This window comes from Papaver somniferum, chromosome 8 (assembly GCF_003573695.1).
Source record: "Papaver somniferum cultivar HN1 chromosome 8, ASM357369v1, whole genome shotgun sequence".
Taxonomy (NCBI): Eukaryota; Viridiplantae; Streptophyta; class Magnoliopsida; order Ranunculales; family Papaveraceae; genus Papaver; species Papaver somniferum.
In genome coordinates this window covers 171,501,042-171,573,130 of record NC_039365.1, presented here as the reverse complement: position 1 = coordinate 171,573,130, position 72,089 = coordinate 171,501,042, and the positions used below count along the sequence as shown (strand labels likewise).

At 36.1% G+C, this 72,089-nt stretch overlaps 3 protein-coding genes, 1 long non-coding RNA gene and 1 pseudogene across 13 annotated transcripts in view; 1 reads left to right on the top strand and 4 right to left on the bottom strand.

Annotated features, from left to right (window-relative positions):
- The window catches only part of LOC113303976, a 3,933-nt gene extending 3,714 nt beyond the window's left edge, over nucleotides 1–219 (bottom strand). For all 9 annotated transcript variants that reach the window (XR_003337937.1, XR_003337938.1, XR_003337934.1 and 6 more), the window contains exon 1: nucleotides 41–219. This is a non-coding gene — a long non-coding RNA (uncharacterized LOC113303976). The remainder of the gene's footprint in view (nucleotides 1–40) is intronic.
- A 12,646-nt stretch (nucleotides 220–12,865) lies between these two features.
- On the bottom strand, nucleotides 12,866–16,489 carry LOC113303973 (annotated as a pseudogene).
- Nucleotides 16,490–28,466: 11,977 nt separating this feature from the next.
- Nucleotides 28,467–29,991, bottom strand: LOC113306460. The gene is made up of 2 exons (XM_026555393.1): nucleotides 29,857–29,991; nucleotides 28,467–29,582 (listed from the first exon to the last, which is right to left on the bottom strand). Exons 1-2 carry the CDS (start codon nucleotides 29,989–29,991, stop codon nucleotides 28,467–28,469), a joined length of 1,251 nt encoding a protein of 416 aa, XP_026411178.1.
- Nucleotides 29,992–39,278: 9,287 nt separating this feature from the next.
- Nucleotides 39,279–45,933, bottom strand: LOC113303972 (malonate--CoA ligase-like). 2 transcript variants are annotated; one of them, XM_026553066.1, is made up of 17 exons: nucleotides 45,538–45,933; nucleotides 45,054–45,211; nucleotides 44,643–44,819; nucleotides 44,259–44,439; nucleotides 44,066–44,154; nucleotides 43,851–43,920; nucleotides 43,589–43,641; nucleotides 43,363–43,470; nucleotides 42,954–43,052; nucleotides 42,236–42,328; nucleotides 42,074–42,151; nucleotides 41,890–41,994; nucleotides 41,685–41,775; nucleotides 40,110–40,171; nucleotides 39,833–40,012; nucleotides 39,691–39,744; nucleotides 39,279–39,603 (listed from the first exon to the last, which is right to left on the bottom strand). In XM_026553066.1, exons 1-17 carry the CDS (start codon nucleotides 45,749–45,751, stop codon nucleotides 39,565–39,567), a joined length of 1,851 nt encoding a protein of 616 aa, XP_026408851.1. In that variant the 5' UTR covers nucleotides 45,752–45,933; the 3' UTR covers nucleotides 39,279–39,564. The 2 variants fall into 2 exon arrangements, with proteins under 2 accessions (XP_026408851.1, XP_026408850.1); XM_026553065.1 differs by having other exon boundaries at nucleotides 40,110–40,183; nucleotides 45,538–45,931.
- Nucleotides 45,934–69,566: 23,633 nt separating this feature from the next.
- On the top strand, nucleotides 69,567–71,396 carry LOC113306459. Its single transcript, XM_026555392.1, has 2 exons — nucleotides 69,567–69,785; nucleotides 71,022–71,396. Exons 1-2 carry the CDS (start codon nucleotides 69,567–69,569, stop codon nucleotides 71,394–71,396), a joined length of 594 nt encoding a protein of 197 aa, XP_026411177.1.
- The last annotated feature ends 693 nt before the right edge of the window (nucleotides 71,397–72,089 follow it).

Genomic DNA, 72,089 nt, shown 5'->3' with positions numbered 1-72,089 from the left:
CAATGAGTTCTAACTCTATGAAATTGAAATGTTTACTTACAGATAAGCTTTCGGGTACAATGAAATTGCACTCAATCAAGCGATTCTGGACATGAATAGCATACAGATTTTGAACAGGTTGAGTTTCAATTTCTTTAGATATTTGACCCTGTAAGAATGGTGATCAATTGATTAATGACGTTATTCTCAAAGATACAGGACTCGTCTCTTATATAAACTTGACTCAACAGAAAATGAAAGACTATTACATGAGGTTTACCGACATAACAGAAAAATAGATATTCCGTTAAAGCAGATATAACAGATGTTATCTGTTATTAAATCCTATGGCTAGGGTTAGCTGTATGATAGTAATCCCTACAATGTACGGATATGTGACTCAGTCTAACATCCCCTCAAACAGATGCACGTACAACAAGCATCAGTTTGTTCTTCAGTAAGCTAAACTGAGACTTGGACAATCCTTTGGTAAACAAATCCGCAACCTGACTGAGTGTGTGAACATAAGAAACGCGCAGAAAACCAGATTTTACTAAATCTCGGATCATATGGTAATCCACTTCAATATGTTAAGTCCGAGCATGCAATATTTGATTTTCAATTAAGCTTCTAGCACCAAGATTGTCACGGTATAACCTGCAAGGCACAGACAATGTGACATAAAGTTCTTCAAACAAGTAGGATAGCCATAATATTTCAGCTGTTGCATTAGCCAGTCCCCTATATTCAGCCTCTGTAGAAGAACGAGATCTAGCATGCTGCTTTTTGGAAGACCAGGAAACCAGATTTCCCCCAATAAAAACACAGTAGCCTGAAGTAGACTCGCGTGTGTCTGGACAACCAACCCAATCACTGTCACAGTAAGCAACAAGTTCAGAACAATTGCCAGTACCACGGAGAGTAATGCCTTGACTAAGAGACCCTTTAACATATCTGAGAATCCTTTTGGCAAGTTGTAGATGAGTATCAGTAGGACAATGCATAAACTGACTAACATAGTTTACTGCAAAACTAATGTCAGGCCTGGTAAGTGTTAAGTATTGAAGACCTCCTACCAAACTTCTATAAGATGCTGCATCTTTCAACAAAACTTCATCATATGCTGAAACTCTTGGACCAGATGCCACTGGAGTTTTGCATGGTTTACAACCTAGTAAGTCATGCTTTCTAAGCAGATCAAGCGAGTATTTGTTCTAAGTAAAAAGAAATTTATTTGCTGAGGTATCAAAAGTAGCTTCAATGCCTAGAAAGTAGTGTAAGGATCCAAGATCTTTCATAGAAAATTCAGTCTTGAGAGATGAGATAAAAGAAGTAAGTAATGAGTCTGAAGTACCAACAAGAATGATATCATCCACATAAACTAATAGAATCATCCCGTCCGAATTCTTGTGGTAGATGAACATAGAAGCATCACAGACTGAATTAGTAAAACCAAACTTAAGAAGATATCCACTGATCTCTCATACTCTAGGCGCCTGTTTAAGTCCATATAATGATTTTTGAAGATGACAAACATGTGTAGGATGATCAGGGTCAACAAAGCCTAGTGGTTGCTCCATGTATACATTTTCTGACAGATTGCCATGTAAGAAGGCGTTGATAACATCAAGCTGCCTCATACTCCAATTTTGAGATAGAGCTAAACTAAGAACACATCTAATAGTAGTAGCTTTAACAACATGGCTAATTTCTCTAAGCTCAGCCACTAAGGGTTGTGACACTCCATGAAGTAAGTAATGAGTCTGAAGTACCAACAAGAATGATATCATCCACATAAACTAATAGAATCATCCTGTCAGAATTCTTGTGGTAGATGAACATAGAAGCATCACAGACTGAATTAGTAAAACCAAACTTAAGAAGATAACCACTAAATCTCTCATACCAGGCTCTAGACGCCTGTTTAAGTCCATATAATGATTTTTGAAGATGACAAACATGTGTAGGATGATCAGGGTCAACAAAGCCTGGTGGTTGCTCCATGTATATATTTTCTGACAGATTGCTATGTAAGAAGGCGTTGCTAACATCAAGATGCCTCATACTCCAATTTTTAGAAAGAGCTAAACTAAGAACACATCTAATAGTAGCAGCTTTAACAACAAGGCTAAAAGTATCCTCAAAATCAATCCCATCTACTTGATGATAACCCTTAGCAACTAATCTTGCTTTATGTCTCTCTATAGTCCCATCTGCATTTAGTTTAGTCTTATAGACCCACTTACATCCAAGAGCATTCATGGATGGATGATAAGGAACATGAACAAAAGTATTGTTTTCATGCAGAGATGTATACTCATTTTTCATTGCATTAACCCACACAGGTAGTTTACTAGCTTCTTTAAATGTCTTTGGTTCAGGATGAGGTTTAAGCAAAGTAGTTAAAGCAACAGGTACATGATGTTTGAGTGAACTATTTGCTATAAAATATTTAGACAAGTGTTTACGAACATGAATACCTGATTTAGATCTAGTATGCATACCAGAAGAAGAAGGATTTGTTGTCTCTGAAGATGAAGCAAGAGAATCACCAGATGTAGTTGTGGAAGTAACTGCTGAAGTATCACCATTCAAATCTTGTTCTTGAGAATAAGTAGAAGTAGATAATATAGCAGAAGTATCAGCAGGTAGTTCTGACATTGATGAAGAAACTGAAGTAGATGAAGTAGCAAAAGGGAATTAAGTTTCATTAAAAATTACATGATTAGTTACATAAATCCTGTGAGACTTTAAATCCATACATCTGTATCCTTTATGATGGATGCTATAGCCTAGAAAGACACAAGCAACTGACTTAAGACTTAGTTTGTCTTTTATATAAGCCATTAAGTTTGGGTAACACAAGCAACCATAAACTTTGAAAAGAGAGTAATCTGGTTTTATCTTATATAAGGATTCAAAAGGAGACTTGTACTGCTGAAGTTTACTTGGAAGTCTATTAATAAGAAATACAACTGCTAGGAATGAATCAAACCAAAACTTCTTAGGAAGAGAAGCATGAAAGGATAAATTATTCCCCATTTCTTTGACATGTCTGTGTTTTCTCTCTGCAGAGCCATTTTGTTGGTGAAGATGTGGACATGATATTCTTAAGGAAATACCACCGATATCAAGTAACTCTTTAAATGGTCCTTTGATGAGTTCAAGTGCACCATCACATTGAAAATATTTAATCTTGACATCAAAGAGATTTCCCACAAGAGATTTAAATAACTTGAAGCAATGCACACCATCTGATTTATGTTTCATTGGATAAATCCATGAAAATTTAATACAATCATCAACAAAGAGAATATAATACCTATATCCCAGATGAGATTGCACATGGGAAGGACCCAAAACATCACAATGCACTAACATAAAAGGAGTACTAGAAATATTACCAGTAGCATGAAATGGTAAGCATTTATTTTTGGCTAGCTGACAAGAGTCACAAACAGATGAAGTAGATTTTATAGACATCTTGATTGCAGTAGATGTAGTAAGTTTATTCAGAATCTTCACAGCTGGATGACCTAGTCTTGAATGCCATAGAGATGATGAAGCAACCAATGTAGATAAAGCTTGATGTTGAGATGCAGAGAAATGAGTTTGGTGAGTAGCATCAAGTCCATTAGATTGACCATAAATTATGAGGTAGAGTCCATTCTGCATCTTCCCTCTAGCAAGAATAAGATTGCTCTTCAAAGACTTGATTTCATATCCCCAAGGATAAAACAGAAAAACACAGTTATTGTCTTTAGTAAATTGAGCCACAGACATTAAGTTGTGTTGCAAATGAGGCACATGAAGGACTTTTTGTAGGTCAAACTGCTTAGAAGATGTAGACAATTTAGAAGAACCTACTAATGAAATAGGGAGTAACTTACCATCACCAACCATAACTTGTTCTGTACCAGAATGTGTAGAAGGATTTTGTAAAATAGAAGCATCATTAGTCATGTGACTAGAAGCTCCTGAATCTGGTATCCAAATAGGGCCTGAATTGGTGTGACTCCAATAACCTCCACATTCATAAGCAGTTTCAGATGGAAATTGAACATTGTAGTCAAATTCTTGAGTAGACCAAGGAGAAGTAGAAGTACTGCCGGCATTCATATCAAGACCAAGAAAGGCCTTCTGTGGAGGAGCAGAACTATTCCTTGAAGGTGAATATCGAAATCTACAGCGATTTGCTTGATGACCATCTTTTTGACATATCTGGCAAGGAAGTTCTCCAAAGTCGATGACCTGCTTTTGAGAAGTATTAAACTCAGTCTTTCGAAAACCAAGAGGAGGATAAGATGTATTTGGTTGAGATGTTCAAGTCTGAGAAGAATATGATGATGATGAAGGGAATGAAAGAGGTTTTCGAAAGTTGGCTTGTGAAGAAGAATATTGTTTCTTTATAAAGAAGGCTGAGTTGGTTGGATCTGAAACTAGAGAAGATAAAGCATCTGAATCTTTCTCCTTTAGAAATTGTTCATGACTAATAAGACGAGAGTGAAGTTCAGAGAATGATAATGGCGGTTCTTTATTTTGAACACTAACAACAAAGTGAATAAATTCTCTCCCTAGACCATTGAGAGTGTACATAACAAGATCTGAATCTTGAACCGGTTCACCACTTTCTACAAGAGAGTCTCCAATCGTCTTGATTTGATGAAGAAAATCATAAATTGTTGACGGACCTTTCTTAATCGAGTGAAGTTGAGATCGTAAAAAAAATACTTCCTAGCAAGAAATTGATCACTGAATAACTTTGCCAGATGTAGCCATTTATCTCTCGCTGTTTGTTTACCAAGAAGTTATGATGAAAATGATCTATCAACAGTAGCGTTAATACAAGATCCAACAAATTTGTCAATCTTCAACCATTCTAGATACCGAGGATTTGGAATCTGAATGTTGTTAATCATCACCATAGAAGTCTCAGGAGGAACAGATCCATCAACAAAACCATAAAGATTGGTACAAAATAAGAATAGATGAGATCTGATCTTTCCAAACAAGATAATTTGATCCATCAAGTTTACCAGAAAAAAATTAGAGATATTCTGAAAAGGAATTATAAATCTACTATGAAATTGAAACATATTGTAAAAGGAAGATTGAAATTGAGGCTGTTGTGGTTGTTGAATGTTAAAAGATTGAGAATTATTGGTGTTGTTGTTGATACTGTGATTGTGGAGGTGAAACACGATGGGGAATCTGTATAGGAGTGTGTTGTAAAGGTGTACAGGAGGAGATTCTTGTGTTGATGATGGTGGTGGTGGTTGAGATGAAGACGATGGTGGAGATGCGTGAGTCGGATAAGAAAAAGGCGGTTGTTGAGAAGATGAAGGTAGAGATTTTGATTGTGAACGATATTGTGAAGAAAATAATGGTAGAAAAAGAGAGTTGTTGTTGGTAACAGCGGTAGACGAGATATTGGTTCGAGTAGTTCTCACCATTGTTTTGATGAGAGTTGTGTTAGAGCATTGCTCGGTCGAACTCGCATGCGTTGTTATCTCAAGCATGTTTTTCAATGTTAGTGATCAAAACTATAAGTCTTGATTTCTAGTCTACTATAGATAAGGTCTCGGACTAGGATAGAAAGTGTAGTTGATCTCAAGAACTCCATGGCAATCATCATACAAGACGAAGGACTACTCAAGGAACTGGTGGATCTTCATCGACTAAAAGGTATGTGGATACTTGAACTTATCTATCGCTCAAAAGTATATTTATCTCCTATCTTGAGACAAAAATCATTTTTCTATATAGACTTAGATTATACACATTTGATATTTCGAGACGAGTTTATCTCGCCTATCTATTTCTCGAAATATGTGTTGGTAAGCTTTCGCTTTATCCAACAGAAGACGAGATATTGGTTTGAGTAGTTCTCACCATTGTTTTGATGAGAGTTGTGTTAGAGCATTGCTCGGTCGAACTCGCATGCATTGCTATCTCAAGCATGTTTGTCAATGTTAGTGATCAAAACTATAAGTCTTGATTTATAGTCTACTATAGTTGAGGTCTCGGACTAGGATAAAAAGTGTAGTTGAGCTCAAGAACTCCATCGCAATCATCATATAAGATGAAAGACTACTTAAGGAACTGGTGGATCTTCATCGACTAAAATGTATGTGGAGACTTGAACTTATCTATCACTCGAAAGTCTATTTATCTCCTATCTTGAGACAAAAGTCGTTTTGCTATATAGACTTAGATTATACACATTTGGTATTTCGAGATGAGTTTATCTCGCCTATCAATTTCTCGAAATTTATGCTAGTAAGCTTTCGCTTTACCTAGTGACGAAAGTCATATTATGTTTCAATCACTTTGAAAATTGCTCTGACGAAAAATGGTTTGTGAATAACAACTATATAACGTCCTCTGAGAATGTTTCAATGGTTGAAATGAGAATTTAGATTATATAACCATTGAATGATATAAGCATTGTTGTGGAAAGACATATATGTATAAGTCCTTATTCCTTGAAACTAAGTTTGCGAACTTTGTTGATCAAGTGAACTGGAGTAGTGCGTGAGCTAGGTCCGCCGAACTGGCGAAGTTCTCAAACCTGAGAATTTCTGCTGGAGTTTGTAAATTCCATCCGGGAACTTATGTCCGCGAACCCAGTCCGCGAACTTGAGTAGGTTATATCTAAAAACGATGATTGTGAACTTATTCATATTAACTAAGGAATGAAATTGCAAAGCGTGGCTATATAGTTCATGAAACGATTCGAGTGAATCACATCATTTTCGCTTCAATTATGTCTTGTGTAGTACATAAGATTTCCTTGAAATTGAACAACTCTCTAACTAGTTCATTTGAGTCATTTGAACTAGTTATGGTAAAGAAGAATATGGTTGATATGAAAGTGATCATATGGCTAACCATTTGGTTAACTATTGTTGAACCAACTAATGTACAAGTTTGGGTACGGTTACACAAGCCTAGAAACGTGCATTTCATTTGTGTATAACAAGCTATGTTTTCGATCTAACGGTTGATAAATATTAGCTTGAATCTAAGGTTTTCATCTAACGGTGAATATTGAATGCTTTGTTACCAAGCTAACATTGATTGCAAACCCTGATTTGAAAGACTATATAAGGGAGAACTCTAGCAACTGGGAAACCTAATCCCCACACATTCTATGTGATACTAGTTGTGCTAAGCTAGAGTCGATTCTCCTTTAACCTTTGGTTTCTTCTTCTAAACCAGGTTAACGACTTAAAGACTTCATTGGGATTGTGAAGCCAGACCGATACTACTTTCTTGTAGTTGTGTGATCTGATCTTGCTGTTTCTATCATACGAGTACAATTGTGATAATTGGCTTGAGATTTCTATCTCCGATAGGCAAGATAAAAAGTAATCACAAACATCTTCGTCTCATCGTTTGTGATTCCACAATATCTTTTTTCGCTGCGTCGATTAAGACTATTGTGAGGTGATTGATAATACTCGGTTGTTCTTCGGGAATATAAGTCCGGATTATCAATTGGTTCCTGTTCACCTTGATTTATCAAAAGAAGGAACAAAACTCATAGGTATATTCGTGGGAGACGGATTTATCTATTACTGTAGACTTTTCTGTGCAATACAGATTTGTTTATTAAAGTCTTCCACTTTGGGACGTAGCAACTCTTGGTTGTGGGTGAGATCAGCTAAGGGAATCAAGTACGTAGTATCCTGCTGGGATCAGAGACGTTGATCATAACTGTACCTTGGATCAGTATGAGATTGGTTGGGGTTCAACTACAGTCCAGACCGAAGTTAGTTTGTAGTAGGCTAGTGTCTGTAGCGGCTTAATACAGTGTGTGTTCAATATGGACTAGGTCCCGGGTTTTTTATGCATTTTCGATTTCCTCGTTAAAAAAATTCTGGTGTCTGTGTTATTTCTATTCCGGATTATATTTTGTTATATAATTGAAATATCACAGGTGGTGCGTTAGAATCAATCAATTGGAAATCCGACCTTTGGTTGTTGACTGAGATTGATTGATACTTGAACATTGGTCTTTGGTACCGTTCAAGTGTTTTCTCTTGTATTCAATTAGACTCGCAGATTTCTATTTTCTTGAGTAAGAATTGAATCGAGAAAGAGAGATATAACTCTTTAATATACTTTTATCTAGATTGAGTCTGACTGTCTATTTGATTCTCTAGAAAGTATACTGGAGTTCGTCCATACAGATTTCTAAGCCAAATATTGGGTGTGGTTGTTGTACCCCCGCTTTTTCAATTGGTATCAGAGCAGGCAAACACTTTTAAAGACCTTATCAGTCTGTGTTTGTAGCGATCTGATTATGGACGAGTCTGTCTCTAATAACGTACATGTTCATAAATTACCAGATGATTTTCAAAGATTGGATTCACTGGAGAGGATTGTCACATCTAGGTCAGTATCTAAACATTCTCTTAATGTAAAACCTGTTGAAGTCTGGGAAACACGCCTAGAAGAACAGCTGGATGAACTTTCTGATGAAGGTGATTCAGATATTGATAGAGATGTTGATGAGGAAGTCTCTGAGTATGTGAAGATTTTGAATTCGTTGGAAAAGAAGAAGATGACAACTTCTCATGTCACTCCTCTTCTGACTCCTCTCTGTCGAGAAAACAAGAAATTGAGAAGATGTTACGCAGGTGTTTATGTTTCGAATCATTCAAACGAATCGATCCTCAAGGATTCTGAGGAAAACCTACGTATGAAGTCACTTGAATGTGATAATCTTTATCAAAAGTATTGTTTTTTGGAAGAGAAACTAGCAGAAGTTTAAGCAAGGATTAACTCCCAGCAAACAAGTTTTGACGACAGAGAAAGTGCTTGTCTCGCTCGAGAAAAACGCCTTGAGGCTGATTTAGCTGTTGCTCTTGATAAAATCAAGATGTTGGAAGATGACTTGAAAAAGTTCAATACTAGTTCAAGCAAATTAACCACTATGCTAGGAGAAAGTAAAAATCATCGTGATATACGAGGATTGGGCTATAAGGGAATATATGCTCCAAGTATTAGCAAAGAAGTAAAATTTGTCAAGGCTAGTGATTATTCTCAACAAAAGGTTTCCACTTATGGCAAAAGTGAAATACCTTTACCTGCAGTTGAGGTTCAAAAGAGCAAAGTTTACCAACCTCCAAAGTCAGCACACACGGATCGAGGTAAAAACATTCCTTATGTTTGCCACTATTGCGGAAATAAAGGTCACCTAGAAAGGAGATGTCGTTTCCGTATAAGGAATGAGAAACTTCATGATGTTCTTGTTTGGGCATCACAAGAAGTTGTGAAACCAAGATCATATGTTAAGGTTAATCCCCTTAATACTACAGGTTGTAACTGTCCAACCTTTAGGCAAAGGAATCAGTGTTGTGATAAACCTATTTTTGCCTATAAACGTCATACGAATCCTTTTCACAATCGTAATGGTTATCAAAAGGATAACTTCGTAAAGACAAAGACAAGATCCGATGTTCCCAATTGGAGAAAGACTAACTTGCAAAAGAATAGTCAATCCAATTCTCTTCCAAAAATTCTAGAAGAGAGTAATGGGAAGAAGGCTCCGGTCGTTCCTAAACGCACTCAAAAGTGGATACCAAAGAAAGTCAATGATGTTTTGAGTGTGAAAAGGAATGATCTCCCAGAAAGTTCCATGACTATGGAGAAATCAGTATCCATGATGTTGGAACTTAAAAAGTTCTTTGGAAAGATGGATTTGGATGTGAAAGGCTCTAAAAGTGATCTCTTTCATGATAATACAAAAGTCACTTGTGGTGAGCAATACATTGTTCACCTCAACACAACTTGATTGTGTTTTAAGTGCATCTTCACCAAGGAATGCCCTGTTATGTATACGGTGATGGAAGAACGAGAATTGGGGCACACAGATTATGTTCGGTAAGGCTGTAAAATTCGACTGAATTCTTATAAAAAGGTATGTCTATAAACTTGAGTAAGAGTTGTGTTTTTAGTTGCTTAGAGTACTTATAATGATCCATGTACCTTTCTTATCGTGCATTTCTACCTAACTTGATCTGTGTTTAAGGTTCTTAAATGTTTAGGTTTGAAAATAGTAGTTCGGGATGTCTGGACTTCATGTCACACATACCTGGTGTGCATACCATCATTTAAAATCAAAATCCAGGGACTAAAGTACGCATACCTGTTTGCATACTGCTCCAGGTCACGAAAATTCGTTTGCAAACCCGTATGGATACTTGCCTGTAGACGTCGATATTCGGTACACTTGTTTTGGCCGTAACTTCGTCGTCCGAATTCGGAATGACCTCATTCTTTTTGCTTTCTCTTCCTCTTTGAATTATCTTCAAAATGGAGATGAGAAAACTTGAATTTGGATGAGTTAAGATTGGTATTTGTGATGTATCTTTTTTTTTTGAGTGTTTTGCTCCGTTTCGTCGCACTTGTTCCACTTCTCTCGGACTTGGGCACTTGGAGTAATACTCTTCTAAGCTAATTTGTAGCCTTTAAAAGAATGTTGTTGGTGAATCACAAAGAAGGAAGTTCAAGAATGGGCATTAGTATGCATTATTATGGGATTCTTGAATGTTCACAATCATCCTTTGTGAATTATGGTGCATGGTCGTTAATGACTTTGTATGTTCTTCTTTGTGAAAATATTTTTATATGCCTTTGGTAGCTATTCTTGGTGTAAATCCGGGAAAAAAAGATTGATTCTACCTTCTAAGGACAAATCATCTTATATGTGAATTACGAGTTTGTCTTGATGCCTAGGAAACTTCTTATGAGAATTTATTCTTGTTTTTGAGAAGGATTACTAGAGTTTGGAATACCAATTATTGTGATTTCACATAGCTATTAACAAACGTATTCATCTTCAATGTTTTAGATTTATTTGTTTAAAATTCTAAAAATTGTTTGGAAGATGATTCTTACAGTATTAATCTTTATGGTTTTATATATTGCAATTTGTTATCGGATATGTATGCTTGCGTCCGTGAACTATGATTGTCCCATACCTTGTCAAAATTAAAGTCTTTCGTAAGTCGATATGCATGTATTGATAAAAGAATGAATGGACTTTTGACAAATACAAAAGTTAAGCCTATTATGTCAATTATTGATGGAAGATAGGTTAAAATCTTTTGTTTGCAAGGATTATGTCTATTGAATGTTGTTATGCGAATAGTGATGGAAAATAGAATAAATCCTTGTGTATTCCGCAGTATTGATCTTCCCTGATCCATATTTTATGTATTACTGTGAGGCTCCGTAAGTTATCTTATGTTGAGCACTATTGACTGAGTTGATTATTTTCTTATGATTAACTTGGTTATTGCTCCATAGATTCTCTTATGTCGAGCATGATTAATTAAATTCATCACTTTTTGTGGTAAATTTGGTTGTATATTTCAGATTAGATTAATTATGGGGCCTCTTGTGGTTAATCTAAATGAGTATTTTTGGATTCAAATTCATATTCGTATGTGATTTGTTATGTCCAAATAAATCCTTCTTTTCTTTCTTGAAATTAAGGTCGCTCTTGTTATTCTTTCGGGAATGACATTTTATGGAGGAGAGTTCTTAATCGAACTTGTGCTTAATTGCCAAATCTTTGTGGGGAGTGCGGCTGTGGAATATTATATGGGTTATCTTGTACCTTTATAGACTCCTTGATGAATGCATTTTGCTTCGGCTTTATGATTGCATCTAAATAAGATGATATATGCTTTCTTTTGGTCATGAAATGTCTCTTTCGGAAATTTTATTAGGATCCCTTTCTTGTACCTTTGCTAATTTTGTTGACAAAAAGGGGGAGAATTAATATGTAGTTCACACTACAAATACATATGGTTTTCGGATCATTATGTAAGGGGGAGTGGTTTCCATGTGAGATGGAGTATTGACTAAGGGGGAGTGACATATCACCATAGTATTGTTGTTAAAGTTGTGATACAATTCAACTTTGACGTTGTGCAATGATACTATGACACTGTATAACAATGATTGATAACTCTTGTTTTCTCGTTGTTATAGCTACGGATTTTCAACAACGATGATGCTAAACTTACAACCTTTGGGTCATTGGAGTACTTGGAAGTGAGGAAAATTTCGAGTAATGTTGAAGATTAGGCATGTGGAATAGGAGCTACAAAAGTTTATTTATATATTTTTTTGTATTCCATATGTATTGATAGAGTTGGATGGGGAAAAATCATCATTGACGACTATAGATTAGAGTTGTAGTACCCCCTACGACAACTCCATTTCATGCATTGTGGATGGGGGGGTATTGTAGAAAATCCAAGCTTTTCTACAATGTTTTACTAAGAGTTGTAAAGGGTGATGTGATTCATGGTTCGACAATATTTTGCCAAGGTTGTGAATATCTTTCAGAATTACTTTGAAAGCCTAACACAACACTTGCTTGTGTTGTAAGACTACCTTGAACAATATAGGTTGTGTATCGTGGAAATGTATGTGTCAACACTTATTAGTATTATGAATAAGATTTGCACGACACTTGTATGAGCTGTCGAGCTATCTTGGGCAACACATAGTTATGTTGTAAAGACACTATTTCACAATATCTCGTCTGTGTAGTTGAAAAGTGGAAGACAACATTTATTAGTATTGTGAAACCTTCTAGAGTTGTAAAACTTTTCTTAACAACTCCTACTTATGTTAGGAGATTTGCTTTTGCAATACCCTTAAAGGTTGTAATATTTGAAGTATACTTATGTTAAAAGATTTGCTTTTACAGTACCCTTAAAGGTTGTAATATTTGAAGTATCGACTTCGTTTTCAGTAGATGAATGTGTAACTACAACTTTTACTAGAAGTTGTGTACATAAAACTATTTTGAAAAAAAAAAGAATTTATAGTCGAAACTGGATTCCAAAAGTATTTCACATTCACATTAACATGCCAGTGCAACACACTTGCATTCATTCATTCAAGTTAACCTACTAATGTTAAACACACATTCAAAAAAATGGCAGTGATACAAAAGTTAAGTTTCCAGAGCACACTCCAAAAAGATTATGAAGATGCCTATGAGAACTCTAATCGATCCTTGGGTACTCAGCGGCAAATGATTTGTACAGATCCTTCAATTTCTCACCGGAGATCTTTGCTGCTCCGTTGTTCTCTTCTTTGAAGTTCAAATCATAGGTTTTGTCTGATCCGTAAAACTCGGAGGCAGCAACATCCATTCCAATGACAACTTTAATGTAGCCAGCTTTAGCAACGGATATCTTAAGCAACTCAAGTCCTTCCTTGTTCTCTTGGATGTTGGGAGCAAAGCCACCTTCATCACCAACATTGGTTGCATCTTTGACCATACTTCTTCTTGATGACAGACTGCAAACAAGATAGTCTATTAGGTCAGCAAGTGAAATAAACATATAAGCCACCACATGATTTAGGTTCAGATTTCTATGTTCTCTTAGTCGTATCTAGTTAATCAACCATTCAAAGTTCCTAACATCAACATAATCAGTTCAATAAGCGGGAAACAGATGAAATAGTTTGGTGTGAACCTTCAAGTTGTGGTATACTTCAACTCCCATTTTCATTGCCTCCTTCAAGTTGTGGTATACTTCAACTCCCATTTTCATTGCCTCCTTGAAGGATTTGGCTCCAACGGGAAGGATCATGAACTCTTGCATTGTAAGTTTTTTTTCCGGCGTGTGATCCTCCATTAATAACATTGAAAGCAGGAACTGGAAGTACCAAGTTCTTGTTACCAGCAAGGTTGGCAATATGCTGCAGAAAAAGAACAAAATCATATTAGACCTGCTACAGAAATAGGAATTAATTCATTTTTACATTCATGACATTACATTCATGACAACATGATAACAACTATTTATCAAGCTTGTTATTATACCTTGTAAAGGGGAATGTCCAAAACACTGGCTCCAGCTTTGCAAACGGCAAGAGAACACTGCTAGGATAGCATTGGCTCCAAGCTGTAAAACAACAAACATGAACCGTCAACAAATGCTTTTGATGAAGTTACAGAGTTAAACCACAGTTTTCTATCAAATACCTTTTGCTTGCACCAACCCCACTCGTTGGTAGTTCCGTCAAGTTCTCGCACCATGAAGTTATCAATTTCGGTTTGTTGTGTTGGGTCCTGCACAGACAAAAGATGAGTTCAGATACAAATTTACACTATATAGGAGACATTGTACTGGCAATTTCGACTGAGATTTAACAAGGCTTTCTGTCGAAGAAATAGTACATGAATTCAAACATCAAATTATTTATTCCTTCAAACATATATAAAAGCTAATTGACTACAATTTAAGTCTAAGGACGATATATACCTTTCCGATCAATGCAGGCCCAATGATGGAGTTAACATTGTCAACAGCCTACACAAGAAAAGAACAAAACACCATAATCAGTACAGCTGCGCTTGTAATTTACACAAGAAACTACAGAAGAAATTTTAAAGCGATTTTCAAAATTAACCGACAAACCTTGGAAACTCCCTGTCCTAGGTATTCTGAACCTCCATCACGTAGTTCAAGAGCTTCGTAAACACCTAAACATCAAAACTCAATGACATTAATAACCTTAAATTGAAGGTTACATCCCAAATCACAATATCAGCACCTGTAATTGGTACCTGTCCTAACATACATCTACTGCCTTTACCAGCCTGCAACCTCTCATCCATCTCTCTAGCTGCAATTCGAGAACACCACCGAAATCAAACCAAACTCAAAGGTAAAAAAGGAACGACATAACTACCACGATTTTCAAGAATTAATGCAGTTATTGACCTTGGTCCGCCCCTTGTAATGGGTCGAATATCATTTCTAGCGTCATCTGAAAGAGCTCCATCCCTTGTTGAGCAACACCATCAGGTCCATATTGCTCCTGCACAGCCTGTAATATAGTAAGATACATTTATCTATGAGATTTTTCCAACAAGACTGCATAGAGGAATAAGAAAGAAAGAGTTCTAAAAACAAGTTAAACCTGATTAAACATCTTCTTCATTGTTTTTCTTCTTTTGAAGCCTTGTCACACCATTTACTTCAGCTTCAGCTACACCCCTGCAACCCAACATTTCAATCTTAAACTTCCTGTGTAACAATCAAAATCACCACTATCAAATTCATATAAAACCCTGTGTATTTCTTCCACACATCCTTTACAAAGATCTACAACATACAATTGAAATTGAATTTTTTTTTTTTATCAATTAACAATAATCTATCCAAACGCGTAAAATCCATGGTTTTTGTACAAGGAATCAAGAGAAAAAAGGTGAAATTAAAGAAAATTACCCGATATTCATCAGCACCAACATTTCTTCGGATTCAAACAAAGTCCTAACATGTATGTTCCATCTCTTCCATTTTACCTGAACATCAACCATTCCATCTAACCAGCAACACCAACTCGAAATCAGGTTCGAGCTTCTGCCAAGCTTGAACTTCAATTCCTGATTGCAATTTGAATTTCACCAATATTCTAATTTCTTCATCATAATAACCACCACCATCAGATCTTGATTTCTCATCAGTTCAATCTTCTCAAACCCCTAAAATCCGGTGAACCCATCTCTGTAACTTCAATCACCACCTTCATTCTCCCACTATTGAACCCAATTTCTGGTCAGAAAAACACGGCCACATCCATCACCAGTTTGAGTGAACCCCACTTATTTACCCAGCTCCAATCTCTATTTTATGTCCATTGGCGACAGCATCGACTTCCAGTTTCATGACCTTCTAAACTCCGACTATTACTGTATACAAGACCTTCTCATACGACTTCATAATCACCCAAGTCTTTCTTCTCATTCGTCCTGTCTTGTTGTTCTCTAGTCATCTCTAGACTCAACACGACTGCACCAATCTGGCAAACTCCACAAACTGTCCGTCTCATTCTCGGTTACAACTCCTCATTTCCTTGGATTTCAGTTCACATCCAACTATGGCAGACTTCAAGCCATCACCAGTAACACCATTTCAGATCGAGTACGAACCAAAATTGGACAACAACCCATCTTCTTTCATATCTCAACTCTTCTATACAGCCAGCAATCGACGACAGCAACCCTAATTCGAATCATTGAACACCACCAGTTCTTCTTCAGACCCCAAATTATACCAACTGCAATCAATCCACAACCAATCACAGAACCATCTCGAACTCAAGACCAAATCAAAAAAACCCAATTTCAGTTTACGTCAACACCCCCAAATTCCATTAAAAACAGTGAGATCAAATCCCTAATTGCTTGTGCTGATTTCATCCATGACTTTTACAAAGAATGTTATAGTAGTTATTCCATTACCTCCAAACCCATCTAAATGATTTGAAACATCTATCAGCTTAGCCCACATCTCGATCTCGCACCACATTTCTCATTTTATTTCATCTGTAAATGAACCCTGAAATGGAAAGCAGCTCCATCAATAAACTTCTTCACCTGTACCCGACGATGAGACCCAGAACCGATGTCGCCATCAATAAACTTCTTCACCTGGAGATTTAGGGTTATGAAATTGGAGTTTCTGAGACTGATTCAGCGTTAGAAGATGAAGGTTTAGAGCCTAGTTAGCAATTCGGGATTCGGCAAACGTACGGAACGGCAAACGTACGAGTATTATACGGTTTTGTAAAATCCAGATTCGGTCCAAAATTCGGTCAACGGGACGTGATTCGTCAGTAATTCGGAACGGCATACGTACGTGTATAATTCGATTTATAAATGTGAGTTCGGCTCTGAAAATTCGGTATCTATATATAACAAATAATTTGTATTTATAAGGTCATAGACCAATTTTTATGCATATATGTGAGTTATTTAAAGAAAAAATAAACTTAATATGATGATATCAATAATATATACAACATTAGTTATCCAAGAGGACGTCGTATGGTGGTTTAGATGCTTGGTTAGTGAGTTTGAGATCTCTCTCACCTTCACCTTCAAATCTCTTCAGTCGTTTTTGTTTCATAAAAATTACAACACGTCTAATATTCGGTCGTGTATGCTCGGAAGGCAGTAAAGCCCAAAAAGTGGAGTCTTTGAAAAGTAAAAGCTAAAGAATTTATGGCGAATTAAGCGGACGTATCATTCGGAATACGTAAAATTCGTGAACGGTTCGCGAATAATCCGGGAATGCCACATAATACGCGACTTGGGTTCGGAGTTGCAAACGTACGCGAATAAGACGGTAAAATTCGTGATACGGAAAAATTCGCGAATGATTCGCGAATCATTCGCGAACTTACTAACTAGGGTTTAGAGTGGGGAAAGGGGAGAAATTAGGGTTTGCAGAGAGAGATGAAGATAAGAGGCGAAGTTTCTCTCTCTCTCCCTTTGTTTAGATAAGTTAAAAATACTCTGGACCGTAGATAAGGAGGTCATACGGATTGCCTAGATTAAGAGACGGCGTAGATTCACTTTAGGATGCTCATACGGATTGAAAAGCTTGTGTGTTTCTCTTTGTGCCAGTACAAACTCGTGTATTCGGTTTAATTGTTAACTTTAGATATGAAAAAAAAATCGAAAAAAAAATATTAATAAACTTAAGACATTGTTATCGACATTCTGATAAAAAAATCCAAAAAATATGTAAGAATAAAGCTAAAAAATAAGAAGTGAATTCGATAATTGGTGTGTTTCTTTGTGTTTTTATGCTTTCTCTTTGTGCTTTCGATTTGAATTTCGACTAGTCACCTAGGTCATGAAGTAATTTCGACTATTTCATGCCGGTCATGAAGTAGCTTTAGTTCATACTCGTAGATTCAAGAAGCATAAAAACTACGAACCAAGAAGCTCTGGGAGGGTTCAGACTTCAAACTTAGCAAGATACATCAACGAAATCGATAAATATGAATTTCAGTGTCGATTCGAACTTCAAATATGGTATAATGGCATACAAACTATGAACCAAGAAGCTCCGGGAGGGTTCTGTCTTCGAACATAGCAGGATACATCATCGAAATCGATATATATGAAACTTAGGTGTTGATTCGAACTTCAAATGTGGTATAACGGTATACACACTATGAACAAAGAAGCTCTGGGAGGGCTCTGACTTCAAACTAAGCATGATACATCATCGAAACTGATGAATATGAAGCTTAGTGTCGATTCGAACTTCAAATGTGGTATAACGACATACAAACTATGAACCAAGAAGCTCTGACAGGGTTATGACTTCAAACTTAGCATGATACATCATCAAAATTGATGAATATGAAGCTTAGTGTCGATTCGAACTTCAAATGTGGTATAACGACATACAAACTATGAACCAAGAAGCTCTGAGAGGGTTCTGACTTCAAACTTAGCATGATACATCATCAAAATCGATAAATATGTAGCTCAATGTCGATTCGAACTTCAAACTTGGTATAATAGCATATAATCTATGAACCACAAAGCTCTGAGAGGGTTCTGGCTTCAAACTTAGCATGATACATCATCAAAATCGACAAATATGAAGCTCAATGTTGATTCGAACTTCAAACTTGGTATAATGGCATATAATCTATGAACCATGAAGCTCTGAGAGGGTTATGACTTCAAACTCAGCATGATACATCATCGAAACTGATGAATATGAAGCTTAGTGTCGATTCAAACTTCAAGTTCGGTATAACGACTTACAAACTATGAACCAAGATGTCTGAAAGTTCACAAAAACGATGAATCCAACCATTTACGGGTAAGATTCCATGGGAGTATTATCAGAAACCTTAAACACACACAAATTCGTCAACTTCAAGAAAGAAACTGGCTCCGAGATCGAAACCTGTCCAGGAGCAGAGTATTATATAAGTCTGACAGTTCGCGAAAACGATGAATCCAACCATTCACGGGTAAGATTCCATGGGAATATTCTCAGAACCTTAAACACACACAATTTCGTCAACTTCGAGAAAGAAACTGGCTCCGAGATCGAAACCTGGCCAGGAGCGGACTACTGTATAAGTCTGAAAGTTCGCAAAAACGATGAATCCAACCATTTACGGGTAAGATTCCATGGGAATATTCTCTGAAACCTTAAACACACAAATTCGTCAACTATGAGAAAGAAACTGTCTCCGAGATCGAAACCTGTCCAGGAGCGGACTACTATAAGTATGAGAGTCCTAAAAAACGATGAATCCAACCATTTACGGGTAAGATTCCATCAGAATATTCTCAGAAACCTTAAACACACACAAATTCGTCAACTTCGAAAAAGAAACTGGCTCCTATATAGATCGAAACCTGACCAGGAGCGAACTACTATATAAGTATGAAAGTTCACAAAAACGATGAATCCAACCATTTACGGGTAAGATTCCATGGAAATATTCTCTGAATCCTTAAACACACACAAATTCGTCAACTTCGAGAAAGAAACTGGCTCCGAGATCGAAACCTGGCAAGGAGCGGACTACTATATAAGTCTGACAATTCTCAAAAATGATGAATCCAACCATTCTCGGGTAAGATTCCATGGGAATATTCTCAGAAACCTTAAACACACACAAATTCGTCAACTTCGAGAAAGAAAATGGCTCCGAGATCGAAACCTGGCCAGGAGCGGACTACTATATAAATCAGAAAGTTCGCAAAAACGATGAATCCAACCATTTACAGGTAAGATTCCATGGGAATATTCTCAATAACTTCGAACCTCCTGGTTTACGATTTTGGTCCTGGAAACGTTTTCAGATATTTCTACCCAATCTGAATAACCCTAAGTTAGTGATTTAACCCTTTTATTTTTTTATTTTTTTTATTCTTTTTGCAGAAGTGAGAATTTTTTTGCAGAACCAGACAACAAAATAGTTTTTTGCTGAAGTGACAAATTTTTTGCAGAAGTAAGAAAATTTTTGTAGAAGTGAGAAAAATTTGTCGTATCCTTACGACGACTTTCTTAAGAGTTGTGGAAGGGGATGTAGAAAAACTTTCATCACAACCATCAATTTCCATCTAAAGTCGTCCATTAATTATTTTTTTCTTTCTATTTTCCATATTACCAGCGTATTTATTCTTTCCTTATCCATTTGAAACATTTTTTTTCCTTCACAGAGCTGCAACTTCATCCCTCCTCCGTCGTCTTCACTGAAATCACCACCATCTCCCCCTCCATCGTCTCCAACTCTAACAGCTCTGTTAATTACTATCGTCTTCAACTACATCGATCTCGGCTTCGTCATCTCAGGAGATTTCTTCACCAACTTCATCATCACCAACAAGTAATCTTACACATAGTTGAAGACTTACCACCTTCACTAATTTCTCAAAGGTCTGTTACCCAGATCGATCAATAATCTACTGAGGATATGTGTTGACTTTGGAACTTATTGTTTTGAAATTTGATTTATGGTTTTGAAAGGGAAGTTACATATTTGAACTTAATGCTCTTTGGTGAAGTTGTTGTGATTGTAGAATATGGCAGAATTTGCCAAGCAATCGAGCAGTTTGAAAAGTAGTTGTCTTATGCGATGCCAATGATTAAAATTGCAACTGAGGTTTCAACCCATGCTTTCATCAACTAATAGATATGAAATGATATGCATTGTCATTGTAGAATGTATGTGATTTTTTACAGAGAAGGATTCGCGCTGTTTGCGGCTCCGTCTCCTGAGCATTATTTTTGAACATTGTATTTCGTTTTGCAACTCTTATAAAGGGTTGTCATAAAGTTAGTATTATTAAAGAACCCCAAACTTGACAGAACTTGTGATAGTGCAGGTATGGTTAGTGGTGTAGACTTCCATGCAGAAGGCTGAGGATCAAATCCCCCCAACCTCATTTTCCAACATTCTATATTTTTTACTTCAACAACTCTTACAAGTGTTGTTGTACCATTTTATTAATAAAAAACACAAAAAATCAAAACTTGTGAACTTTAAGGATGGTTGATCAGCTAGACTTCCATCCAATAGGTTCATGTTCGAATCTCCACTCTACCACTACTTTTCATTATCATATTTTGGTGTTCTTCAACAACTCTTGTGAGAATTATGATAGGCTAAGTCACTACCTTTATGGAACAAAGTTGTCATAGCTAAATGTCGTCACAACTCTTTTGCTTAAGGAGTTGTCTTTTGTTTTCTTAGCGCAACCCCTTGGTCCTAAGGGTTGGCAGTGATGATATACGACAACTCTTCCTTTGAAACCAGTTGTCAAACATAGGAATTTCTATGATGTTTAGCAAAGAGTTGTAAAACTCCAGTTGTAGATGTATATTTTTCCCGTAATGATTTTGTCACTAAAATCGACAAAGGGGGAGATTATTAGAGCATTACTCGGTCGAACTCGCATGTGTTGCTATCTCAAGCATGTTTGTCAATGTTAGTGATCAAAACTATAAGTCTTGATTTCTAGTCTACTATAGCTAAGGTCTCGGACTAGGATAGAAAGTGTAGATGAGATCAAGAACTCCACGACAATCATCATACAAGACGAAGGACTACTCAAGGAACTGGTGGATCTTCATCGACTAAAAGGTATGTGGAGACTTGAACTTATCTATCACTCAAAAGTCTATTTATCTCCTATCTTGAGACAAAAGTCGTTTTGCTATATAGACTTAGATTATACACATTTGGTATTTCGAGCCGAGTTTATCTCGCCTATCTATTTCTCGAAATATGTGCTGGTAAGCTTTCGCTTTAGCCAAGTTCATCTTTACCTAGTGACGAAAGTCATGTTATGTTTCAATCACTTTGAAAATTGCTCTGACAAAAATGGTTTGTGAATAACAATTATATAACGTCCTCTGAGAATGTTTCAATGATTGAAATGAGAATTTAGATTGTATAACCATTGGAGGATATAAGCATTGTTTTGGAAACACATATATGTATAAGTCCTTATTCCTTGAACCGAAGTTTGCGAACTTTGTTGATCAAGTGAACCGGAGTAGTGCGCGAGCTAAGTCTGCGAACTCAGTCCGCGAACCCAGTCCGCAAACTGGCGAAGTTCTCAAACCAGAGAATTTCTGCTGGAGTTTGTAAACTCCATCCGGGAACTTAAGTCCGCGAACTTGAGTAGGTTATATCTAAAAACGACGATTGTGAACTTATTCATATTAACTAAGGAATGCAATTGCAAACCGTGGCTATATAGTTCATAAACCAATTCGAGTGAATCACACCGTTTTTGCTTTTATTGTGTCTTGTGTAGTACATAAGATTTCCTTGCAATTGAACAACTCTCTAACTAGTTCATAAGATTTCCTTGCAATTGTTGAACCAAATAATGTACAATTTTGGGTACGGTTACACAATCCTAGAAACGTGCATTTCATTTGTGTATAACAAGCTATTATTTAGATCCGGTTGATAAATATTATCTTGAATCTAATCAGGTTTTCATCTAACGGTGAATATTGAATGCTTTATTACCAAGCTAACATTGATTGCAAACCCTGATTTGAAAGACTATATAAGGGAGAACTCTAGCAACCGGGAAACCTAATCCCCACACATTCTGTGTGATACTAGTTGTGCTAAGCTAGAGTCGATTCTCCTTTAACCTTTGGTTTCTTCTTTTAAACCATGTAATGACTTAAAGACTTCATTGAGATTGTGAAGCCAGGCCGATACTACTTTCTTGTAGTTGTGTGATCTGATCTTGCTGTTTCTATCGTACGAGTACAATTGTATTAATTGGCTCGAGATTTCTATCTCTGATAGGCAAGATAAAAGGTAATCACAAACATCTTAGTCTCATCGTTTGTGATTCCACAATATCTTTTTTCGCTGCGTCGATTAAGACTATTCTGAGGTGATTGATAATACTTGGCTGTTCTTCGGGAATCTAAGTCCGGATTATCAATTGGTTCCTGTTCACCTTGATTTATCAAAAGACAGAACAAAAATCGTAGGTATATTCGTCGGTGACGGATTTATCTATTTCTGTAGACTTTTCTGTGTAATACAAATTTGTTTATTAAAGTCTTCGACTTTGGGTCGTAGCAACTCTTGGTTGTGGGTGAGATCAGCTAAGGGAATCAAGTACGTAGTATCCTGCTGGGATCAGAGACGTTGAGCATAACTGTACCTTGGATCGGTATGAGATTGGTTGGGGTTCAACTACAGTCCAGACCGAAGTTAGTTTGTAGTAGGCTAGTGTCTGTAGCGGCTTAATACAGTGTGTGTTCAATCTGGACTAGGTCCCGGGGTTTTTCTGCATTTGCGGTTTCCTCGTTAACAAAATTCTGGTGTCTGTGTTATTTCTATTCCCATTATACTTTGTTATATAATTGAAATATCACAGGTTGTGCGTTAGGATTAATCAATTGGAAATCCGACATTTGGTTTTTGATTGATATTGATTGATACTTGAACATTGGTCTTTGGTACCGTTCAAGTATTTTCTCTTGTATTCAATTAAACTCGTAAATTTCTATTTGCTTGAGTAAGAGTTGAATCGAGAAAGAGAGATATAACTCTTTAATATACTTTTATCTAGATTGAGTCTGACTGTCTAGTTGATTCTCTATAAAGTATATTGGAGTTAGTCCATAAAGATTTCTAAGCGAACTATTGGGTGTGGTTGTTGTACCCCCGCTTTTTCAAGTTGCAGGTTTAATGGTGGATTTGTTGTAGTTTAGGGTTTAGGATCGAGAGGAAGTTGGAGTTCCCCTTTGGTATCTGATACCATGTAAGAATGTTGATCAATTGATTAATGGAGTTATTCTCAAAGATACAGGACTTGTCTCTTATATAGACTTGACTCAACAGAAAATGAAAGACTATTACAGGAGGTTTACCGACATAACAGAAAAATAGATATTCCGTTAAAGCATAAATAATAGTTGTTATTTGTTATTAAATCCTATGGCTAGGATTAGATGTATGACAGTAATCCGTACAATGTACGGATATATGACTCAGTCTAACAGACCCTTCGCTAGACTTTCTAACCAGTCCTTGTCAGACTGGATCGGTGTTGAAATAACATCATCGTCATTGGTTATGGATCAGAAATGATAGTAGTTCGGCTCTCGATCGGAAATGGTAAATAACTTTATTTATGCATTGGTCAAGTCCACTTTCTTTTTCAACATTGCTAATACAGATGCCAAATTATGAGTAGGATATCAAAATCCATATAAAACAGACAACTAGCACCCTCCTTAATAAATTGGTACCTCCATTAGCAGCCATATTCATTTTAAGTTCAAGGTATTTTAAAATGAAGGCATAATTAGGGGATACTCTCATAAATTAGTGGATACTCAAAAAAAAAAACATTATGAAGTATTTCGAAGAACCCCTTATCCAAATAAATTCGGTAATGGCTAATTTACCCTTGATAAATTAGGAATAAGTTAGTGTGTAAGATTAAACTTATAGATTTAGATTTTATCTTTTAAAGTGTTAGTTATAGAATAAATAAAGTATAAAAAGAAAAAAGGATTTTGGGAGATTTGAGTGAGGGATTTGATGTTGAGGAATCCTCATCTCACCAAGAACAAGAAGGTGCTTACATTAATGTGTGTGTTTGATTCGTCAGACTTCAGATAACAGTCGGCATTTCTAAGTTGATGAAGACAATGCCGACTCTAAGAAGTCGGTATTGCATTCATCAACTTAGCAACACCGACTTTTGGTGCTACCCCAATATCCAGGTATAGTCGGCATTGCGAGTATTGACCAGGACAATACTCACATAAACTAATTTCAATACAGAGATAAAACTAAATACTGGACAACAATGTCGACACTGTGTTCATAACTGCAGCCGGGATTTCATTCATACTTCAAGTAATGTCGACTTCTGCAGTCAGTATTGCACTTAACAATCGAGCAATGCCGACTGTTTATCTGTAACTTCAGTTTGATCGTCCTCTTCGTCTATTTCTTAATGATTTGCAATTGCACGTAATCTATCTTGTAAAACTTTTTTCGACTCCAGGATCAATTGACGATGAAATAAAGAAGTTATGGAAGAAGAAAAGAAAAAGTGAAGAAAAAGAGAAGAGGAGTCGACAGTTGGGAAGAAGGGATGCTTGAATTAGGTTTTTAGTGTTTTTTTAATAGGATAAAGTGCACTATAGTCATTTTATCACTAACAAAAATGCCCCCTGAGCTTATATTATACCCTATATAACCGTTAGTATCCCCCAATTTGTTGAGGTATCCCAAAATGTGGGACCTTTATACGACTTTTTTTTTCTTTATTTTTTCTAAATTTGCTAGAAAGGGATTTCACAAGTGTGAGAAAGGCAGGTTCAGCACCTGATCATTCTTCATTTACATGATTTCTCTTACAATATTTGGTTGGTTTACTATCTAGAGACATAAATTCTGTTAATGTAATTTACTCTAGATAATGAAAATTCGTTCATCTAAAATTGTTCAACTAAACTAGCACAATTTATGATTTTTATTATTCAAAATAAGTGATTGCATTCTTTGCATCAACGCAAATGCAGAAATTGTTGATGTCTTTCCGTTCATCTAATTCCTTCAAATATGGAAATGCACTCTGCTTCTCCAGCTGATCAAGATACCCCCTCAATAAGATAATATCCTTTAAAAGCCCCTGCCATGTCAGTTAACATGACTAGATCCTGCTACATTACTATTTGCATCATAACTAGCATCACAACATAAAATGTGGCAACTGTCAAGTAGATCAATGTTATTAGGAACCTGAATAGTTACGTAAGTATGAACTTCTTGGGTAATTGGTATATAAAAACATTGAGCTATGCCTATTGTAAATTTTAGAGTATAGTTGGTTGTATTTAAAGGTGTAACAGTCTTGCTCTGATAAATTCTAAAGCACCTATCTCTTCATATACTCCAAGTTCTGATGAAAATAGATTGTTCAGTTGCGAGATTTTCGCTTCTCTTTAACCATTTATCGAACCAAATAATAATATATATGTCAGAGACATCTTCGGAAGTTACATATTTCCCAAAAGTTGTGTTAGCCCAAACAACTTTCGCAAATGGGAAGTGTAGAAAAAGATGCTCAGTTTTTCAGCTGAGTTAATGTCGCAGAAACAACAAGGGTCTATGGGGATTATGTACCAAGAAAGTCTAACTCCTGTAAGAATGATACTTTTGATGCATTTCCAAATGAAAAGTTGAAGATTGGGAAGAATAGAAAAATTCCAAAGGGCTTTACAAGTAGATTGAGTTGTGTGGGGACTCTGCAAAAGATTGAGCTTTCCGGTAAGAGCTATAAAAGAGTTTATACACGAAATATCACCATTTTTGGTGTGGGACAAGATTAACCAATCCTCTCCGGTGAGAAAAATTCTAGTGTTGATCTCTAGTGAAAAACTATTAGTTAGCTCAATATTTCATATCCTAGCATGAGGGATCGATAATGAAATCAGAAGTTAACATATTAGGATCGGGATAACAATTGCAAAGAGGAGTCAAAGCATTAGGAATCCAATTGCCCGTATATACATGAATACTTTACCGATTCTTGACTTCCCAAATTGAATTTTATTTAATAATCTCTAGCCTTACAGATATACCTTTCCAGATCCATGAGAAGTCTGGTTGTTACCTAACACGCAAAGGATGATAATTCTTGAAATATTTACATTTCACGATTTTGACGAACATAGCTGTGTAAATTTTTTTTTTAAATCCTTAAAACCGAAACCTCCTTGAATTTTATGGGAGCAAATATTTTTCCACCATTTCATGTATATATCACCTAAACTTGTCTTTCTACACCAAAAATCCGTTTGAAATTGTTCAATTTTTTGAATTATGGTGTTGGGTATGAGGAAAGTATTCATATAACATATAAAAACATGTTTTGGAAGTATTATGGATCTGCCAGCTTGAGTTAGCTGCCTTCCTTTCCATTTACGTGTTTTATTTAAATCAAAATGATCAAGCAAATGACTAAAAAAGTCGGTTTTTTTCCTACCAATGAATAAAGGTATGCCTAGATATTTCTCTCTTAGATCAATTTTCTTAACTTTTAGATTACTAATAAGAGAGTCAACACTCTCATGGTGAATATTCTTGCAGAAAAAATAACCTGACTTGTCAAAATTGGTAACTTGGATAACGGTATAGCTAAAATCTTTGATAAAAGCCATCAATTATTAGCTTACCCATAGGAAGCTTTGACAAATATTAGGCAATCATAGGCGAAGAACAAGTGTGAGATACTTGATTCTCTTTGCTAATGTTTACACCATGGATTCGTTGGTTGTATTCAACATGTATGATGAATTTTTTTTTTTTTTGCTTGATAATAAGAATTTATTAATACCAAAGAATAATCCAAAAATACAAAATTGGCAACTTAGGTCTCAGACCGGAAAATAAAGAAACACAAGTCTGTATAGAATAGGCTTACAAAGAAGAGATAGTACGATAAAATCTAAAATATTTGGAAAAAAAGGGATTTCAGGTTTTGATAGGAAGGGAGGCCTTTCTGTATATACAAGATATTCCCTTTTATTCGTCCCTGCACCTTTCTTAGCCAAAGAATCTGTTCAGAAATTAACTTCCTTAAAGCTATGTATGAATTTCCATTGTATTTTACTGCAAATTTTCTTCCATCTTGTGATAGCTATCCAAGGAAGTTTTCCATTCTTAAAGGCTGATATGGCTGCACCTGAGTCAGTTCTAAAACAGACATTCAAAAAATCATTCTGCCCATTCACCTGCAAACAAAACTGCCATGATCTCTGCTAAGAAATTTGTTGCAATACCCAAACCACCTGTAGCAGCTACTTTAACACCTCCAGTACAGTCTCCTCCCATGAAACCAAAACCAACATCTCCAGGGTTCCCTCTTGCAGCACCATCACAACACATAAGTATTTGATCCCTTTTCGGAAGATGAAAGAAACATTTCTGAACATGTTCTGCACCTGAGATTAAAACTGTACCACGGTTTTTCGTGAACTTTATATCGTTGAAAATCATTTTAAAACACATATGCAACGAATATAAACATGACTATCAAATTATACATATTTCTTATAGTACTACTTCCGTTCCTGGAAAAGTGTTACTTTTTTCAGAAACGGAGGGAGTAATAATCAATTAAAAAGGTAGTTTTAGAAATCAAAACTAGTCATAAAAACCCAAGGTGACCAAACTTGTGGTACAAAAACCCCGTTAAACAAAATTGATACAAAAACCCCAAATTTCAAAATTGGTTTCATCAAATTCTTTGAGGTTTTTGTGTTACTTTTGTTTTTTTGGGTGTTTTTGTGCCACTTTTGTTTTGATTTGTGGATGGTAGTGACATCTTTAGAGTTATAACTCGTGGAACGTTTAGAAATATCCCCTTAACTAATAAGATAACTCATCTATTTTGGGAGGGCGAGAGTATTTTTTTTAACAAATTTTATTCATGAACTTCCAAGATTACAAACTTACAAAAGAGACACGGATCACAGGAACTTAAACGGAGAAACAAACGCACCAGAAACAAAACAAAAAAACGCCAGGAACGAGGACGGAAAGACAACCAATTGAAAAAGCAAATTGAGATAGAAGCTCCATGCAATAAATAGGTGAAGCGAGCTTCACTCGAGAGGAAGCGGGATAACGTCGTACTTATAGTCGTAGCCGTTGTGTCCAGTAAAAACGCCATCGTTCCTTTCAGTAACTTTTGTAGTCCCATTTTTCAAGATGTCGCGCTGAGTGTATGAGAAGGGTATGTCGTAGGGAACTCGCGTTGCCATCAGGCTTGCCTTCACTCTACTCATAGGTGGCACAGTGACGGTTCGCACAGACCCAACTTCAATGTTTTCGGTCGTCGTTGCTCCCCATTGTTTCGTTCCGATACCCTGACCAGAAATCTCAAGTTCACCCGATGCTATGAGTGGGACACCAAGGTTGCCAGTAAACTTGACACCAAGTTCCAACGAGCCACTTATACTCCAACTAGTTGTGTTAGAAACTGTAGTCTTGAGATTTACTTGTGACGTTTGGGGATGTTTAGTTCTATTACTTGAATCATCAGTGATTAGTGCAAGAGTTTTCTCATTGTAAAGCCTTGCATCAGTAAGGTGATATTTGACGTTTTCGATCTTCCTTGAGGTAAACGCCTCCTCAATCTCCATGTAGCTGCACACGTCCGGATAGTTATAAAGTGTGGCGAGGCAGTTCTGTCTACCAGCATCTGTGTATCTCTTGCATAATAAGCCGTTCTTCAAACTTCGCAACATGATGCGGTTGCCATCAAGTATCGTGGGTAAAAATACGGTGTTGGTGTCATGGTCTGCGGTGGACGCCTTCTTTAACCACACCCAATAACCAGGATCTACGCATGTCCAGTAAGTGCCAAACTGAACACTTTTCAGGCGTATGCCTCCATTGCGACTTGGAGACACCTCGTATTCAAAAAATGAAGAATTTTCGGCTTTGGAACTCAGGTTCATAAACCCGTACGGGCAGGCCTTCAGGTGGTTCTCGTTGTCACCCTTTATCCTGATAAGATCTGGCAATATAACGACAGATTCCCAGTCAATGAAGGTGAACCCATCAGTGTTGTCATCGGGCTGCAGTTTAGGCAATAAAGTCGAGCAACCTCGATAACTATCGGAATCGGCGATACCGTTGTACCTTCTAACGTAGTTGCCGGTATTTACATGGCGTAGCCTAATGACACTGTTGCCGTTTGAAACCTCGAAAAAAGGCTGGAACAGCGTGCAATTTAAATATGACTGATTCACCTCAGGTTTGTCGGCCATGGCAGTGATTTATCTGTTGGACGTGCCGAAATATGCCCAGTACTTGTTGTTCTGCAAAGACCGGATATGGATGAGTCCAGTTTTAGCTGGCACCACCTTGAATCTCGTCTCGACCCCGAAACTGTACTCTCCCTCGAACCGGAGGGCATTGGGTAAATGTGGATTTTCTTTGTCGAAGTGCAAGTATCTATTATTTTCGTTTGATTGGATAATGACATACTTGGGGAGTTTTTTTGCCATCACGGTATCTACCAACAACCACTCCTCCATCAACATGAGAAATTTTACTTTCTAATGGTACCTCCTCCTGCACATACTCTTGAGTAGTGGTAGGAGTTGTTGCTGCTGCTCCCATTTCTCTCTGAAGCTCAAGCAACTTTTTTTCTTTCTTTTTTGGTTTTTTCTTTTCTTTCTTGCTTGAATGCTTCTGTGCATATGAATCGTGCAGTACTTATCCATTTCAGTCTATTCTACATGTCTCTTTGAGGCCCGTTGAATCAAAAACCATTTCTTTTGTTCAAGTAGTTCATCACCTGAATGAGTCTGAAAAAGAATTTTAATAATTAAGCTGTTTAAGCTTAACTATGAGACATTCTACCTAATTTATTTAAATGATCTAAATAAAGTCTACGCCATTTCTAAAAGAAAACATTATCTAAATAAATACGTGCGCACCGGCTCATAAACAAATAACAATAATTATTATTGTTGTGTAAAGTCGGATAGGTGAAAATGACCCACCACTGGTTTTAACTATGTCGAATAAATCTTGAATCTTGGTTAGTCTAAGCTTATCTTCTGGAATCTTGTCTTTTCCTTCCGTCCTCTGCGGCCACCAACAACATTTCTAAATCCGCAACCAACCGCACCTCCGCCTCCTCCTTCAATCTTCTGCAACCACCACTAATACTATCATCGAAATCAATCTTGTGCTGGTGAGATGACAAATTTAAGTTTGGTTTCAACCAAATTTTACAAAATTAAACAAAGTTGAAACCAATGTATTTGTTGGCGGAAACACTAAGTTTACATTGAAATCAATTTTGGTTGTATCTTATTTTTGCTCAATTTTTATCATGAAATCAAAGTTTTAATGGCGAGACAATATTGGTAAACTAATTATTTTATGCCTAGTATATTTAGTCTGGCTTGGAAGTTGGCGCGTTTGGTTTCATAATTGAAGTTGTATTAGTGAATTGACAATTTTATGTTGAAACCAAAATTTTGTTTCAACATATTTTTGCCTAGTTTTTGTTGTTGGTACTAATGTCAGTCGGTGAAATGGTGTTTTTTTGGTGGTGGTGGTTGTGGTTAGTAGTGGTGCTAGTTGGAGGTGTATTTACGGTTAACTCTTTTTGATCGACTGGCGGAAAACGACTTCTCTAAGTCTTTCTACTTTGTTTTCATATGGTTTTAGCTTTATTAGGTCATCACTCGGTCAAACTCACAATTTTTGGTGTATCAAGCTTGTTGTCAAATTTGGTAGATCAGATCTATATCTTGATTTATAGTCTACTACAATCAGTCTCGGACTTGGAATAGAGCATGGTAGTTGATACCAAAATTCACCAATTAATTGACTTTGAAGATTGACTATCCTATTTACTCATATTATCTACCGCTGTAACCGCTCTATCTACTGAGACATGTCGTGTGACTTTAGTATGTTAAGATGAGTATCATAAAGAAGAACTCAAACAATATAAAACTTGTTGCATAATAGATTGAGAACAATTTATTGTTCGAAATATCACAATTGCACATTAAGTTCATAAGGAGTTGTCATGTTAGTTTATACGTTCACAAACTGATTTTCTCAGTTCGTGAACTTGAACTGATAAAATAAAGACTTGATGAATTAAATCTCAAATAACTCGTGTACACGAACTGATTTGCTTAGTTAGCGTACTGGACGATTATGAAATGTTTTTGGATAACTTTTCTTTCAATAGTACATGAACTGATTTATGCAGTTCGCGAACTGGTTGATTTTGAAAAGTTTCTGGATATTTTATGTATTTGAGTACAAAAACTAGATATCAAATATAAAAGGCTGAGCTACGAGACGACTAATTCTTCACGAACTATTTTGGATGGACAGTTCACGAATTGATTTTGGTAAAATTAAACTCCAAATTCATGCTTGTCGGTTCCCAAATAACTTTACCATTATTCTCTGGTTAACCAATTGGTGCATAACGTGTATTTCGACTAATATGCACACCTCTTTGTGATTCAAAGAAAACTTATCACATGCATACATGAACAATCTATATGGACAACTTAAGATTGTTTGGTTACAAAACACTTTGTAAACATGGAAACAAGTTTATGAACCTAGCTTTGTTTAAAAGATACAAAGTCGTGTTCATCGATATAATTAAAGGACTCTCTGTACATTAGAATCTCATTCCTAACACTAATGTGTCCTAGTTGTAGTTGGAATCGTCCTCTAAAGAGTTAGGTTTCATCTGGAGAAACTATATTAGATTACGACTTTTATTGTCTTCACTAAGTGATTTTTGAAGCCCGGTCAGACTATATTTTACCTGATAGATCTTTGTTATCCGGATCTTGCTATTATTGATTGTTATAGTTTCTGAACTATAGATCAGGAATAAGATATATAGAAATAAAAAAAAATACTTTTCGTACCATACTTTGTGATTTCAAAAGATAGATATCTAAAACACTTTGGTTTTGATTTTGTTTAGATTGTCCTTGTGAGGTGGAATCAATTAGGCATTTGTATAACTTTTGAAGAGAGTAAGTTGTCCTAATTATTGAGTTTTCTTGATACCTTACCTTTTTTTTCCCTTGAATATTCATATAGGTTTCCATTACCTTGATTGGATATATTTCTGAAGGAAATCAAATAGGTTATCTGTTAAAGGAAGAATAATTAGAAATCTTCCCTTAGGTTGAAGCAGACTCCTAGGATTTTAAAGGACATCATCTAGGGGAACCGTGTTGTGTAGGGTCTTGCGAGATCTAAGAGACGTAAAGATCACAACAGAAGTTAAATTGTTCGTAAGGTCGATTCGGTTTCAACTACAATCCAATCTAAAGTATGGTAGTAGGCTAACATATGTATCAACATAATACAATGTGGTTTTCAAGTTATGGACTAGGTCCAAGGTTTTTCTGCACATTGTAGTTTTCCTCGTTAATAAAATTTCTAGTATCTTGTGTTATTTCTTTTCCGCATTGTATTGTTTATTTCTACAATAAAAATATCACAAGTAGTACGTTAAATAACCTAGACAATTTTTGAACATAAAAGATATGATGAATCACAAGATTTATTCTTCTTGAAATATAGATTACAAGAGTTTCTCTTGTTGGAATTCGGTTCGGGTACAGTTCGGGTACTTACTAGGTTGATTATTAAGTATTTATTTTTGAGATCTTATAAGTAAACTTGTTTTATAACTCAGGTACATCATCTCATCTGTCGATATATACTACTTTTTGTAACAAGTTTTTCCATACAGGTTTCCGAACGAAAAATTTGGTGGTTTATACTTAGTACCTTTCTAATTGGTACCAGATGCAGGCAAAAACCGGAAAGACCTAATAAGTTTATGTTTGTAGAGATATGAAATCAATGGATAGGAGTTCTATCTCTGTTGACATACCACCATCATTTAATGATGCAAATTACTTATGGTGGAAAATAATTATGTGTTCCTTCATACAAGATTGTGCTACAGAGGGCTAACAAAATTTGTATAAGCGATTACCAATCCAGTGAATCCATAGGTATAAATTAATTTGTTTTACATAGATCATGTAATCAAAAACGTGTACTCAAAACATGTAAGTGCCCTGTATTTTGGTTTAAAAATAAACTCAGAATTGTCAAACATGATTTGAAAATTTTAATTATTAACCACTACGGGGAAATATTGATCAAAGAGTCAAGCCTCTAACTGATCAACCTCAGCGTTTAAATAGTCAACCTTTATTTATTCACAATGCCGAGGAAATCATGGTGTAGAACTAGATCTTTAACATTGGCAGAATATTCGAGAAGATTTTTATGCTCAGAAATCTAGACAAGAGTTCATAAAAAGTTCTGATAAAATCACTGATTACTATCATACTTCTATCAACAGAATGAAACACTTTAACCACATTGAAGCTCTTGGATTACCCAATGGTCAATGGCCTAGGATAAAAATGAGCGTGAAAGCCTTTTGATCCATCATTTTAATAGTATTAGTTCTACTTCTCAACCATACCAAAATGTTGTTTTTTTGAATTGTATTAAATCGTGTATTTCTGCAGAAGACAACACCAATCTTCTGAGACCTATTTACTTTGAGAAACTAAGGGAACCATCAAACATATGTCCTCTTGGACATCTCCTAATCCAGATGGTTTCCCTCCGGCCGGGGTTCTATAAGCATAATTTATAGTTACTGGAGATTCATGTGTAGAATACTATTAAATCAATCTTTGGGTCCAAACATTTGCTTAAATCTATCAGTGATACCTTTTTATAGCTCATCCCTAAATTCAATAATCATTCATTCCGTCTGACTTTATACCAATCTCCTAGTTACAAGATAATTAATTTCAAAGCTTTTTGTAAATAGAATGAGACCTTTACTGTGGTGCTAAAAATCATGTGACGTGGCTTATTTGGATGACTATACTTATTATGATGGCTATGACTATATTCAAACATCTAATGGTGAAGGTATGTGTATTGCCTCTACTGGTTATGTTAATTTGTCTACTCCTTCTATGCATTTTTTACTACAACAAGTACTACATGTTCCAAAGGCTTCACACAACCTTTTGTCAGTACATAAATTCATTAAAGACAATAGCTGCACTATAAATTTTTCTTCTACTGGTTACACTGTGCATGATCTTCAAACTGAGAAGATTCTGTTGCAGGGACCACAACATAATGGTCTATATCGTATCAACTTTCAAGCTCCACTTAAAAGCTTTTCATGCTGTCAAAGTCTCACCAACCATCTAACATCAAAGACTTACCCATCCTTCATTTCAAACATTTAGCAGACTTTCTCATAATTTGTCTTTATCTAGTGATGTAATAAAAACACCACTCTTTTGTGAATGTTGTCAGTTAGGTAGAGCTCATAAGCTACCTTTTTCAATTTCTACTTCTTTTACTATCAAACCTTTAGAGTTGCTTCATATGTACTTATGGGGACCTTCCCATGTAATGTCTAATAGTGGCTTCATGTACTATGTCAATATCATTGATGACTTTAAAAGGTTCTGTTGGTTTTTTCCTCTTCATAATAAATCAGATTTCAAGACCACTTTTTTAATCATTTTAAGTCTCAAATTGAAAATCAGCTTGCTCTTAAAATTATTACTATAAGATCTGATGGAGGTGGTGAATTCATTAACAATGAACTTTCTGAATTTACATCTACTAATGGTATAAAGCATGATATCAACTTGTCCTCACACATCTGAACAAAATGGCTTAGCTGAAGCTAAACATAGACATATTATGGATATTGGGTGAAATTTTTTAATTCAATCACAACTACCAGATGCTTTTTGGGTTGATTCTTTCATGACTGCTAACTATGTAATCAATAGATTACCCACTAGAGTACTTGGATTCAAGTCTCCATTTGAAGTTCTCTTTGGTAAACAACTAGATTATTCTATTGTAAGATGCTTTGGATGCTCCTATTTTCCATGGCTTAGGCCTTATGCGCCAAATAAATTAGCTCCAAGAAGTTCTCACTGTGTCTTTCTTGGCTATAGTGCACACCATAAAAGATATAGATGCTTCGAGCCAACTTCTGGCAAAGTTTACATCTCAAGACATGTGATTTTCAATGAAGATTGTTTTCCATATACTTCTCTTATGAATGGTTCTTCTCCAGCTTTACATGTTCTTACTTTTGATAAATTTAGCAACAAGTCTACTTCCACAGATACTTCACCTACTGCTTCAGCATCTCAGTCAGCTTCAATCACTGCAGATTCAAACTCAGTTCAGCATTCTACTTCAGCATTTACTTCTGCACCTACGTTGGTCTCCAACTCTCATAACATGCTTACTAGAGGAAAGGCAGGTATCTTGAAACCTAAAATGTACACAACCACTAATCATCCATTACCAACTCCATTAATATGTGCCTCTCTTCCCATCGCTCTTACATGTTTTTCACAAGCTATCAAAGATCCTAAATGGAAAATTTCTATGGGGCTATTTTGCGTTTTCTCCCCTCCCAAAATCGTTATTTAGCGTTTCCTCCCCAAATAGATTAAAATTAGTGTTTCCTCCCACCGTTACATTTTCCATCCAAAAATCTGTTAGTTGAGTCAGCTGCCATGTGCAAGCGTGGCAGGAAATACTTCCTATTGGCAAACTGCCCGAAAAGCCCTCATTTTCTTCCATTAAAAGTCGGAGAATACCAACCTTTGTCTATCGATTCTTCCTCCTTCCTCACTACCTCCAAATTAAAACAAAAGTTAAGTTGGCAGCAAATCTTTAAAACCCCCCCATCACCAATCGAACTTGACCCATTCAATTGATGTGGGAATCGAAACTGATGATTGCGAGTGTGGAAGAAGAATTAAGCGGTTAAAGTAATTGATGACAGTGGTGGTTCTTCTCATACTGGTGGTGTATGTATTGGGAGATTTGGAGATTTCTGGAGAGAGTCGTTACGGAGAGAAAACAGAAAACGAAATGGGGTATTGGCTCAGATCTGGTAATGAGTTTGAGTTGTTGGTCCGAAACAACAGAAGCATCGATACTTGATTTACGGTATCGAATGTTCGAGGGAGTGGAATAAGGTTGTGAGAGGGAGGAAAGATGATGTTGTTACTGCAGCCATGATAAACTACAGGATCAACAACAATAAATGAAACAGATTTGGGGATTTTTCATTCCATCCAAAATTGTAATTAATGGTATTTGTTCTTGAGAATCAGAGGGCAGTTAACAGTGAAAAATGGTTGGGTAGTATGGTTGTGGTCGATTGAGGCAGCGGTGCTCTTTCCAGTTCCCTAAAACAACAACAATGACGGAATTTCAATTGGGGATTCTTTAGATAGTGAAGGTTCAATGAGTGATGGTTGTATACAGAATTGAGCTTCTATTCGTTTGAAGGTGTTATGTAAATATCCAGCTGAGGTCGAATTCAGAAGAACAAGAAGATTCAGATGAAAAACGATTTTAGGAATTGAAGACTAGAGTTGAGAAACGGGATCTTGTGAAATTAAGGTTTGTGTTTGTTGATAGATTGAAGAGCTTAGAATTTGAAATGGGTTTACAAAGATGGAGTTTGAAATGAATTACCAGATAGGTTCCATTTGGTGTTTTGCGACATTGAGAGTCAGGGAAAAAAAAGGAAATTGAGGTTGGAAGAACTGAAGATGGTTTATTTCAGCAAAGAACATGAGGGTATACATGGTATTTTCTTTTACACGCGTATATTTTTGCCACATGTGTACTCCTGCTGACTCAGCTAACCGGACTCTGGATGGAAAAAGTAACGATGGGAGGAAACGCTAATTTCAATCTATTTGGGGAGGAAACGCTAATTAGCGATCTTGAGAGGGGTGGAAACGCAAAATAGCCCATTTCTATGCATGGAGAACATGAAGCTTTGAAGGACAATGGCACTTACTCTCTTGTTGATCCTGAACCAGGTCAGAATGTTGTGGGTTGTAAGTGGGTATATAGGATTAAACAAAATCCAGATGGCACTATTGCCAGACTTAAATCCAGGCTGGTTTCCAAAGGTTTTCATCAACTTGCAGGTCTTGACTTCAATGAAACCTTCTCTCCAGTAGCTAAACCTACCACTATTAGGTTGATCTTATCATTGGAAGCTAATTTTGGTTGGGAGATATTATTACAATTGGATGTGAGTAATGCTTTTCTGCATGGTGATCTTGTTGAAGATGTCTTCATGACCCTGCCTCCTGGCTTCATTGATCCTTCTAGACCAAATACAGTATGCAAGCTTCATAAATCTCTGTATGGCTTAAAACAAGCCCCTAGGGATTGGTATGATAAACTCCATTCAATTCTCCTTTCTTGGGTTTCGTTGCCTCAGCTGCTGATACCTCTTTGTTTGTGCAAAGATCTGGTAAAAGAATAATAATTTTTTCTGGTCTATGTGGATGGTATCATCTTAACTGGTACCTGCAAGGCCTATTGCTCTGAACTTATTGATATTCTCGGTGCTCAGTTTCCTCTAAGGAGTTTGGTTCCTTTGCACTAATTTTGGGGATTGGAGGTCAAGAGGAACTCTACTGGTCTTTTTCTGTGTCTGTTCAAGTATGCTCTAGATTTTTTGGGCAAGACTAAAATGGTTGGTGCTAAATGTTGTTCTTCACCAACTTCTACTTCATCTAAGTTAAGTGCTTTCGATGGTGATCCTCTTGATAACCCTACTGAGTTTAGGTACTTCGTAGGTGCTCTTCAGTACTTGACTTGGACTAGGCCATAGTTAAGCTTCTCTGTAAATCAAGTGTGTCAGTTTATGCACAAACCCCCTACTGCTCACATGATTGCTTCGAAACGCATTTTGAGGTATGTAAAAGGCACTATTGATCATGGTTTACTTCTCCAAAGGTTTGCATACTCTCCAGGGATTTAGTGATGCTGATTGGGCTGGTTCTCCGGATGATAGGAGATGCACCATTGGCTTCAGTATCTTCTTTGGCAACAATCCTATCTCTTGGTCAACCAAAAAGCAAGCTATTGTTGCACGCAGTTCCAGTGAGGCTAAGTACCGTGCTTAGCTCACACTGATGTTGAGGTTGTTTGGCTGTGTCAATTGCTGCGGGATCTTCATATTTTTATACCTTCTCCTCCTTTGCTGCGCCGTGACAATCTTGGTTCTATTTCTGTGGCTTCCAACCCTGTCTTCCACAGAAAAATGAAGCATATGCCTCTTGATTTTCACTTTGTCCGTGAGTTGGTCCAGCACAAAAATCTCCAGATTTTTTATATTTCCACTATTGAGCAGCTTGCCGATATATTTACTAAAGGTTTGAGTGGTCCTCGTTTCTCTCTGCTAAAGGACAAGCTTCATGTTGTTGGTTTTCAAGCTCTCCAACACGCTCAACTTGCGGGGGTGATAGACACTCGTACAACCTGTCACTAATCCAGCCTGTAATCCAGCATGTCACTCTTATGCTGACTGTACCTATCATGTTATTGTATCTGTCAGTTAATGTGTGGTTGATATGTACTGACTATATATAGTCTTTGTCCTGTGTCTGTAAAGCTCTGTCATCATTTTATAAACAATGTTATCTGTCGAGACAATACGGAGTCCTCAACCTGTAGTACTATCATCAGATGGGACTGAGCTCATGGAGTGGAGTAAAAATACCTTTGGTCATATATCCAGAGTCAGAAATCCATCTTAGAGAAAATAGAAGTTCTTTTAAAGAGAGAAAAGATGTTTTGGGAACGGAGAAATAAGTGTACTTAAGATACTTTGCAGTGATAAGAACACGAGAAGCTTTCACATCTCGACTACTTACAGATGATACAAACAAGAATTCTGAGAACTTAAGGTTCTTTTTGGTCACAGATTTAGGCTATTTCTTTTGTTTTATCTCATTTTTCATGTTAGCCAACCTTGGTCCATTTCAAGGCCGGGCTAGTCTGTATACAACTTCTTTAGATTGACTAAACAGAATATATCAGAAAAATATAACACTGATACCTTAAAATAAATTAGAGTGGAAGCGATGAGATATTTTACTAAATTGAATAGGATAAGGTCTGTCTATTATTGGTGAGATTTGACGCGATGAAACCTGATTGTATTTGGATTTGGTAAATGTAGACTATGTAGTTACTAGGGTAGCAAGCTTCCCAACCTTCGAACTCGAGGTCTCACTCTGCGGGTCCTAATAGCTGTTGCCTGTTGCATTATACTTCATAGTTCATATTTCAGCAATCGAGCTTGGTCTTTAGCTCCTTCTTGTTCACCTGAAAGAAAACAAAACCTTAATTGCTAAACAATAACGTGTCGCAACAGCACGATATAAAAAAAATTACTTGAAGGTAAATGTTTACCTTTCCCATGGCATTGCGGGGAAGTGAATCCCACAATATCAACCTCGTTGGAATCTGAAAATGAAATAGCTTGATTAGTTAGGATAACGTGTCAAGACTACTCTATTTTAAGGTACTGAGCTTCAGAACAAGAAACACAAACTTTGTACGGAGCAAGTTTATCCTTAGCCCACAACTGTAGTTCTTCTAAGCAGACAGCTGGTTTGAACTCTTCTTTTGCTCTTTGCTTTGCATCTGCCTCGGGTACGATTATCGCAGTGACAGCTTCTCCATAGTCTTTATCTGGTAAACCTAGTACACAACACTCTGACACGACCGGGTGCTGTTGTGTGCAGTAAAGAAAACAATGAGTTCACCAAGAACCATATTGCAAATTCCTACCAGCAGAAGAAGTAAAAAGAAAAAGAGTGAAAACTTACCTCTAAAATCACTGCTTCAATCTCTAATGCAGATAACTTGTAACCACCGACCTTCATGATATCTGCATTTGTACCTGCCAGTGCAGCGTAAGAGCTATCAAAGGGCTGGCCTAATGAACCTCAAAAATGAACACACAATCCTAATCCAGCAAAAAAAATAAAATACTCCAAAAACAGAGGGAGTATATGTTTTAGAAATGGGAAGTAGCAGCCGATGCACAAAGGGTAACAAGGGTTTGAGCAGATAGTTGGTTAACATACACATCTGAAGCCATCCAGAAGATCAATTTCCACAAATAAGGTGTTATAAACGAGAATGGGGTTTACCTCACTTGGTTAGAGAGGTTTAGTAAACACGGAACCTTTAACGAACACAGAACTCTTGGTTCTTCTCATATCATTGCCACTTCTTGGTTTAGCTTAGAGTCCCAAACCCAACACTAGAAACTCCCTAGAATTTTCAAGATGGCATGACTCCAACGTTGGAAATAGAATTGGGTTTATAAATTAAACAGTCAAAACTCACAACAGGGGATTATAGAATGAACACTTAGGACATAGGACAAAAGAAGAAGGTTTTATATCTCCCAAAACTTCAAGCATACACAAATGACAGACCACTCTTTCGTACACGACTCACTCACTTGATTCTCTGGATTACTTACCCGGAGTCTTACACAACACTTCCTTGTTCCTCTCAGTTACAACTTAGCTGTCTCAACTCCCCTTTTATAGGGAGTTCTAACTGATTAAAAACATTAGATTAAGGTATCGACTTTGACTAAACTTTAGATTAAGAAATCTCCAGATTTCTTATCTAGTTAGACCAACCTAAATTTCTCTACAACCTACTAGATAAAGCTAGACATATCAAGACAATTCTAGACTAGTATGAACACAAATTATATTTGGTTTTCAACATCCTCCTTAAACTTGATTCGCTGGTAACTACAAGGATTGAAGTACATGAAGTCTCGAGACCAAGTTGTGGATATCCACACAAAACCGCTGAAACACGGGTCTTTATCAAGTTACACGAAATACTTGGGAGTTACCGGCAAATCAAGTTTAATGGAAGATGTTGAAAATTTAACTTGATTTTGTTCATGGTAGTCTGGAATTATCAAGACACATCTAGTTTTATCTAGTAGGTTGTAGAATTATCTAGAGAACTCTAAGAAAGATAGCTTTATAAAGTAACATGAGTTAAGAAACTAGAGTACTCTATTCGGTTGTATACAACTCTATTTAGCCTTTGAACCCAAACCCATTTCCAACATCTAGAGCTTCACTATCACTGATCTTCAAGGTTTCTCTCTATCTGACCAGACTAAACTAGAGTACTCTATTCGGCTTCTAGCTGATTCTGGATATTTCTCTCTCTTGGTTCTACCAGTTATATGTAACTGTAGGCACTAGACACCATAATTACGTATTACAGTTGTAACTTGAACTCATTAGCACAAACCAAGTTTACAACATAAGAAAACATAGAGATGATGGCTGTAAGAATCAGATAATATCCACAATATGGTAAAAATAAGCAGCAGTTACATAGAGATGGAGGTATCTTACGTCCCAAAATAACGTAGTATCCATCCTCGTCAACTTTAACTGTATCCCCAGTCAGAAAGAACCCACCTTCAATAAAAGATTCCTTTGTCACCTGAGATGATAAAGTATAATTATGTCAGCAGCTAAAACCAAAAGGACATTTTAGCTTTCATCAGATTCAAGAAGGAAAATATCTTGAGAAACATATCTTAGAAGCAATCAGTACCTCTGGTCGCTTCCAGTATTCCTTAAACTGTGAAGGGCTTCTAATACAAAGCTCGCCTACTCCGTTTGTGTCATTCCCAGCGCCATCATCTAAAAGAATTTTAGCCTGTAAAATTCCCCAACTGATAGTTACATATTAGCCACATAATTGTTCATTCTTGTCAGTTTCTTGGAATCTTACGGACCTCCACACCAGGTAGTGGCTTTCCAACAGTTCCTCCCTTTCTCAAACCTTTCAAGGGGTTTGAAAGTGCCATAACAAACTGAAAATCATGTCAATGATAACAATTAGAAGAAATATATCACCACAAATGAGGAACAAAACAGCCAACAGCTTAATCACAGACCTCAGTCATGCCATAACGTTCTAAAAGCCAATGGCCTGTTATGATTTCCCACTGCTTCATAATGGGATAAGGAAGTGCAGAGGAACCACACATCTGCCAAAGAAATTGTAAAAGTCAGTCACAAAGCATGTAGTAATTCACTTTGGTAACAGGAAAGTATACAAATCAGAGAATATGGAGAGGTTCAATTCAAGTAGCTAAAAGTTCACTATGATAAAACATGTAACAGAATAAGTTACAGTAACGATTGAGAAATTAAGTTCCAATCAAAGATTGTTTCCTGTCTTTATCCCGATGTTACCTTTTTCTAGATACTGACAAACACTTTCTTCTTGTGCGGGAAATTTAATTGAAAGTTGAAACTGATCTGATAATATTATTTCCCTTCAATGAACAAATCCTAGCTAGTGTAAACTGTTGCTTTTCAATTAGCACTCTACGGTAAGATTTTAAGAAGATATAATGTACAAGTGAGTGAGTAAAGGTACAACTTATATTGGATTATCTTCTTATGAATCTTATTTTCCAACATGGTCTGCTTATTACTTCTAAAGCTAGTTATGGCTTCTTCTGTTTTTTCCTTTTAATGGTACACATGCATATTCCCTGACAACATAATATATCCATGGTTCACCTATAGAAACCAAAACTGAATCATGGATTAACCAACCATAGAAACATAGTGTAGACAAGACAAAAAGGAAATGGAATTAATTACCATAAGACGCAACTGGCTTGCAGCTGAGGCTGAAGTAGCTTGTAAGTCTGGATCCATCGCTTCGTATCCTTGTAAAAATCTAGTGTACATGGTTGGAACCTAAGTAATACAAACACTCTTCAGATTATTCCCTTAAGGGAACAAATCGCCCACAAGTTTATAGTTGGAAATTTGTAGCCTCATTATGTGCTTCTTGAGAACAAGTACCGCATAGTATTAACAATTGCCAACAACGGGCAGAACTTGATTAATTTTTCTTGAAGAAGCCTTTCATAAATGGCCCAAAATATGTGAATACAAGTACGAGAATGAAATTTAGAAGGGGAAATGGTTCATGTAATGTAAAGGCCTGACCAATAAACTAAATATATGGGATTAAAATGAAAAATACTATAAGAATCAGACTTACTCCTGTAAACACAGTAACAGCATCATCCAACTTAGTTCCATCTTTTGGATATGATTCACGCCATCTCTGCCAGATTCCACTCACACTAAATTTTGGCATGAACTCAACCTTCAATGAAACAAGTTGACAAACAAATAGGTTATAGCACAACCTGAAAGATTTTCCGAAAATGTTCTGCAACTGTTGGAAAGAGCTTTTGTGGGGAAAGCAAGTAAGAGGACATTACCACTGCACCGGCATAGAGAGGAGCAAATAAGGCATTAAAGAGCCCATGAACATGTAAAAGTACAAGTTAAGGCACACATAGAGAAGAACTTCGATAAAAGATATATAGCATCAATGTAAAGAGCCCAGGAAAACCCTAGCTTATAATTCAAAAAAACAACCCATGAAAATTTTGAAAGATAGTTTTGAAACTGAACCTAAAAATCCACAGTGAACAGTACTTCACTGCAACAGTATGTAGACATATGGTACCCAAAGGATATGGTGCAGAGGTAGGCAATTTAAAATTCGATCTGCAGATGAATATTCCCACGCCTCTATCAACATTTGGACCTGCAATCAAGGCAAATATAAAGTAAAAAATGTTATCGCCAAAGCATAAGCCCATAAGAGATCAAGTAGAATAAATGCCATTTTTACTTCACAAGTAGCGAATCCATATTGTAATACACTTTTGCAGGTCGTAATAAGCAAGTACCTGTGCAAGAATTCCCTTGTGTGTGTGAACCACTCCTTTTGGTTTGCCTGTTGTACCACTAGTATATAAAATCAATGCAATGTCATCTCCTGCAGCATCAAACCATGTTCAACTAAGTTCTCCTTTTCGTTTGACTGAATTTAGAACATTCTTCTGTTATTACAAGTGCAAATGGTACAAATATAGAGATCACCTTGGGCCTCTTTCGAGGTTTTAATTTCATCCACTTGTAAATCCTGTGGATGTTCATCTGTACTTGCCGTTGATATAGAACTGGGAACTGAAGGAACGACAGAAAAATGAGCAGAACATTTGGCAGCAATACTCTCCATAAGAACTTGATGATCTTGTGTGCTTAAAATCATGGAAACATCCTACAAACAAAATTGTTGCAAGGTTCTACGTAAATGATCTCGCACAAAAAAGGGTATCAAGCACTGAAGAAGGGATGCAGAATGTACTAGCACTTCTATCAGATGTGTTGAGAAGTCAACTAACATAAATCAGGGCGGCAATCTCCAAATAGTGCTAGTGCAAGCCAAAAAGTAGGAACAGAAGGGAAGGAGATGCAACAAACCGCATCATTCATAACATAAGAAAGCTCAGCTTCTGGATAGCTGAGTGCAAGTGGAACTGCACATCCACCAGCAAGCCAAGTCCCAAGCAAACCCGCAACTAATTCAGCTGATGGCTTAGCCACAATTCCTACCCGAGCTCCACCAAGATTTCCTGTGTCTTTCACTGCTTCAGGTGCCTGTACAAGAATTTACATAAAAGGAAAGAAAATTGGAAAAATAAGCCCTCCAGATTCAAATGTAGCATCAAAAGACGCAGTTGATCCACCGTCAAGAAGTCATGGTGAAAACATATTACTTGCAGTAAATACAAAATTACAAAAAAGAAAAAAAAAGGCGCCCACACAACTGCAGATTCATTCATGTAAAGTTGCAAAAATAAACAAAAAAATGAACAAAATTGTTTGACTTACATTTCTCAGAATGTCATTGCATATCTTCACAGCAGTACTGATGAGTTGAAAATTACTGTAGTTATTTCCTTCAGCTCTGATCCCAATTTTATCTGCAGCCGCAGATCCCTTCCTAATAGCTGCTTTTGCTACCTCCATGAATGTAGATGATGATGATGCTGTTGAATGAGACAACCACAACCAAATTCAGTATCAATGCAAGAAGATAACAATTAGCAAACTAAAAGAATTCAAACTTCACATTTCCGTGCTGTTATCAGAATCCAACACAGCAAATCTCAAAATTTCTCATCACAACCACCCAATTTACTTATAATCAACCATTTGAACCACAAAATTAACAAAATTCAAATGAAAATAAGGAACCCCACAATCAAAAATCCAAACTTTCATTCAAATTTGACATTTTCAAGCACAAATTTACGATGAAAATGAAAAAAAAATCTGGCACAACAAAACCCAGAAAAGTTAAAATTGAACCTACATGAATACGAACGTGAGGAACAAGTGAGGAAAATACTAGGAATTCTTCTTCTTCTTTTTCGATGGTCAATGAATTGAAACCCTAGGTTTGGTCTATCAGACAGTGAAAATGAAGATTCTTTAATTGTACATAGATAACGAAGAAGATGATGATAATGAAAGATAGTATTTTTAGGTTTTTTGAAGAAGTAGTTGGAAGCTTTAAATGAATTCATCAGGAGTAGTCAGTCCTTCTCACTAACTATTTACTACTAAAATTAGTGACCGCCCATTTCACACCATTGATCTTGTTTTGATTTGTTTAGTCATTTTTAATTTGATTAGGACATTTATGTTCTTGATTTGTAGGGTTTAGGTAGGGTTTTTCAGAAGGTGGTGGTGGTGGTAGTGGTAAGTAGAAACGTGTCTGTTGGGAATTTGTCGATTTGGTTTAGCGCGAATCGGTGGTGATGTGTAGGCAAATGGCATTGCAAATTTTGGTACATGATACTGCGTGACCTGCTGACAGCACAAGCTTACGGCCCAAAAGCATGGGCTTGTTTGTTAGATCCAATGGTGTAGGGGTGAGCATGGGCCGGTATGGACCGGTTTTTACCCCATTCGCATCCAATCCAATTTATTACGGATTTCAACTTTTGCATCCACTGGATGCGCGGATAAACGGATTGGATGCGGATAATCCAATGGATTTGTGTTAGTTAAAATTTATAATGAAAAAATAAAATCAAAATAGATGACTTCTTATACAACATACACATTTTATATATGTATATAAATATAGAAGTGTCATGGACAACACTCCAAGAAAACACCTTAAAAATTCCAAAACTATCTGTATATTTTCTAGAAACTATATAAATGCCCTTAATCTAACGGATATGGATGTCCAGCGGATTTTCAAGCTTGCATCCGGGACCAATCCATTACCTGTTGGATTTCAAAAATTTCATCCGCGTCCAACCCATTGGAGAACGGTCCGGACATCCATCCGCAAAAATATGGTTGGTCCCGGTTAAATCCGCGGATTACGGATAAAATGCTCACCCCTAAATGGCGACATCAACTTCATGGTACTCAAGAATCAAGATATTTTGTGGATGAAGGGACAGACGGATTCCTGGGACGTCGCACTCATATAAACCTTTTAACTGGGAATGGTGAATCCTTGGGCGCTGACTTTCACAACATCAACTTGATGGTACTCAAGATTGAGATTTTGAAAGTCATCGACTGACCTTTAGGAGGCATCATGAGGAAAAAGTTTTGGAGGAAATGCTTGGGGGTATATAACTATTTGAGGGTGAAAACAGTTTCTGCTGATGTTGGTAATTTTGAGTATGTGGGTGAAAAACGAGTCTAAACCCTAAACAATGTACTGCAAGGGAGTACTTTGATTTGAGAGATCAATCTGTACAAATCCGGCCTAAACTAAGAAATGACCATTCCAGATTTGCTTCGGTCACAAAGTGAAGGAGATGGGGTTGGTCTACGGAGGGAAGCGAAGAGAGTGTTGAGACCAGAATAGTTGATTCGGGAAGAATAGTTGTTTGAAGACTTGTATCAGAAAGTGGAAAGCTAACAGATGGGAAAGCTAACAAGTGATTTCCTAGTGTTGTATTCTCCTGACCCAAACTTGTGTTTGGTGGAAATAGGTGAGACCTATTTATACAAGTTGTAAGAAACGTACCCTGACCTCGTAAGAAGTGGAAACGGTTGAGTAAATGGAAGAAAGCGGTAACGGGCCTAGAATTGATGTTTCCATAATGAAGGAAACATTTCACCATTACTCCTTGTATTTACTAACCGCCTCACTCTTATGAAACTTTCTTGTAACGGGCGTAGTGTACACCGCACGCTGTAAACTGCCAGACCAATACCCTGATGAGCATCTCCCAGTTTGTGACATGTTTTGATGTCTCGAGTGTTTTCGTGGAAAACATGTAGCATGTTGCTATTGTTTGGCAAGTTAATATTGAGAGGCTTGTCGGTTCGGTGGTGACCTTCGACGGCCGAGATTTTTTATCTTGAGAGGAAGGTTAGTTGTTGATTGTGGTTACCTTCCGTTGGTAGCTAGTGGTGTGGCCACGGTGCTGGCATGGCTTGTGCATGCTCTTGGCGTGGCTAATTAGGGTTTGGTGCCATGACCAAAGAATTGGCATGGCTAAGTGTGTGTCGTGTCCAAAGAGTTGGCAGTTCAAGCAAAGGTTGCCACAATTCATTTGGTGGAAAGTTTGTACGATTGAGATCTGCATCTCAGGAGGAAGGATAGCCGTTGATTGTTGCGACCTTCCGTTTGGCAGCCAGCGGCATGGTTGCATGGCCGGTATGGCTTTGGCACGTTTTAGGCGCGGCCAAGTGATCGAATTTTATATAGTGGTAAATAGAGTTGTCGTTCACTCGGACTTGATGAGATTGATTTTAAGAATTAATAAACTAAAATAAAAGAAAAATATATACAAAATATTGTCACGAGATGAAGAATTTACTGGGACTCGGGATTTCACTGTTTTTCATATTCAAGTGGTTCAGAAATTAATACTAGGCAATTATAGATCCAAACACAAGAAATATTAACTCCATTCTTTGCCAAAATAGATTTCGTAAAACATCAATTGTAAATTTCAAGCATAGTGTATCAAAAGCACCTAAAACTAAGCATACACTATCAAACAAGATAACAATTGATTAATAGAAATCATAAATCATTTAAAATCGGTGCAAAAAGTAAATAAGGAATTACCCCAAAGACGAAATACAGTTTCCTCCGTTGTTCCAGTGATGGGGTCTAGCTCCGCATGGTGAAAACATACTTAAAATATTTATTCATGGCTCAAAAAGTGGTTTACAAATGATGAAAATGTGAGAAAATTATTAAAGCAGTGATTTTATTTTCTCTCCCAAAACTCTCCTGGTTTCCTGTTCTCGACATCAATATATAGATTTCAACAAAATCTAACCTTCCTCTTTTAATTCTCTTCCACATGTCATGTCCAATGGGAGTGTGCCACTTGTCTAAGAATACACAATATCATCTAATAAAGACTCGCCACATGTCCAACCACTTGCTTTTATTTTCATGGGAAAGAAAATATTATACGAGTACATAATGATCTTATGCTCAAAATCAATCTTCTTTAGTTGCAAAAGATATTTAGTTTTCTTTCTTCCTCCACCATGTCGACATACCTCGTACATTAATTATTGAGTAGGATTTTTCATTTTACGTGATACCTCCTAAATCCTTCGAGAACTAATCACCAAGTCCTTCATCCTAAAATCCACGAGACCAAAATGCCCGAGCATGTTAATTTCTTAAACCAACTTCAGCCCATCATCTCCTTCACTAACTTAAATTGGGCATATCCCATTTAGATCCAAAAGTATCCACGACCCATGTACTCCGTAGTCGATATTTTCTTCTTGGAATCCTAGGTTTAGCCGATTTTCTTGGAAGATCCCATTTTATTCATTTACCTATAAAAACACAATAAATACCAAAATAAGCACCAACAATATATATTTTGGGTAGTAAATATGTAAGAATTAATCTCTCATCACCAAGCTAGGATTTTGGCACAGTTTTAGGCGCGGCCAAAATTAGGGCTTGGCATTGGGCCGAAAGTTGCCACACATTTGGTGGCGAACTTGGACGGCTGAGATTTGCCTCTCAGAAGGAAAGGTGGTTGTTGATTGTTGCAACCCTTCGTTTGGCAGCCAACGACATGGAGACATGGCCGACATAGCTTTGGCATGGTTCAAGCGCGGCCAAGCTAGGATTTTGCCATAGATTTAGGCGCGACCAAAATTTAGGGTTTTGGCGTAGTTTAGGTGCGGCCAAAATTAGGGCTTGACATTGGGCCAAAAGTTGCCATGCGCTTGGTGGCGAACTTGTACGGTTGAGATTTGCATCTCAGAAAGAAGGGTGGTCGTTGATTGTTGCAACCCTTCGTTTGGCAGACAGCGGTATGGAGACATTGCCGGCATGGCTTTGGCATGATTTGGGCGTGGCCAAGCTAGGATTTTGTCATAGTTTTAGGCGCGACCAAAATTAAGGTTTTGGCATAGTTTAGCCGCGACCAAAATTAGGACTTGGCATTGGGCCAAAAGTTTCCACGCGTTTGGTGGCGAACTTGGACGGCTGAGATTTGCATCTCAGAAGGAAGGGTGGCCGTTTATTGTTGCAACCCTTCGTTTGGTAGCCAGCGGCATCGAGGCATGGAGGGCATGGCATCGGTATGGAGGTGTGGCTTGCATGGCATGCCATTGGCACTATGGTGCGGCTGGCATAGTTGGCATGCCTTTGGCGCGAGGGATGTGGATGGCATGGCATGCCATTGGCACGGTGGTGCGGCTGGCATGGTTGGCATGCCTTTGGCGCGGAAATGTGGCTGGCATGGCATGCCATTGGCACGGTGGTGCGACTGGCATGGTTGGCATGCCTTTGGCGTGGAGATGTGGCTGGCATGGCATGACATTGGCACAATGGTGCGACTGGCATGGTTGGTATACCTTTGGCGCAGAGATGTGGCTAGCATGGCATGCCATTGGCACGGTGGTGCGGCTGGCATGGTTGGTATGCCTTCGGCGTGGAGATGTGGCTGGCATGGCATGTCATTGGCACGGTGGTACGGCTGGCATGGTTGGCATGCCTTTGGCGCGGATATGTGGCTGGCATGGAATGCCATTGGCATGGTGGTGCGGCTGGCATGGTTGGCATGCCTTTGGCGCGGATATGTGGCTGGCCTGGCATGCAATTGGCACGATGATGCGGCTGGCATGGCATGCCATTGGCATGCCTTTGGCGCGGAGATATGGCTATTATGGTTTAGTGTGTCGAAATCCTAGTTTAAAATATGTGGCACACGTGATTGGCACGTTTGGATAGCATGCGCGGCTGGCATGTGTAGAGATGATGCCAGTCAGTACCGAGGGCTCTGCCATAGAGCATGGCATTTACATAAAAAAAAGGTGCCCCGGTAATTTTACGCAGACATGTTGAATGGTTTAATAAATTTGCTAGTGGCGACATTATTACTCAAGTGTGACGTCACTGTCTGACTAAGGTTTACGATTTTAACCATAAGCTAAAAACCACCATCAGAAATAACGGTTTCAAAAAAGACGTTCTACATGTAGGGATAAGCGGTGGTTCCAATTCATCCAATTAATCCAATACTTTAGATGTTCATCTACGTCCAATTTGTTACCCGATGATTTTACCACACTCAGATGGATAGAGTGGATATGGGTGGATTAACTGATTTTAAAAATAGAATAAGAGTTATACATATATCTTTAGTAGCTGAGGTAAATATACCGTAAATTTGTAAGGGCATTGGCATAGACGCGTATCCGAGGATGAAGATTATTGTCAAATGACCAACTTTATCTGCAAAGACAATTTGTTATCTTAAATGGTAGGCTTTCGATATTTAAGTTTTTTCATTCTAAACATCTATTAAAACAAATGAATCATAATTTTGTTTCTCTGATAACTAAAATTGCTTTTCCAAGATGTGGATCAAAGTTTAAACATATTAGCCTAGCAATGTTTGATAATCTCTAAGATATTAACTAGCATACTTAAACAGGTTATGAACAAATTCATTAATCATTTTCTTGTTGTTTTTCTTTCATCTAGAAAAGTAATTAATGATATTGTGATTACCCATAAAATGATAGATGCTATGATAAAAATAAATGTCAAAAAGGGATGATGGCTATAAAAATTGATGCGTCCAATATCTACAAAAAAATATAAAAAATAAAATAAAGGAATGTGATATGTCCAAAACTTTTGATACAATTAAGTTGGATTTCTTGATTGCTATCTTTTAAGAAACTAGGTTTTTATGTTAATTGGTGCAGTACGATTTACAAATGCATCTCAATTATTTCAACTTATGTTTTATTAATGGTTCGCTTGGAAATTAAGTTGTTTATCCAAACAAAGGGTCTTAGACAATGAGACCCATGTCACCCTATCTGTCTTATAATATGTATGAAGTCTTTTTCTGGATTTTTGATTGATGCTGAACAGGAGAGCTTGATACATGGTATTTAGGTGCGTAAAACTAATCTTAGAATCAGTCACCAGTTTTTCTGCGGATGATTGTCTAATTTTTTTCTAATGTCAATCTTAAATATGCTCAAAAGTTGAATAATAAAATTAAGAGTTGGTAAATTTTCTGGACTACCCATAAAGCTTAATAAGTCATGTATACATTTTAGTCCTGAGGTGAATAATAACACTAAGAATCACACTGTTTGGATCCTTCGTATTAAAACTTTTGCTCCTAAGGACAAATACTTGGGGTTTTTTTTTTTTTACACATATAGAGGAATAAAATGGACTCTTTCTGCCAGTTGCAGGATAAGTTTCATGACAGACCAGCTAATTGGAAACAAAAAAACTCAAATTAACCTGGTAGGACCATAAAGATACAATTTTTATTAGTCTCTCTTGATTCTCACCTTCCCAGGGAACTTAGTGACATGTACAATGAAATTCAAAGGAAATGTTGGTGGAACACATAATGAAAGAGGTATTTATTTTGAAAAGTGAGATATTATTACTAAACTTAAAGCGTTAGGTCGATTGAATTTCAAGAAAACTGCTAAGATGGACAAATCTCTTCTTGCAAAGTTGGCATGGAGAATGCTCAATGAACTTGATGCTATGTGGGATAAGTTTCTAAAAGACATATATTTTCCTGGTCATAATCCTTTGCACTATATAAGTAGGGTCTTGGGTTTTGTATGGTCCGTGATATAATTAGGGAGAATCATTGATCGAAGTGGGATGAAAAGAAGATATGCATTTGACATGATAAGTGGATTAAATTTAGAAATTATTCAAAATTTTCTACGTTTAGTTCTACAACTACGAAACTATTGACCAATTCATGCTTCCCAACAATAATAATTGAAATATGAATATCTTGAATACTTTGTTTGATAGAATATAATAGATTTATATGGACTCCTCCTCGTAACGGTATTATTACTGTGAATAAGCTTGTCTCTTTTGTAGGTAATGATCAGGGTGTTGTAGATGGTCCTGCAAATTTCCTTGGAGCCAGTTTTTGAAATCTAATTTGTAATATTGCACTTTTTTTTGAGATGTACATAAATTTCTTCATGTCAAGGATAAGATTGTCAGATATAATTGCCATCTATGTAATAATGTTTTAGAAACCATAAACTATTTGTTTATGTAATGTCAAGTTACTAGGAAATTGGAATTCTCTGGATCCTGACTTTGCTACGATATTTAATTATTTAAGTTTGTATGACTGGATCATCACTTGGTTTGGTATAGGGACTAATAACTTTGTGACCATTATAGAAGATATGGCCACTTTTATAGGTTATACTCTTTGGCGTGTGTTGAAGATAATATGTATTATTATCATGTTTTCTACTTATATATACCATTAAAGTGAAGATAAACCTCAAAAGAGTTGGTATATATATATACGTAATATATGTATATATATATATATATATATATATATATATATATATACCTATTATTTTAAGGTTTATTTTCGCTTTAATGGCGGTTCTTAGTTTGTTGGTTTGGGTTTCAATATCAACAGTGATGCTTTCCGACGACAAAATCTTCATCTTTGTTGTCTCCGGCGCGAAATCTTTATATGTCAACTTATTCGGTGGTGGAATAAGTTTAATATCAACAGTTATGCTTTCCGACGACAAAATCTTCATCTTTGTTGTCTCCGGCGCGAAATCTTTATATGTCAACTTATTCGGCGGTGGAATCTTCATTGGTGAGTTCTTTGACGATGGAAGCTTCATCACCAGTTAAAAGAGATTTGAGCAAATCATTCATATTTTGGGAGCACATCTTTCTAAACAAGAAAAACAAACTAAATAGTTGGAATTTAATTATGAAAAAAATCATTCTTCCTCCGATTTAATCATATATTATTCATACTTGTATTTGTATTACTTTGGTAATCCTTCTCTTTCTCTTATCGAATTTCTCGGTATTGTACTTTTACGGTATATTCTTGTTTATTTGATTTTCTTATTTTTGATCTTAAACTCGTTGTAACTTCGAGTTTTTATTAATGAAAAAGTTATTTGTTTATCAGAAAAAGAAAAAAAAATGACGTTGATAGGTGGCCATGTATCTTAACCAAATTAGTGAATTGTTTTATCAAAGGACACATCCCAAAAAAATTTATAACTTTTAACTAACTTCTGGATAAATGAATTTTCTTTATATGTCGGAGTTTTATAAAGTTTGATCAACTACAATTGAGAAGAACATTGCAATTGTGAAGCAAGAGCAAATCTAAAGTAAAGAATATCTATCAGGACTGTAAAATGGCTACACCTTGTGGTAAAATGCTAGAATACATTTTTATCCACATTATATTTATATACGCATACATTTTAGTTAATGTATAACTCTAACTAAAACAGATGATCATCAGGTTAAGACCCAGTGGACATAACTACTTGGGAAACTAGGGACGCTGCAAAGGAGACGACCGAGAAAGAAAATCCATACTTACGTGAGTTTGTGATCGTTTTAGAAGGTAGCGCAACTGGTAAGGTGTACTTCACTGACAGAGTTCGTGTTTGGGTCGATCAGACGAACGTTGTAATACGGGTGTTAAAAGTTGGTTGAAATGTAAAGGTCAGCTGAGATTGATTGATCGACCTGTGGATTAATGGAAATGAGCTATGTATATATGGCAAGCTAAATATGGTTCTTACTTCTTACTATAATGCTAAAACTAAAAATTTATACATCAATGTTTTACTAATATATAAAGACATTGTGTGTATTTAAACTTTTTAATATCCGATACCGCTCAACGTGAAATATTATGTCTTTACTCGATTTAAAAAAGATTGTTGGGATGTGTTTGATAGGCCTTCAAATTAGGCATCTTTCTATGGAAATAACATGTTTTTCATCCGTAATATGTTTTAAACTTAATTTCATGAAAAGTTTGTCCTTGCCTCTCTCTGGATACTGATTCAATGGAATACACTTTCCACGGAACTGTTCCTTTTTCTTTTATCAAACACAGTTTTATTAAAAAAGTTAAATGAGACTACCAGGGTCATTTCACAGGTTTATCTACATTCTATTTCTTATCGTCAGAATTTTTTAAAATAATTGTGTGGATAATTCGAAGCATTGGGAATTAAACTTAAAAGTTGGATCCACATTTCCATAATTTGTGTATGAGATTAAGTCGCTTGCCTAAAATCAATTAGAGGAAGGATCCACTCACATGGTTATATTCACACTATCACACACTTTAGGAGAAAAATTATCTTAATAAATCCTAAATCGTAGCAAATTTGAAACTAATATTTTCGGGGGTATGTTGCTCTTAAAAAGAACTATATTCCTACCAAAAATGAGCACGCTCCGAGCCGTATAACATTACCATCTACTACACTAAAAATTAGCCGTCGAAACTCAGCGAATTGTCAACCGTTGAAATTAAGATTGATAGATAGTGAGGTTTGGTATTTCAGAACGTGCTCATTTTTGGTAAATATGTAAAGTTTTGTAAGAGGAATATAACCTCAAAATATTAACCAACTTAAAATTCGTCACTGTTGAAGTTTATTGAGAAAAATATTTATCAAAGTATGAGATCGTGTAAATATAAGAGTGTGAAGGGATCCTTCCTTAATTAGTAATAATTATATCTATCCAAGAAAAATCACTTTAGGTATAAATGAAGGAAGTTCCTTTGTATACCCCGAGAAACACTAACGATACCCTTTTATTTTCTTACCCCTAACATTTATCTACCTACCCCATCAATCTTCTAAATATGCATATCCCCGAGATAAACAAAAAACCAAACCTATCTTCTACGAAATTGATGAGAGTTATTGTTCTTCTCTGCTCTCTTCACAGATCTGGTTCGAGGAACCTCTAACCGTAGCCTGAGATTTTATTTGAACTTTTCTCATGAAATGGTGCCCCCATTGTAATCATAGTTTTATGTTTAATCTTGTGTTCGTGTTGTATTGTTGATTGAGGGGGTTTGATTACTTGATTTAGACACTTATAGAGTTTTTGCTTCAGTGCTTTTTGTAGAGAAGATGGGGAAAGATTGGGTGTTTATGCATTGGTTTTGTAAAGATGTATGAATTTGATTGTTTTCATCTGTTGGGTATCGATAATCAAAGTTTTCTGTTTATGATTTTGATGATGTCTATGTAAAATAAGTGCATTCTACGTGGGAATTGGAAGTTTATATATTGGCATGAGTTCTGTTGGTATTTAGGGTTTATATCTTTTGGTTTGATTAGGAAACTAAGGGTTAATTGGTTGACTCATAAGATGTGTTGGGTTAGTAGTAGCAATGATCATGCTGGTATCTCTGTTTTAGCATGGTTCATTGTTTTTCATTGTTTTTCATTGATGGATTTTCCTATCGGATGGAATTTCTTTATGAAGCGTACACACACGATGATGAGGTGGTGAGGAATGCAAGAAATCCATGGCCTTGTGAAGAACGCTGGAAAACAGACAGTTTTATAAATGGGATTTAGATCTTAAGCAGAAACTCCACGCAGATCGAATCTTCAAGGATACTAAAGATGATTTTTTTGTACGGGATTTTATTTTCCTTGCTATCCTTTTTTATGGTTAGGGGGTATCTTATCAAAAGAATCTACTAATTCAACATTTCTCATGTTATCCAAATTATAACTAACTATTGGGATACCGTTAATGTTTTATAGGGGTATATAAAGGAACGCCCTAATGAATAATACATTATTATAAGTAAACATTTATTACGGGATTCTTGAAAGTTGACACGGAACATTGCAAAAATATCTTTATTTTAGCAGACATATATGTGTGCGACAATACTAGAAAGACAAAGACAATACCAGCTGCGGCTTATTTTTTATTCAACATTACATTAAGTTTTTAACTAATTGTAGGTGTTATGGTGACAATTCCGCTGCCGTTGACCCAGACCCAGACCTTGTCGCATCTGAAATCCTCTGTTACACCAGTTCCTTCTAGCACAACAATTGCGCGCATGATGTTACTATTTTGTCTCTTGATGGCTGCAGCAGCAGTGTCTCCGTCACACCCAACTAGTTCCGGCCATGAACTCTTGCCTATAATTTGCAAGTATATCAACCGAATGAGATCGAATATCGCTTCAAGAGAGTCAAATCAACATTGAAAGGAAAGAAAACATACGAGCAATAAGATAACTGAACAGATCTTACCACCTTTACAAATTGATGTCATTATGTTTTTCGGAAAATGGGTCATTTGTCCAAATATTTTTAAATCACGGTTCAAATGGACGAGTAAATAATAGTTTGGGTGAAATGGCCAAAAAGAAAATAGTAAGGATGAAACTGGTTTCATCCTAGCTTAAATTTAAAAAATAGCAAGGATGAAACTGGATACATTCTGTGTAAATTAAAAATAAGAAAAATATTTGAAAATGGGCACGATGAAACTGGTTACATCCTGCCTATTTTTACATTTTTGTCCATTTAAACAATATCAAAATCTAACTGTCCATTTCACCCAGAAATTGTTGATTTTGGTTTTTTTAACCAATTTTGTGTATCCTTTTCTGAATCACTTCTCAATAACTTCAGGGACTTTGCTTTGGTAGATATCTATATCGTTCTGTGCTTTTTCTTTACGAATACCCCATTCTTTATATAGACGGGGATGTTTTTGATCAACGATCACTAATTTTATTTCTTACCTATTTTTTAATCAATATGATATGTATAAGAATTCATACATATCTAGGGCTGCACATGGGTCGGGTTGGATCGGGTTTGGCCTCACCCACCACCCGACCTACTGCTGGTGGGTAGTTGAACTTTTCACCCGCAATCGACCCACCATAACAATGGGTCGCTTTTCACCCGACCCACAATAAGGCGGGTTGGGTCGGGTCGGGTGGTGGGTTACCCGTCATATTTTATATCTTGCGGGAAATTGAAATCAATTTCAAATGAATCCTTAGATTTATTTAGAAAGTCAAGAACAATCAACAATACATAGAGTTCAACTAGTTGGGAAAAAGTTTTAAGTTGATTCATACCTTCAGTTCACTAATCAAGATTCAAGAACAACGAATTGACGAAGGAAGAAGAGTCTCCGTGACTCTGTCTCTGAGAAGGAGAGAAGAAGAGGCCGAAGTGATAGGTGTGGGCTGCGAGTGCGATGCTTAGTTAGGGTTAGGTATTTTATTTTTTCAATCCAATGGCTGAGATTCATTCTAGGATAGAAAATCTAAGGGGTAGCATGCTAGGGAATATTGGGCGGGTTGGTGGGTCGGGTCGGGTGAAGGAAGTTCCTACCCGCAACCGACCCAACATACGGTGGGTTTTCACGTGCCTCACCCATAGTCGACCCATACCTAAGTGGGTCGATTCGGGTACGGATATTTTTCGACGGGTGTGGGTCGGGTCGGCGGATCGAGTCGGTTATGTGCAGCCCTATACATATCAACGCCTACTACGCAAAGGCTGCCGAATTAGGGTCCCCGTTATTATTCAACTAGTAGTAGTGGTCAAAGTAACTACGCGATACACGTAATTCTCTACTCAGGCACGTTTGTACAGAACCATATAATATAGATTATATTTAAAAAAACAGATAACAAAGCCTTGACCCCTAGTTGCTGAATATCTTCTTTATTAAAAGATCTTATATATTTGGTCAAATTTTTTTTTGTTAGATGTTCATCAAAAATGTGGAATGACAATAGGACTTCTTACTACTGGATTCCAGTGTTTTCTTTTCCCATTGTTAACCTGCCCGATATTTGACAACCCCAATCTTTTCATAGGATTGTGGTTGTCATTCAAAAAAGGACCGGGGTTCAGCTTGTTTTCAGGTTCCCATCTAATTATTGTAATTTTCCTCGTCTGATTAATAAATAAGTTTTTATTTTTAAAAAAAAGCCTTGCCAGATATGTTTTCTTGGATAACTTTTTGGCTTTTTTTTTATACTTTTTCATATCCAGGACAGATTATTGGTTTTAGTTTTAATTAGAAGATTTGATTTGGAAAAATATTTTCTTTAAGAATCTTAACCCAGAGAAGATCCTCATTATTGATCATTCTCCAGGACGACTTTGTGAGGAGGGCACATTTTCACTTGTGGGGATTACGAATGGGGAAATTATCGTCTGGTCCTTTTTTAGGTGGTCCTAAGACTATCTGGTCCAACGGGAAAAGACGTTTCATGTTTGGTCCTTAATTATTTGAAAATAAAAAATGGACAAAAATACCCTTCCGTATTATTTTGGCATTAATTTCCGGAATTTTTCTGTTTCCATATTATTTGAGTTCATGCTTTCTGATGAACTCTGAACTTCCTACTTATTTTCTTATAGGAGTTCATTCTGTTTGATGAACTATCAGGTGTTCGATAATGCTTTTTATAGATTCAAGTTCATTCTTAAAAATGAACACAGAACAAAAAATTCATTATTATGAACAAAAAAAAGAGTTCATTCTTCGAGTGAACACCTAATCGAAACCACAAAATCAAGTCAAAATAGAGTTCACTCTTTCAAATGAACACCTCATCAAAGTTCATTATTATGAACAAAAATCAGAGTTCATTCGTCAAAATGAACACCCAATCAAAGTTCATTATTATTAACAAAAATCAGAGTTCATTCGTCAAAATGAACACCTATCAAAAACAAACTAATTCAAACCTAGAACAAAGTTCATTCTTTAAAATGAACAAATACGAAAAAAACAGGGTTCATTCTTTAACATGAACACACTACAAAAATCAATAAAAAAAAAAAAATTTCATTCTTTCGAATGAACACCTAATAGTTCAAGTTCTAAACTGAGTTCATCCATTAACAAGAACACACAACAAAAATAAGAATTCATTTTTTTCGAACGAACACCTAATAAAAAGATCTAAAAATATAATTCATTCTTTAAATCTTCATATTCATCGTCTTCATCATCTTCAACAACAGTAACAGTCGCAGAGAAGAAGAACACAAAAAATCTTCATTGTTCATCGTCAAAAGCCTAAAAAAAAAGGAATAAAAAGGATTATTTTAATCATCATCATCGTCTTCTTATTTATCGTCATCGTCGTCTTCATCATCATCGTCATCGTCTTCATCATCTTTGTAAGGAAAACGAAGAAGATTAAAAAAAAAAAGTAGATCTGAAAATAGAGGAGTGAGAAAATAAATTCGAAAATAATTCACTTCTCTCTTAGTAATTGAGTTTTTATTTGATCCTAAAAGGGTATTACTGCAACTCTCAAAAGAAAATTACATCATCCATGATGTCACCCCGCGTGGGCATTGTCTACTCTAGCACCAAACAATAATTTCTAGGACCAAACAATATATTTTTAAAAAGGACCAAACAGACAGTTGACTAGGTCAACATGATCAAACTAACTCTATCATATTATTTTTAGGACTAAATGGTAGTTTATACATTACGAATTCCCAGTCCACCTTGTTGTCATCCAATACAAACACTATTCCAATCTTTAGTGTAGAGAGTTTTTTTAGGATTATTTTTGTCCCACCAAAAATCTATCTAGATTTTTTTTTTGGAAATGCAAGACATTATATTTGGTATTTAAGGTAAGAGGAAAAAGCAATTTTATGTGTACATTTAAAGAAAATAATTAAAAAATAATAATAATATCTTTGTCGAACTACAAGCTCGATCGTGATTTTTTTTTTCCGAACCATGGATTTTATTATACTATTAAGAAGTTATCACACGAGGATATGTAATACTCAAAGATTCATCAATTACATTTGGATTAATAGTCCATAAATCTCTAGCAGCATGATATTGGAGCAGAAAGTGAACGACAATATAAATATTATATTATTCATTAATCTTAATCTTTAGCTTAGTGGCCGAGAAGTTTGGGCTCTTGAGAAGATCAATTGTATAATACTCAACACGAATATAAATATAACATTATTTACTAATCTTAATCTTTGGCTTAATGGCCAATAAGTTTGGGCTTTTCAGTTTATATGCCAACATCAGCTTCATAACATGTACTCAACTTGTTGGTAGCGATGATTTTTTAGCATTAACTTGCAGGGATAAAGTCACAGCTTCGAGGGACTTATTACGACCATTTTTAATATTTTCACATACATACCTCTTTCTTCAAGTCTTTTATTTATAATTTGCCTCACAATGTCAGAATTTCATTTTGCCCTTTTATACCGTCGTTCGTAATTCTACTCCTGATTTAAACCTTGACCTTCGTTAAACAAATTCTTCCTGAAACATTTCAAAAATATTAGACTTAAAGAAAAAACAATAATACACATTTAACTAAGAAGAACGAATAATGCTTACATGGCCAGTCTATATTACGAGTCTAGTTCACTTAGTGTCAAAGTAATTCATAAATATGGAAACTAATTCAAGACTTTAGTTTGGATTGTAAGCTACCTAATTTTATTCATCATTGTAAATAGAAGACCCTCTACGTACTAAAATATCAATCCTGACACACCATGTGCTAGTTGCGGCTAGATTCTTCCTCTAAAGACATAGGTTTCCTAGAGAAACTATATTAGGTTACTACTTTTGGAGTCTAAAAATGCAGGGGTACCAAAATACACCACCAACTTTTGTTAGGCAATCTGTATGGACAAACTCAGTACAACTCCTAGAGTTAAAATCAATCAAGGAATAATATCTAGAGTTATATCTCTCTCTCTTTCTTGCGATTAGAACGTTTACAAAATCAAATCTGTGAACCTAATCACAAAGAGATTACTTGGAGGGTACCAAAGACTAATGTCCAAGAATCAATCAAGTAGTATCCAGCAAACTAGGTCGGATGTATCTACTATGATTGATTAACGCACAACCTGTGATATTTCAGTTATAAAGATAAATAATATAATGCGGAAAAGTAAATAACACAGGCACCAGAAGTTTTGTTAACGAGAAAACCACAAATGCAGAAAAATCCCGGGGCCTAGTCCATATTGAACACCAAATTGTATTAAGCTGCTACAGACACTAGCCTACTACCAATTAACTTCAGAATGAAATGTAGTTGAGCCCTAAAAGGTATCCCACCGATTAAGGTATAATCGCGCTCCTTATGCACCTTAAATCCCAACAAGACTCCGCACAATTGATTCCCTTATCTGACGTCACACCAACTAAGAGTTGCTCCAACTCAATTGAAGACTTTGAACCAATTTACCTCCCACAGATTAATCATACATATGATTTCATTTTACAATCAAAAAGTTTGATCAAAGGTGATGAAAATCGATAGCAATAGACAAAGTCTAGGTAACCTCAAATATTGGACTTATGCAACCTGAAGTGCAGCCTAGATTATTATTCACTTCACAAGTACAAAACTTGTGGAATCAACAAAGTTTGAGTCGAAGAAAACTTTGATGATTTCTATCTATATTGATTGAGTGAGTATCTCAACAATCGATCAAGATCAGGATACTCGAATTATCAAGGAAAGATAACTGGACTTGGCTTCACGAATCCCTATGAAGTCTTCGTAGTCGTTAAACCCTAAAAGGGTTAGGAATAGGATGACTCTAGTTACAACTAGGACACACCAAAGTAGTGTCGAGATTCAAAAATCCCAGTCGCTTGAAGTTCCCCTTTGATAGACATTCAAAGAATAGGTTGCTTTAGGTTTAAGCTAAGATACATTTTGGAACCAAGCAATTAATATCCACCGTTAGATGAATCTTTGAATATGATTTACATAAATAAGATATACACTATGGTAAGGTGAAACTGTAGTCGAAACGTGTACAAAGACTATGTTCAAGGTGGTTAGCCGAAACTAGCCTATTTGAACTTAAAAGTTTAATACTCATTTTTGTCAACACTTAAGACATTAACCTTGAGTCAGAATCATGTGATCAAATAAGTCTAGTGTTCTAGAGAATTAATCAAATGCTAATTATCTCGTAGAAATAATTTAACCGCACTTGAAGATAATCGACATGGTTAGTAAATGCAAAAAGTACAAATACAATAGCCATTCTTGAGTCAGGTCAGTCAGAGTACGTGTACCGGTTTGTAAACATTTAACCAAACCCAGTTCCGAAGTTAACAAAACAATTTAGGTGTGCATACCTGTTTGGAAACCCTAAGACTATGACGGGTTTCGGAGTCCACAAAACTATTTTGGTATGCGTACCGGTATGGGTGCTAAACCGAGTTTGGGAACATATAACTATTTTGGTACGTGTACCGGTTTGTCATATAACTCGGTTCCGTGACCATAGTTCCTAAATGGTTTGCATACGAATATGTGTGCCGATCTGGTTCACGAGTTGAACAGATTTTTCACATGATATGCATAAGAATATACGTACCACAAATCTGCAAGTCGATATATAGCTACTCCAATACGTGTATGAGTACATGTAACATGGGTTCACACTTATAACATTTTTCACAGTTTGTAAGACTGATAACACTGTCTTGTATCTGAAGCTATAGTAGTTATATATTTATCTCTAAATCGATTCGAAACTTTCCCGAATAACATCAATGACACATATCATTGTTCCAGGCTATTTCCGAACGATTAAACTTGAATCATGATTTTGATTCCGAACAATAAATTTTCCTTAACCGATGAACAAATGTTCATTAAGTTTAGTCATTATATTTCAAGAACTAATTATCACGATAAACTTGACTTGAAATTTTTGTCTATGCTTAATGGTATAATTAGTTATGCGAAATCGTCTCACTGATAGAAAAGTGAATATAACTTGAGAAATAGTTGGTTCAGTCTTCACTAACCTTTTTTTGATGAAGTTCTCCAAAATCTTTGGTTGATCTCCGCCTTCAAACGGTAGAACGCAATGATGACTGCCGTGATCCACTATTTCTCAACTACATTTCTATCCTAGGCCGAGACTTAACTAATTGTAGACTGGAAATCAAGATATAATTTTGACAACTAAATTTGACAACAAGCTTGAGATAGAAACACTTGTGAGTTCAACCGAGCAATGCTCTAACAAATTCTTCACTAAGAGATTCTTGAATCCCATTCAGACTATCTTTTACTTGATAGCTCTATATACCCGAAATCTTATCTTGATCATCATCGTAGTTTTTGTCTAGTCTAAGGTTTTTCTTTTTTTCTATACGACCATTCAATAATTATAGATCAGGGAATAATATTGTTAGAAATTGCAAAGCTATTTTCGTATCAGACTTTGTAATTCCACAAGTTTCATATATGTTATCAGATTGATCTTGTGAGGTAGAACCGATTAGGCATCTCTATAACCTTTTGAAGAGAGTAATGTATTCTAATTGTTGAGGTTTGCTTGATATCTTAATTATCCTTCAAGATCCCTCATAAGCAAACAAATTTCGTTATCTTGATTTAATATCTTCCAAGATTTTTAGTATTGTAATAAGAGAATGCGGTGATTTTTATCCACTTGTTTTTGATATTAGCTTTTTTTTTTTGGAGGTCGGGTCATATTTTTTTTTTTATTTTTTTTTCTTAATCAATATATCGTCTTATCCGAGTTTGCTTCAAAATTAAATATCATAAAAAAAAACATAAAAAGGACGAGAATCATTTTGTAAAAATTATAGTCAACCATAAGGGCATACATAAATGCTTTGTGTCGGGACACATTTTATGTGGGGACACCAAAGGATAAAACAATATAAAAGTTCTGAACAGACCGTCTATTCAGACTCCACAAAAACCACACAAACACGAACAAATCCAAAAGCAAGACCCCTATTTTTCCCGGAATGAGGGAGCTCATCTTTTATGTGTATGTACAGTTTTTGGATTGTTTAAATGGATGGTTTTGTGGAACAACCCAAAAAAAATAGCCTAAAAACAGAAAAGGAAAGTTGAATTTTATCAACAAAAAGTCTAAATGGACCGTCATACAAAACCACATGAAAACCGCATCTCCCATAATATTTTTCAATTGGGTCCCATGACATTCAACTGGTTTCTATCACTTTCCTAAAAGGGTTTATTACTGTTCCTTAGGGGATATATTCGGTTTATTTTTGTTCTGATATTTTTTTATCATTGGTTCATATAAAACCACTATTTTACCAAAGTATTATTTTTTTCTATTCAACCACACACTACAACGAAATAATAATTCTCGATTTCCCATTTTAAAAATTTAAACTTAAGTGTTCGAATTGTATCATCATCCCTAATTTTTGTGTAAATATTAAGTCTTCCAAAATATGTTTTATCAATTGCTGTTGAGAATTGAACGTGAACAAAGCTTCATAAAATTTCCTTAGACGCCCTGAAAATTTAGTTTTATCTACAATCGATTTTCTCATCATATACCAATGAAAGAAATAAGTTCATCAACATTTTCTAAACTCAATCTTTTATACGGGAAATTTTTCTAAGCGAGTGGTGCGTGAGAAAAATTGAACTAGCACCTTAGTGGCCATCAAATAACAAAGATGTGATATCAGCAAACTATATGCTTAATCATAGTTATTTATCAGGATCTTCCAAATCTCTACTACTATCCGTAAACTTGATTTTTTTTCCAAACATCTATTATATCCTTAATCCTCCTTTATTTTTGGGCGCCAATATACTATCAAAGATATCTCTTATTCTTTGGAAACCTAGAATATTACCTCCATCAAACAGGTTTAGATGTAATATTAAGTCTTCTGGTTGAAGAGCTTACATGGTAGAATAGAAAGCACAAAAATACAAATTCTCAAACCACCATAGAACTTGAGGAATGATTACTGATGTAACCAAACAGTGTTGAAAAGCTATTCTAATTGTTATCCCCTAAATACGATATGAACACCACCATACTCCATTCCATATTGATGTGAACTCAAGAGCATGGTAGGAAAAGTAGCCATCAACTAAAGGACATGCCAGAACTTTTGTTTACGAGGGAAAAATCTACATATATTAAAAGTCATGATCTTCGGCGGCCAAATTTGTTTCACCTTTCCTTAACTGTATTTTGGATTGCAGACAGTATATTTTTTAAATTGTAACATATTTTGAATTTAGAACCATAAATATATGAATTCACAGAAATATATATGGAGTAAAAGAAGCATAACCGTATTTTGTTTACTATTAGCCTATTTGATTCTTGATTTCGGCTGTAATATGAAGCTTTCATAAGTTATCAATTTCCCATTTAATCCATAAACTTTTCAATATTTTTCCATGAATTTGTTTCCCACTTTACTAAAATAAGAAAATTACTACACATATATAGGTAACATCACAAAATCTAGTGGGGACCCACTAGACCCTTGGTAAATTTGTTCCCGTATCAACTCCAATCACATGGCGTACGTATGAGAAAATTTGATTTCTGATATATAATTACAATTAAGCGTATAGTTTGCTGACATCATATATTTGTTATCTGGCGGCCTCTAAGAGCTTCTCCAATGAAATGTGTGTGATGATAAATGCCTAAGTCCACGTAGGATGCACATCCATTTTATCTAAAATCCTTCTCCAATCCTAACTTCTTTAATCAATGCATAGATGATGTGGGCTTAATTTTGGGTTGACATCCTCAAGGTGAGTGTATGCTTGTAGACATTCATCTTGACAATGTCAAATAATCCTGATCAGTTTTTACTTAATGACTTTGACATTAATATATTAAATAACAATTTTCAGCTCTAATCAAATCTTAAAAAAAAGGATCTTGTGGTATCAAATAGAGAAATGGAGAGAGACAGAGAGAGACCACTCTACTTGGAGAGAAAGATCTTCCACATTTCGCTGGAATCTTTAGGTAATCAGAAGATTCAGAAGGTAATCAAGCTGGAAGAATATAAACGAGGGGGATTTAGTTCGTGGTTGCATTTTTCAGTGGAAGTGACGTGCTGGTTATGTGATGTGATTAAAGAAGCTATTGGTATGCATAGAGCGAAGAGATGGCCAAAGAGGGATGGGGAATATTCATATCTCTATGAAGATATATATAATGATGATGGGACGTATTTGAGGATTTCAAAAGTGAGAAGAGGGGATGGAGATAAATCATATGCTATTTGTATTCCATGTGGGGATAATGGTTATTACTGGGGTGTTCTGATGAAGGAGTTGAAGAAGGTGATGCCGAAAACAGGCTGATAAAGAAGGTCATTCAACCAGTTCCATCTGAGAAGGATTTCCAGGAGGCGTTGCCAATAGATAATAATGTAGTGCAGAAGGAGGAGTATAAAGGTCAGATCAGGTGTGAAGGGTGGGTAAAATGGTTCAAAATCATTTGAGAGATGAAGAGATTGCTGAACTGGAGGTGTTTTTTTTTTATTTGGAGGTTATAAATCCAAGATTGGCTTACTTTAGCATTTCGGATGCAATGTGGTTGGATCTTGGAATTCGATAAACTTTTTCATTGATGGAGTCAAGGTGCAGGTCTCTCGTCGGACACCTGTTAACTTGGATAAGAAGGAACATCACCAATTAATTAGTCACAACAACAAGGAGGATGGGGTCATTATACCGATCCAAAATTTGTCCAGATATTACAAGTGGCTAATCATTAGAGTCATTCCAAGTAACTTCTGGAGCTACAAGCTTTTCAGATCCATCGGTGATTCATTAGGAGGTTTTGCTGATGTGTCAGACAGTACTTTGCGACTTGATCATCATAATTTCTTCAAAATTGAGCTGAAGGGAGACTTTGTTTCTATCCCGGCGGTTCTACTGTTTGAAGAAGATGGGCATCAACAGGTTGTGTCAATTGAGTGGGACTTCAATTTCGTTTCAAAAAATAAGGCTTCTATGGAAGAATATCTTCGACTAGTTCAAAATTTTGAATGCATGCAGAATCTTTCTGTTGTTTCAAGTTTAAAGACTCCCGCTAATTATGGAGTTAAAATTGTCCGGGTTATGGGTTCGGAAACGGTTGTTTCAGCCGTGCGAAGGATATGGGCTTTGTTAGCGAGCCTTGTACGATTAATAAGTTATCTAGCAACTCATGTTTGGATGGGAAACCTAGTGAGACTAGTACTGTTGGAAATAGGTTTTAGACCCTAATTCTGCTGGTGTTGTTCCGATATCTGCTTTAAATGAGGGTCACCAAGGGGTTAGTGGAGGTACAGGAGATATTACCATTAATCCTGGTAACATGTACAAATTTAAACTCAGAGACTACAATTATTATCCCTGGAGATGTAAGAAGTGGTGATGACGTTCCCTGCTCTTATATAGTTAATAATGGTTGTAGCATGCAAGTTGTTCTGAATTATGGAGGTGAAGGAGTAGTTCATATCAGTACAAACAACTTTATGTCGGCTTCTCTGGTGAGCAAACTGGTAAAATACATGGAGGTGTACGTGATGTTCCCATCTTGGCCAGTAGTTTTCAAACCGGGAGCGGAGAAGAGCCTGGTGCCTTAATTAGTGCCTTTTCAGAGAGTTGGTGGATGTGGTTCAGGGGTTCCCACCAATCCTGACAGGATGGGTTTAACACCAACCCATGGTGATTCGTTGGCTTCTTCTTATGTTGCTGAGATGGCTTTGCAACCTACATTGTTATCCTTTGCTTCAGAAGGAAATCTCTTTACAATGGTTGAAGACAAGATGGTGACTAAATTGGGTGATATTTAAAATGCTAAAGTAAATATAAAGTGAGGTCATTCTCTCTACCTCAAAACTAGTATTTGAACTGTATTGAACATATGGCAGTATGCGAAGAGCTAATGAAGATCATTCAAAAGCTCTTATTGAGGCTATTCTTACAAAATATAAGGAAGTGTATGACTCTATTGCAACTGAGAAGGAGATTCAGGATAGTGGCAGTAGTGATAATGGAGTAGGCAGTGAGGAGAAGTCAGGTGATGAGGAGGTAAAGGATGAAGTTAATTCATTTTTAATGGGATCTAAGTTGGTGAAATGGAACATCAGAGGGATGAATTCTAATCATAAGAAGGTGGTAGTGAAGGACTTGATACAAGCTCATAAGTGTCTGGTGCATGTGTACTATTCAGAAAACCAAAATTGTTCAAATGTATTTTTGGTTTGTAAGACAAATTTGGCATAACTCTGATTTCGATTGGAGATTTTTACCTTCTCAAGAAGTGACTGGTAATAGTGGGGGTGTATTAACCATTTGGGATAGTTCTAGAGTGCAGTTGTTAGATGAAGGACAAGGATTGAATTTTTTATTTGTCTTGATAAAGTGTAAAGCCATTGGTTTTACTTTTCTTTTATCCAATATCTATTGTCCTTGTGTTTATGCACGAAGAGAAGAGTTTTGGCAAGATTTAAATGAGGTACGACAGTGGAATAAGGCAGCGTGTTGTATTGTAGGTAATATGAACGCAATATGAAGCAATTTATAAAGAAACACGGGTGGTGTGGATAAAAGAAATATGCAGTTTCTTAATGACTTCATTGCAGACTTGGAGTTGGTTGATTTACCTTTGAATGGAGGGCCTTTACGTGGAGGGAAAGCAAATTTCTCCATTATTGGGAAGGTTGGATAGGTGCCTGTTTGATCATGCCTTTGATATGTATTTCAGTAGGGATACTCAAACTGCTTTAGTACAGACATGTTCGGATCATAATCCTTTGCTGATAGAGCTTGTCCCATATGTGTTGTTTAGATCGTATTTTAAGATAGAGGACTATTGGCTGAAGCATAAAGACTTTGTAAGAAATATTGAGACCTATTGGAGGGAGTTGCAGTTCAGTGGTATCCCAAGTTATGTTTGTTCAGGAAATTACAAAACCTGAAATTTTTCTTGAAGCAGTGAAACAGATTTACTTTTGGAGATTTGAAGAAAAAAGAATAAACCTTAGTTGCAAACATATATATAGACTAAATCTGCAAGAGGAGAGTAGTATTCTTTTGGAGGATGATTTTTTTAGACAGAGCTAACGAGGAAGTGAATTTGAATGAAATCAAAGTGGATAGCGCAAGACAGGCCTTTCAAAGGGCTAAGGTTCAAGGTTTTGTGAAAGGTGATAAAAATACGAGTTTCTTTCACAGAATGGCTAATGCTAAAAACAGGAGATGCAAAATTACAAAATTGGAGGTGGATAGGGTGGATGTTTTTAATCAAGATACTATAAAGGACGAGCTTCACAGATATTATACAGGTCTTTTCATTTCTTCTCATTCAGTTATGCCATGTTTTGATAATTTATCGTTTCCAAAATTTGATACTGCTCATAATATATGGCTGGAGACACCATTTGAAGAGGTGGAGGTATACAATGTGATTAAGAAGTTTGGATCCAATAAAACACCGGGCCTGATGGATATTGGTGTGGTTTTTCAAGTTGTTGTAATAATTAAGGATTCAAACTCTAAGACTTGTGAAGATTAAATTTAAAGGTTTAATGAAAATAATAAAAGAGAGAGTTACCGGGACTAGGAGTTCACCGAATTCATATCATAAGGTTCAATTATTTATTCTTCGGCAATTATAGCTCAATAAATAAAATATACTGACTCTTATTTTTTCCAAAGTAGATTCTCAAAACATTAGTTATAAATCGTAAGCATGGGACATCAAACATTTAAGCAAGCATGACCCATCGAATAAATAATAACTAATTAATTCAAATCATAAATCAATTGAAAATAAGTGCAAAAGTCATATAGAGAGTAAAATAATTTTACCATGTATGAAATTCGGCTTCCTCCGTCATCCCAGTGATGGGGTTTAGCTTCTCATGATGAAAACACACTCAAAATTTATTTTTATTGCTCAAATGGTGTTTACAAAGAAGAAAAAAGGAGAAAAATTAAACGCAACTATTTTGCTCTTCCAAAACTCCCCCCTCTCCGGATGCCTGTTTGGTCCTATTAGCACCCTCTTTATACACAACAACCCATTACTCAAACATCTTTTCTAAATATTCTTCCATAACTCCACCAGATCTTCTCTTTAATGAAAGATATCTCAGGAATAATTTCTTTCACCATTTATCACACATCTTCCTCTATTTGCTAGAATAAAATCCCGGGGATACTATCTTTTTTTATTTATAAATAAAACCACAGATTTTCTTTCTCCTTTTTAATAAAAACAAACTCATCAATATATTATCTCTTTTAACTTCAAGATATGAAAACTTCCTGTATAATAGGCAAGAAGATATCTTTTCCTTAAATCTTTGAGATCTCCCACAAATTATGTGAATCTGTTTCAAATGAAGAAGAAAAGGGTACCTCTATCCATTTGTTGGGTGCCCGTCTCTGAAATGATGGGTGCCTTTATCAGTTCCTCTGGTTGCCTTTAACACTTTTCGAGTTATTTTTCCAAAAGAGCTTATTTCCTTGAAAAGACTTAAAACACGATTATTAGTGATAAAATGAGTCCCAGCTAATGTATTTATGGGTGAAAATGCTTCGCACTTTCGTGCTCACCAGATATACAATGGAGTTTTATAAGCTTTGTTGGCATATCGTAAAAGATGATGTGATGCTTACTTTGTAGGGCTTCTTTGAGAAAGGAATGGTGGAATGGAGGTTAAATGTTTATTTTGTCAAGCTAGTTCCAAAGAAGGAGGACTCCTTAATTGCCAAAGACTTCATGCCAATCAGTTTGATTAGTAGCTTTTATATGATTGTTTCTAAGGTTTTGACAGAGAGATTAAAGGTTGTAATTCATAACTTGGTGTCATATTCTCAAGGTGCTTTTATCAAGGAGAAACAGATTTTGGATGGTATCTTACTTTCTAATGAATGCATTGATAGTAGAATGAAGGCTTGGAAACCAGGTTTTCTATGTAAGATTGATATGGAAAAAGCATTTAATAATGTGAATTGGAATTCTCTTTTTCTGATCCTTATGAAGCATGGCTTTTGGTGATAGATGGGTGCAATGGATATTTTGGTGTGTAACTTCTGCTCAATTCTTGGTTCTAGTTACTGGTGTTGCTACTGCTAGAGCGCTGTTTAGTCGAACTCGCAAGCGTTGATATCTCAAGCTTGTTTTTCAAGTTAAGTGATCAATACTATAAGTCATAATTTCTAGTCTACTAATAGTGATGTCTCGGACTAAGATAGATTGTGTAGTTAAGCTTTATACTTCACGACGTTCATCAATTGAAGACGAAGAACTACTAAGGAGAGCTTGTGGAACTTCATCAACAAAAGGTATGTGGAGACTGAAACTCATTTATCACTCGGAAAGTCTATTTCTACTGTATCTCCTACTTGAGATAAAAGTCGTATAACTATATAGTTTTCGATTTATACACATTTGATATTTCGAGCTGAGTTTAACCCGCTTGCATATTTCTCGAAATACGTGTCGGTAAAATTTTTCTTTAACCAAGTTCATCTTATATTCTTGACGAAAGTCAAAATATGATCATGTGAAAATTGCTTGGTAACATCTTACATGATTTGTGTGAGACAGTCATTTAATGTAGACTCGGAATGCTTCGTATTGATCATTCGATCACGTGAAAATTGCTTTGGAGCTAATAGTTTGTGTGAGACAACCATTTTCGTCTTCTAAGAATCTTTCAATGATTGAAATAGAGTTTAGAACACTTAA

Coding starts and splice junctions, on each gene's coding strand:
- LOC113306460 (XM_026555393.1), bottom strand. CDS start 29,991: ATGGGAGCAGCAGCAACAACTCCTACCACTACTCAAGAGTATGTGCAG. Junction 29,583..29,856: donor ATGGCAAAAAAACTCCCCAA/GTATGTCATTAT, acceptor ACGCTGTTCCAG/CCTTTTTTCGAGGTTTCAAA.
- LOC113303972 (XM_026553065.1), bottom strand. CDS start 45,751: ATGAATTCATTTAAAGCTTCCAACTACTTCTTCAAAAAACCTAAAAAT. Junction 45,212..45,537: donor TTCCTCACGTTCGTATTCAT/GTAGGTTCAATT, acceptor CTCATTCAACAG/CATCATCATCATCTACATTC. Junction 40,013..40,109: donor TTGAAGCAGTGATTTTAGAG/GTAAGTTTTCAC, acceptor TGCACACAACAG/CACCCGGTCGTGTCAGAGTG.
- LOC113306459 (XM_026555392.1), top strand. CDS start 69,567: ATGGCTAATGCTAAAAACAGGAGATGCAAAATTACAAAATTGGAGGTG. Junction 69,786..71,021: donor CACCATTTGAAGAGGTGGAG/GTATACAATGTG, acceptor CTTACTTTGTAG/GGCTTCTTTGAGAAAGGAAT.